Source organism: Pecten maximus, chromosome 13 (assembly GCF_902652985.1).
Source record: "Pecten maximus chromosome 13, xPecMax1.1, whole genome shotgun sequence".
Taxonomy (NCBI): domain Eukaryota; kingdom Metazoa; phylum Mollusca; class Bivalvia; order Pectinida; family Pectinidae; genus Pecten; species Pecten maximus.
The window spans coordinates 14,438,826-14,499,420 of NC_047027.1; the positions used below are offsets into that span (position 1 = coordinate 14,438,826).

The 60,595-nt window shown below is 37.3% G+C and overlaps 1 protein-coding gene and 2 long non-coding RNA genes across 4 annotated transcripts; 2 read left to right on the plus strand and 1 right to left on the minus strand.

Annotated features, from left to right (window-relative positions):
- Positions 1-11,234: 11,234 nt before the first annotated feature.
- LOC117341483 (probable S-adenosylmethionine-dependent methyltransferase At5g38780) lies at positions 11,235-27,705 on the plus strand. Of its 2 annotated transcripts, none has more exons than XM_033903356.1 (10): positions 11,235-11,363; positions 14,977-15,036; positions 16,100-16,212; positions 16,832-16,942; positions 19,113-19,211; positions 21,187-21,328; positions 25,444-25,571; positions 26,406-26,533; positions 26,750-26,921; positions 27,272-27,705. In XM_033903356.1, exons 2-10 carry the CDS (start codon positions 15,026-15,028, stop codon positions 27,511-27,513), a joined length of 1,146 nt encoding a protein of 381 aa, XP_033759247.1. In that variant the 5' UTR covers positions 11,235-11,363; positions 14,977-15,025; the 3' UTR covers positions 27,514-27,705. The 2 variants fall into 2 exon arrangements, with proteins under 2 accessions (XP_033759247.1, XP_033759248.1); XM_033903357.1 differs by having other exon boundaries at positions 11,236-11,363; positions 15,766-16,212.
- Positions 27,706-42,893: 15,188 nt separating this feature from the next.
- LOC117341035 lies at positions 42,894-46,738 on the plus strand. Its single transcript, XR_004535536.1, has 4 exons — positions 42,894-43,216; positions 43,848-44,019; positions 44,379-44,510; positions 45,233-46,738. It is a non-coding gene; the product is annotated as an uncharacterized LOC117341035 (long non-coding RNA).
- Positions 45,575-48,641, minus strand: LOC117341036. Its single transcript, XR_004535537.1, has 2 exons — positions 48,384-48,641; positions 45,575-47,144 (listed from the first exon to the last, which is right to left on the minus strand). It is a non-coding gene; the product is annotated as an uncharacterized LOC117341036 (long non-coding RNA).
- Between the last annotated feature and the right edge of the window lie 11,954 nt (positions 48,642-60,595).

The window sequence follows — 60,595 nt, forward strand, 5'->3', positions numbered from 1 at the left end:
AATCATCATCAGCTCATCATAACCATAATCTCATCACAAGCTCATCATAACCATAATCTCATCACCATCCTACTCATCATCATTGTAATCTTATATTATCATTATAATCATCATCATCATCATCATCAATTAAACAAGGAGATAAATATATAAAAAAAAAACATACATACTCCTATACTATATATATTCTGATATACATACATTCACACACCCACACACACACATACATATTCAGTTTCCTGGTAGCCTGATCAATCCTGTCAAGGGCTCAGCTTCTGTGTTTTTTAGTTTTTGTTAACAGAAATTGCAAATCATGTGGTTTTTCATATATGCATAAAAAATAAATAAATGAACAAAATAATAAAAAAGAGCTGAAAACCTAGAAGAAAAGAGGAATACAATGATGTTTTGATACAAATTTCAGTATGAAAGCTTTGAAACTTTCAGGAATATGTAGTGACATTTAAATCTTTTTTGTTTTTTTAGCCCACCATCATCATCAAATCGCCCTGCGTCCGTGGTCCGTCCCGCAGTCCCTCCGTCCGTAAACAATTCTTGTTATCGCTATTTCTCAGAAAGTGCTGAAGGGATCTTTCTCAAATTTCATATATAGGTTCCCCTTGGTTCCTAGTTATGCATATTGCATTTTGAGACCGATCGGAAAACAACATGGCCGACAGGCAGCCATCTTGGATTTTGACAAGTGAAGTTTGTTATCACTATTTCTCAGAAAGCACCAAAGGGATCTTACTCAAATTTCACATGTAGGTTCCTCTTGGTGCCTAGTTATGCATATTGCATTTTGAGACCAATCGGAAAACAACATGGCCGACAGGCAGCCATCTTCGACTTTGACAATTGAAGTTTGTTATCGCTATTTCTCAGAAAGTATTGAAGGGATCTTTCTCAAATTTCATATGTAGGCTCCCCTTTGTGCCTAGTTATGCATATTGCATTTTGAGACCGATCGGAAAACAACATGGCCGACAGGCAGCCATCTTGGATTTTGACAATTGAAGTTTGTTACCGCTATTTCTCAGAAAGCGCCAAAGGGATCTTTCTCAAATTTCACATGTAGGTTCCTCTTGGTGCCTAGTTATGCATATTGCATTTTGAGACCAATCAGAAAACAACATGGCCGACAGGCAGCCATCTTGGATTTTGACAATTGAAGTTTGTTATTGCTATTTCTCAGAAAGCACTGAAGGCATCTTTCTCAAATTTCACATGTAGGTTCTTCTTGGTGCTTAGTTATGCATATTGCATTTTGAGACCGATTGGAAAACAACATGGCCGACAGGCAGCCATCTTGGATTTTGACAATTGAAGTTTGTTATCGCTATTTCTCAGAAAGTGCTGAAGGGATCTTTCTCAAATTTCATATGTAGGTTCCCCTTGGTGCCTAGTTATGCATATTACATTTTGAGACCGATCGGAAAACAAGATGGCCGACAGGCAGCCATCTTGGATTTTGACAATTGAAGTTTGTTATCGCGATTCCTCAGAAAGTACTGAAGGGATCTTTCTCAAATTTTTTGTAGGTTCCCCTTGGTGCCTAGTTATGCACATTGCATTTTGGAACCAATAGGAAAACAACATGGCCGACAGGCAGCCATCTTGGATTTTGACAATTGAAGTTTGTTATCGCTATTTCTCAGAAAATACTGAAGGGATCTTTCTCAAATTTCATTTGTAGGTTCCTCCTGGTTTCTTATTATGCATATTGCATTTTGGGACCAATCAGAAAACAACATGGCCGAGAGGCAGCCATCTTTGATTTTGACTATTGAAGTTTGTTATCGCTATTTCTCAGAAATTGCTGAAAGGATCTTTCTCAAATTTCATATGTAGGTTCCCCTTGGTCCCTGGTATTGCATTTTTGGACCAATCTGAAAACAACATGGCCGACAGACAGCCATTATCGCTAAATCTTAAATTTGTTATATAGGTTCCCTTTGTTTGAAAAGTACTAGAGGGCTGTTTCTGAATTTACACAGATTAGTAAGACTTAGAGGAAGGGAAAAGTATAGAAAAGATCAATCTGACATGGAACCTATAAAGATCATTCAATGGTGGGCGCCAAGATCCCTCTGGGATCTCTTGTTTTGTTAGTCAAAGCAAAACTATCGATATAAATATTGGAACAGAAAGACTAAATGCATAATTAAGAGTAGTAACGATATTTTCCAATTTGTAGATGGTTCTCCGAGCTGTTCTTAAAAAATTCTAATAACCAACACCAAATCTTCAGTTTTTAGCCCACCATCATCAGATATGAGAACCCTTTTCAGTTCCGTGGATTCGAAAACAATATTTAGCTACTTGAAAGAAATCGATCTATTTTATAGACTTTGATGTCTTATATGTTACTCTCCTTGACGTTCTATTTATATCACAAAGTTGACATAATCTATTCGTACATATATATATTTTACCATTTTTAACCAACTTTTTTATCATAATGATCTAAATATACAATTCGAATGCTTTTAAGAATGACAAATTTTATCTGATTTTAACGTTAAAAATAGGAAAAACGATAGTATATTGTTTGGCCCTAAATGACCCTAGTTGTCGATGGGCCGTAAAACATAAACAAACAAAGCTTCAGAACATTCTTCTTGTAGTGTTTTGCGTGACGCTGCCGCATCCGTGCAGCCGAAGCATCTGTAAGTACTGTTTTACAGCTTTGATATAATAATATCAATTAAGCATCAATGACATGTTTTGTCTCTTACCATGAACACAAATATCACGTAGGAATGAACATCTGCCTTTGTATTGGACTGGTTACTGCTAACATTCCACCGATTATCACTCTTTGTTGCGGCCAAGAAGTTCCTTTAATAGATTATTTCAATAATTCAGAAAGGATCCGTCGTGAGCTAATTACATGTATTTATATATATGATATGAAAAAAAATCAGAAAAGCTTTTCACACAAATATTTCCTCTGAATTTCAACATAATGCGATAGGGAAATCAAAATAGCAGTTAACTTAACAATTTTGCCATTAAAATTGCAACTGTTGAAGCCATGTATGCATCTGATCTCTTTTCACAAAATAAAATACGTGTAATTGACACAGGCCTCTAGGGACTTGATATCTGCTTGTGAATTATGTAAGAAGAATTAATTATCAATTTTCAATTAAATATTGGATAGTGATTATTGAGAAAAAAAAAGATCGGTGTAATATGTATTTTTTGGATAACATTATCATATATTATAAATACACTAACTTACATTCAATGTCTGCATAATCTTTGTCTTTTTCTGGCATTTAACAAAGTCATGTATACTAATAGTGTTGGTTGTCATTGATGCTGCCAGCAGGAACCTATGTATACTACCGCTTGCACCAGCAAATGGTCGAATTTTTCAAAGAAAGTTTGAAAGAAACAGAACAAATTGTTTGTGTGCTAGTGATGGAAATCACTGCAAATTAAAATCTTTCATTTTGGGTGTAAACAGATAAAGATGGTATGATCATATTTATGGGATATGCATGTATACAACAGCGGCTATGAGATCTGGTGTACTCTGACCATAGTAGACTAAGGTATGCATGAATCACCTGAAAAACAACAACATTGTTTACCCTCAGTTTCACAAAGAAAGATGCAAAAAAAAACTGTATAAAATACATCTTCAAGTCAAGTTTGTATACTAAATTAAGATTGCTTAAAATTGTGCGATTTCTTGAAAATAACCTTTTACTCAAAGTCATGTTTGTTTTACTACTCGAAAGAAGTGCATGTCATGATACATTTTTTGTTTTGAACATTGAAATATTATGCTGATATAATCATTGTTAGATTGGTTTAATTTATTTCAAAGTTGGTATTGACTTTTGAAAAAAATTGTTTTTGTTTAATTACTCAAATATCATTAAGTGAATAATTATTAGTTTCAAACTGATCATTCAGCGAGGGTGGTGAGGTCTTGTTGGTTGATGGTTGCATCACCTACACGCATCTGAAGGGATGATTCTTGCAGCTTGATTGGAGAATTTGAAGATGCAGACATGGACAAAGGCACACCATAGAAGTTTGGGAGTAGGTCTTTCGGGTTGATATTGTCGTGGTAGGCTAAATTCAGAAGTGCAGAAGACAGTACAAAGAGGTCAAACTCATATATCGGCTATAAATTTCTGTCGGTTAATATCATATACCATAAAAGCATTGCTGAATCATAGTCCATGTCATCAATGAACCGGTCATCAACATCCTTAATCACTAAAAAGGTTGGAACCTCCAATGGGGACTGCAAATCTTCCGATATAGTGGACATTTGTTACGACTTCTTCCTTGATGTTATACAAATCTTTATAAATAATCCTTAATGCTCATTAATGATTCACATTTAGCTGTCTCCTGGTCTTCATCATATTTCTTTCTAGTTGACATTGATTCCTCTTGGCTTTCGACAGGGTGGTCTTCCTTCCTTCGTTTTCAGTCTTGAAGGCACAGTCGAGTCTTGTCCGTTTGGTTCTAGGTTGGTAAGTGTTTTTGCTTTTGCTGCGTTTCTTCTGAAGCAGTTGCTAAACGATTATTCCTTGTTGAAGCATTTGATTGTGGCCGTAGATCTCATTGTTTTAGAATATAATGAAATCCTGTACCTTTTCATGTCTTTGATGTTAATTTTTAGTTTTCCTCGCTGATTACACCCTTTTCAAGTATCCTTCTGAATAGTGACAAGGCCTGTCCACATGGAAATGATTTTATCGCCTTTTCGGTTAATTCGCCTTTTGCTCTTCAGAAGAACCAAATCTCCATGCTTAAAGATGGTGCCGTTATTCTTCTTGTCATAGTAACTCTTCTGCCTGACCTGACCTTGGGATATTTCCTCCGTTGCGTGTTGCTAGATCATAAGTACGATAAAAGGACCTACTCTGTTATCGATAACTTCTTGAAGGTCTTACATTTAGCTACCAACATGTTGTGTCGGTATGTCCTATTGCATGGCAAGTGTCGCTTCTCCTCCATATGTTAGAAAGGGGGTGCTTTTGTCTATGTCTGGCGACAGGTTGTCATAGCAAAGGCTATTTGCTGTATAAACATATCCCAGTTTCCTTGTTCAACATTAACGTACTTTGTACAGAACACTGTATATTGTTTGATCATTTCTGTCAGTGAGACCATTTGTCCATGGATGGCAAGTAGGGTGTGGTGACTCTGTGAACAATTGTTAGCTGCTTGCAGAGGCTATCGTTACTTGATTGCAGAACTCTCGTCCACTATCTGTCAAAAATATTTTAGGTGTCGCAGGACAGGACGGCAAATGGTCTCGGTAATGAACAAAGAAATCTCCTCTGCAGTCTTTGTGTTAATGGCTTTTTTTCTGACCATTGGGTCTTGTAGTCGGTCATCACAATCATGTACCTATTCCAATTCTGGTTTGTGGAAGATGTCCCACCAAATCCATTCCCCACATTGAAAAGGCTTTGTTCTTTACGGGTATGGGATTAAGTGTCGAGGGCGGTTTTCCTAAGTGGTTTTGGCGTTGGCAATGATCACATTCCCACACATGCTGCTCTACATCAAGGAGCTGTCTGATTGGCTTACCTATTATACCGAGCCAATCAGATAGCTCCTTGAAAAATCTGGTTTGAAAACAAAGTACTTCTGTCTCACAGAACAGACGATCACTGCTTAATATACGAGGATAAATTATGTCTTTAACCGGCAAAACACCTGTGACTAACGTTACGAAGTTACCAAGAGGTCAGTTGAGATCGATAATGATAAATGTAACTTCAAAATGCGACCATATTCCGTTCACTAAAAGGACGTTAAACAAAATAAAACCAAACCAAACCGTTCACTGAAGTTTTGTTATGAACTGGTTAGAAGGAACATGGACTCCTTAAATACATTACCTGCGAGTCGCAGTGAAGATCTTATAGGTATCATTGAATATCGAATCTAGATCTTATAGGTATCATTGAATATCGAATCTCCATTATTTTATCACTAGTGGAATAAATGCAAACGACTCTGTCAGCATGGGTGTCTACGCACGTTGTTTGTCTGGTGAGAGCACAGCATTAAGTAGCCATAACACTCGCCTTAGCTACAAAGAAACGGTAAGTGTTCTTAAGGGGCATCTAAACAGCAAATCCAGTCAAAACATTGATATTTTACAGGCCTATAAATCCATATTATGGTGCAATGTCACAGAAGTAACATGATGATCTTTTAGTATGTATCATGGCAAACCGTGGGACTTGCTGTTGACATGTAATTTGTAAAGCTGTTTGTAAATTTCAACAAAACGTAAGAAAAATGCATGTTTCAGGGGGACATAATTAACTCATTTGTATCCCATATATTACACAAACTTGCCATGTCGTTTTGCTCACAAGTGTCTAAAGCACAAAATAGGAGCATTGGTTTGACCAGCTTTGACGTTATTATATGTATAAACGCTGTTTTTATTTTGACCTTGAATTGCAAATGGCGGTCGTGAATGATATCACACAAATACGGCATATAAGGAGATATTTAAAACATAAAAAATACTCTTATTAGACAATATAAAGTATTTTTGAAGTGGCAAGAAGACTACTTTTATGAAAAAATGTTTAACCGTTGAGTTTGGGGTGAAATATGCCTATTTCTGAAAAAGGCTGCAAACTCACCAGTTTAACAAATTGACTTTAAAATGTTCTTCTTACTATGTTGAGATGTCTTAAATGTATAATATAGGAGTATTGTTATTAACTGAAATGCCCCCCTTTAAGCCATATTTGTGTAAAATTATTCACAGCCGCCATTTGCATTCCAAGGTCAAAACAAAATAAGTGTTTATACGTACATACAGTAAAATCCGGTCAAACAAATGCCCCTACCCTGTGCTATAGACACTTGTGAACATAACAGCTTGGCTATTTTTCAGGTTTGGTCATTTGCGTGACTTAGAATTATTCCATGCTACATCTTACCACAAAGTTACTCTATAGAAGAAACTGGTAGCATCTATAGCAATTTATTGGTGATTGTAAGAAGCTACATGTCCAAACAAACATTTTGGTATATTACATGACATTTTTTGTGCAAATCTTTAGGTATTTATTCGTGTTTGAAATTCAACATTATTCTGCTATATAGATGACCCTTAAAACGGATTAACTCCATCAAGCATTAAAATGACCCAGAGCTTACAACAATACATCGAAATACAGACAAAACTAGTAGCAAATTGAGGAAAGGATGGGCGACAGTTTTATATTAATATCAATGATTAAAAAATATACTCGACTAGAAGTGTCTGGCCATGTAGAAGACCAAGGGTTTTACTATTCCACTACAACTGACCATAATCGCTGGCTTCAAAATTCCTACTGGGTCGTCTGTTTATGGTTACCTATCTACTGCTGTTCAAATCCTCGGGATGGACGTTCAAAATCTTGCGATAGTGATAACGAGAGTTTTACGAGTGGTTTAAAAGGGGAATTGCCTACATAATTGTCAATAAAATAAATTCACACTCGCTCACGTCATGTCGCATCCAATTTCGCCATATTAAAGGCGCTATAGTGTTAGTTTTGTTTGAAACGTCCGAGATCCAACGTTTCGGTAGCCACCTTTCTCAACTAATAACACTGTTTGAAACAATCAGAATCGCGTCCGGTCAACACAATATCCTCTCAATAGCGTCACGGAAAAAAGTTCCCAGGGACCCACTTTTAGTCGCCTTTTACCACCAGAAAGACATATTTGAGTGAAGGGGAAAGGATGCGAAGAGACTGAATCATAACAAAAAAGGTATGATAGGAGGGATCATATTTGATGACCAAGCAGTCCTGTCGAACTCGCCTATCATTAAGAATGGAGCCGTTGTGAGTTTCTTGGAATCAGTGGTCTTCGAGAGGAAAGGAACTTATGTAAAGCGCTGAAATCTAGAACAGGGAACAAAAAATGGGACCTAATGCATTTCATCTGCTCCTTCTGGGTGTCACTAGTTTCAGGTTTCCCTTTTCTCACTTCTTATCAAAGAACATGTCGCCGAACTATGTATACTGATTGTATGGGGACCAATTATTGCTTTGATGTAGTATACACATGTATGGACGGTGACCATGAAAGAGACTTCTTATGCACATCAACACTGGGGAAAACGACACAGAACTTCCCGTACTCTTTAACCAGAAAATCCGTAGTGTTCAAAATGTATTACTTATATGGTATGGTTTTGCATTGTTTAACATCCTATCAACAACTGCGGTCTTTTAAAGACGGCCTTCCCTGTGTGAGATATTCATGCGTGATGTGAATGTGTGTTTTAAGAGGCTCCGGTATATTTCCATTTGTCTCCGTTTTGTACCTCACTGTTACGGAAGACGCCCGCACGACACCCCATCCGGTCACATTAAGATGTCAAAGATCAAACCAGTCGTCCACTCCTAAAATGATGAACGCTAAGCAGGAATAGCAAGTACCATTTTTATAGACGGTTTGCTTCATTTAGGAGACATGGCTCAAAGCTTTTCGCACAGGAGCGAACACTCAAATAAAGGCCAAAGTGAGACATTAGAACGAAAGGAACTTCTTTAGGACGAAGAGAAAACATAAAATGAAAACACTCAACTGAAGTTCACGCTGCAGTGCAACTTTTGACTAAACTTGGGATCTTATCTTTTCTCTTCTGTCCTGATAACTTTCTTCTTCCTAATGTCTCCCTTGACAATGCCTCACTTTTGGCCTTTAGTTGAGCGTTCGCCGCTGGGTCTGCCCTGCAGGTAGGCCGTAAGAATTGTATCTGCTGCCCCCATTGCATGATCGTAAAAGGCGACTAAACTTGGGATCTTATCTTTTCTCTTCTTTCTTAACAACTTTCTTCTTCCTAATGTCTCCCTTGACAATGCCTCACTTTTGGCCTTTAGTTGAGTGTTCGCCCCTGTGAGGAAGGCTTTGGGTTCTGTCCCCTAGCCGAGACATACCAGAGTCTTTAAAAATGGTAGTTGCTACTCCTGCTTAGCGCTCAGCATATTAGGAGTGGGACGACTGGTTCGCCCGTTGTCAGTATAATGTGACCGGGTGGGGTGTGCTGCTGGGTGTCTTCGGCAGTATGCTTCAGTGAGGTAGCACTATAAATCGGCAAAAGTTCCGGCCTATCACAAGGAGACTTAACACGAACATACCGCAGCCTCCCAAAACACACATACGCACTCAACACACGCATGCATGTCGCACGCACGGGAGGCCGTCCTTAAATGACCTTAGCTGTTAAAAGGACGTTAAACAAAATAAACCAAACCAAACCAAAGTGCTGCTGGGTGTCTTCGGCAGTATGTTTCAGTGAGATAGCACTTTAAATCGGCAAAAGTTCCGGCCTATCACAAGGAGACTTGACACGAACATACCGCAGCCTCCCAAAACACACATACGCACTCACCACACTCATACATGTCGCACGCACGGGAGGCCGTCCTTAAATGACCTTAGCTGTTAATAGGACGTTAAACAAAATAAACCAAACCAAACTAGTTAAATAATCGAAGCGTTATTATCCATTGTGCTAGATGATGGTATTATCTTATGTTATAGGCAAAATAAATTCGAAAAACTCAACCGAAATTTTTGGCACGAAAACTATCTCTGTTAAATAACTAAGGCACGTAATGCCTATAGCTGTTAACTAAATTGTTGACAATGCAATTTGTCAGAACATAAACAATGTACAACAACCTTGACCTCTGTGTACTTGACTTTACTTTAACTGATTCGTTGAGGGATTAATATCAAACTTAACACAAATGCAAAGACCATAATATCGCGGACGAGTTAAGAGTTTCAGTGTTATAAGGTCAAGATCTAGGTCACTGTTATTATTTTTAGAAACTATATGCTCTAGCGCCTTCATTCCTTCGGGGATTGTAATTTTCTCTACATTCTAAACAACTTTTTTTCTTTTTCATAATTTCTCCCTTTCCATTACTGATCAACATTACACCATGAATTTTTTGTCAATTTCAACAAAATTTTATTGACTTCCAATATGTCAAAAAGGATTGGACATCGGGCTAAGCTTTTTTCAATCATTTGTAATGAAATGGTATTTGTTGTATGATTTACCGCGTGCTAGATATTTGACCGGACAATAACCCCCACATATTAATGATTTACATTACGATTGGTAAATAACCGGACAATTACCCCCACATAATTATGATTTACCTTGTGCTAGCTATTTGACAGGACAAATAACCCCCACATAATTATGATTTACATTGTGCTAGTTATTTGACCGGACAATAACCCACATATATTTATGACTTACATTGTGTTAGGTATTTGACCGGACAATTACCCCTACATATTTATTAATTATCTTGTGCTAGTTATTTGACCGGACAATACTTCCCATATATTTATGATTTACATTGTGAATGGTATTTGACCGGACAATAAATAACCCCCACATATTTATGATTTACATTGTGGTAGGTGTTTGACCGGACAATAACCCCCACATATTTTTGATTTACCTATAATATTTAATGGTTTGTAGTTGCATATTCCGTGATGGATTTGTTGATGATGATAAAGTCATCACCGTACACTCATTGGTTGGCCAACGTTTTATTATAGTTAACATACAAACATAGTTCGTACAGTAGTGTAATGACCTATCCTGGGCTCTTAGCCATTGTCTTGGCGTGCACCGTTGACCGCCTCCCGACTACTGCCCTGTACTGCTTAATATGTGGTCCTTAAATACTAAACATACACATGTCCAGTAGTCCACGTGACATGGTGAATTACACATTCACGTAATATTGTTAGCTAATACATGCTAACGCCAGGTATTTAATCTTATTCCCCTGGCACTTTACATAGTCAACAGACATGTGGTCAATATAAATTAGATAACCTAGCTTACTTGATGCCTGGTAAATATCTGGCTGTCTGACTATATATATACACGTGTACTAATGGACCAATATTTTTGTCTATTTAAATTAAGCATTTAAAAAAACAAGTTTCGGTACATACCTTGTGCTAGGTATTTGACCAGATAATAACCCCCACATATGTATGAATTACCTTGTGCTAGGTATTTGGCCGGACAATAACCTCCACATATTTGACCGGACATTAACCCCCACATATTTGACCGGAAAATAACCCACTTCATATTTATGTTTGTGTTGTGATTATAGTCTGTCACTGCGGGTTGCCTATGTTACAAGTGAACACTTATGATGAGTCTCGATTTGAACATCTGACGTAGAGATAGTGTGTTCAATTTTAATAAAAAGTGTAAATATGTTTTGATGTTATTCACAGCAAGACGTGTCTATCCTGCATTTAATTACCTTGTAGAGAAAGGATTTAGAGGCTGTGCACTTTTACAGGTATGTGAAGATTGTCGAATTTAGATATTTGCCACTTTAATCATCCATATTAATATTTATTATCTATATTAATTAACCCCGACGATAAGACCAACAAGAACAATGGTATGTTACAATCAGACCCATTAACAGCACATAGCAAATTCATATTACAAAGAGAAAACATTGAAAGATAGGTACACAGAGTGAAAATGATCTCGTATATTTGTGTGCATTACTCCATCTTTATATATTGTCACCGGGACACAAAACAAAATGCTGGTATATACCGTGCTGATAATATAATTTCATTGACTTTTAAAAAATTTCAAAAATAAAACATTTATTTAAGGACTAAACATATGCCACAACTGCCCGCACGCACCTGTTGGTAAGACATTAAGCAATACAAAACTTTATTCATTTAAACTTAATTGAAACGTCTATCTTTAATTGATGTCGTTATTTCTGATATTCTAGCGGCAAGTGCGTAAAGTACCTTTTTCTTAATCGCCATTTTGACTGACTAATCACGTGATTGTTAAATATACTCGACATCTTGTGAAAGGGGGTTATTACATTGCAAAACGGAATAGGCTCGATGACGAGAATAAATAGTGAAAACTACTGTTATTCTAAGGCAATATTTGCGTTGAAATTAATAACTGTTTTGTTTTCAAGTGGCGAATTACATGGTGTTCAGTCTTGCAAGTCCTTGCTTACAGTTTTGTTCTCCAAACCATGACACTTTCCATACAGAAAAGCAATGCTGATAATATTATGAATAACTGCTCAATAGCAAATAAAATATAAAACAAATTATACTATTTTTTTGTATAAATCACTCTTACATAATTGCACTTGAATATGAAACTGGCTGAATAACTCTGCCAGCAGTGATGCCGGTGACCCAAATCAATCGTGTCGGACTTTTAATACCCTAATTTTGAAAGAGTTTTGAATATGTGTAATTACGGGAATTTAAGTATTGTCTTATTTACGGACGCCATACATACTATATATTACGCAATCTCATCAAACCGGATCTTACTATGTTGTGGTTTACTGCACACGTGTAAAGGTGTAAATGATGTAATCTCTAATTACTGGTGTTGTTATCGGGGGCATCAGGTACATATAAGTATATAGAAATGTTTAACACGTTCTGATTCAATTGATGGCAAGTTTTGTGGTACAATTTGGTGGCAATTCATGTTGATATAGACGCTGATAATAGTGCAATATCATGCTTAGTGTCAGTGGCGTGCAGATTTTCTAACTATCTACTTTAGTGGTAGCAGACCGTAGTGTATATTATCGCATATACATGCCTACATAAATACCTGTGTTTCTTTTGTGATTGATGAACCGTGGCTCGTTTTTCACGTGCTATTTTGTTTACGGCGTCTGCTGTCACCATCGCCGACATGACCGAATATGAGGAGTTTAGTTCGCGAATTATTGAGTCTGTGGGATGGTTTAAAGAAGTTCGACGGGATTAATATGGAGACAATAAGTTTTCACAACTAAAGCAACTATTGGTGAACGGTCTCATGGCTATGGATATCTATTAGGATTTATCATGCATACATAATGTAATTGTTGAAGTGAGACGACCAGCCTCAGGGTATCGCTCATCTTAATGGATTGCATTGATTTACAACCTACAAGATATAATTTCTGTAACTGTATAAAAATATTTGAATAAATATAACCACATTTTCTTCTTTTTTTTTAATATATATGTGTATGTACCAAGATATTTACATATTTCGTTTTATTGATGTTGATTCGTTTAATACCTTTTTAGCCTATCTGGCCCGAAGGGTCGTTGAGTTTATGCCATTGCTCAACTACCTTTGTCCCGTCAACATTCCGTTAAATAACTTCTCGTCCTGAACTACTGCATGGATACGGATGAAATTTAGTCTGGAACGTTATTGGGCAAAGGAGATCAAATGCTGTATAAAAGAATGGAGTAGCTCTGTTTGGGCCTATAGGGCGGTGCCCTATAGGTGAAATTGATGTAAATCTTTTAAATAGCTACTATTCCTCAATTGATTTTGATGAATATTAATCTAGAGCGTTATTGGGAGATCAAAGGATATTTATGGTTGTATACATGGAAGATGTGGCTCCCTTGTGACCGAAGAGAGGGACCTAATTTAGGAGATATTGCAAAAAACAGTGGAAAAATAATTGTAAAATAAAATAACGTGATTGACCATGATTACTGAAGTAGCCAGGTGAGGGATGCAGATCTCTTGGTATCTTCCTTGTTAATTTGACCCAAATGAGCTGTTAATGTTGACTAAGAATATATTACTGATACTAATAATGGTAATGATGATTGAAAAAAGACGGTAAATGCAATAACAAACAAAATGCAAGCCTCCATGAGACGTACAAATGAGGGGCCCTTGGGTGAGATACGGGAACTCCATTCTTGTTGTGATGATTTCAATCAAACACGAAGAACATTGACCCAGAACAAACGTTCACACCACACATTCAGTGGGAGCATGGCCATTTTCGTTTATCGGTTGGATCAAAGTTATTTGTTTATGAAGTAGGTATTGACATTTAAGACAGCTGGTTTGTCCGTGTAAACTAATTGGGACCCAGATATGGTGAACTCCATATTGTTTTTCTCGGTCGTTTCCTCTTTTTGGGGAAAGGATTTACCTAGAAACATGGTCTTGCATAACTCTACGGTCAAATGAACTGTTGCTCCATGGTTACTGCAATAATATATGCCACCGTGTTCCGTTTCATCCTCCTTGGGTGCGGCAGTGATTTTTGATGCGGCCATCTTGGATTTTGACAATTGAAATGTCATTGCTCTTTCCTGAGTATTGATGGATATCAATATATATGTATATGTGTATGTATGTGTATGGTCACACTGTATCGACAACGAGCGAACCAGTTGCCCCACTCCCAAAAATGTTTGGCGTTACTTTGGATTAGAATCTACAAGATTTATGAACCCTTCTATGTCTCGACTAGGAAGACAAACCAAAGCCGCAAGACAAACCAAAGCCGCTCTCACCTGGATGAACACTCGCGTTATTTTGCCCAAAGATATTTTACGAGGACAATTAGTTTGGTTTGGTTATTTTGCTTAACGTCCTATTATCAGCTAAGGTTTGGTTTGGTTTGGTTTATTTTGTTTAACGTCTTATTAACAGCTAAGGTCATTTAAGGACGGCCTCCCGTGCGTGCGACATGCATGCGTGTGGTGAGTGCGTATGTGTGTTTTGGGAGGCTGCGGTATGTTCGTGTTAATTCTCCTTGTGATAGGCCGGAACCTTTGCCGATTTATAGTGCTATCTCACTGAAGCATACTGCCGAAGACACCCAGCAGCACACCCCACCCGGTCACATTATACTGACAACGGGCGAACCAGTCGTCCCACTCCAAATATGCTGAGCGCTAAGCAGAAGTAGCAACTACCATTTTTTAAAGACTCTGGTATGTCTCGGCCAGGGGACAGAACCCAAAGCCTTCCTCACAGGGGCGAACGCTCAACTAATGGCCAAAAGTGAAGGACAAAATATGGAATTAATATACATTATTTCACATCCGAAATATCATGGCTCTGGCAATATTGCATGTGCTTTTCTATTTCAGGTGACGAGGGTTTACAATTTCCAGAAATACCAGCCACAGAAGATAACAGATGATGTCAAGGTACCTTAAGTATGACGTGGTGCTTGCCAAACGTGAACATTCGTACTTATTTTTGGGAATAAGATTCTTTTTTTTTCTATAATGAAATAACGTCTTCAGCGTTCAATCGCAATTAGTAACACTTGTGATCATTGGCAGAACCACGTTCATAGATGCTTACTTGATTAAATATGAATGGATTTTGGTGAAATTTGGAACGTAGTTCTATATCATTAAGAGGTCAAATGAGTTCAAAATGGGACAGATTTAATGTTACTTACAGAGTTTTGGCCCTTTGCAGTTTTATAACTAATTGACCTTGTGAGTAAAACTAAATATGAATGGAATTTGATGAAATTTTGTATGCTGTGAGCTTTATATTCATTATATCTCGAATCAATTTCTTCATTTGACTGATCTGATCTCAATAGTTATGACCGTTTTAAGTTCATGATATTTAGCCGGAAGAAATCTGCAATTAAGTACTGCCAAATATATTCAAATGAATAACTTTGGCCTAATATTAATGCCAAGGAAGTCGAATATACTTAGTATAAAAGCAAAATTATATATTAACTCGAGTGGACCTCCTGCCTGAAACATGTTAGCCAATGAACTGAAAAGCAACAAAGAAATTCAAGTTTTAGCTACTGAGTTTCACATTTAAGACATCTTATATCATACTTACTAATTCAATAACTATGTGTGTATCCAGTGTTGAGACTACATCTGAGAATACTTCTGTTGTAGCTACTTTCCGGCAATGAAGATGGCTTCTAAGTTTAGCGTTGACGCTGACGAGAAATCTGCAATTAAGTACTGCCAAATATATTCAAATGAATAACTTTGGCCTAATATTAATGCCAAGGAAGTCGAATATACTTAGTATAAAAGCAAAATTATATATTAACTCGAGTGGACCTCCTGCCTGAAACATGTTAGCCAATGAACTGAAAAGCAACAAAGAAATTCAAGTTTTAGCTACTGAGTTTCACATTTAAGACATCTTATATCATACTTACTAATTCAATAACTATGTGTGTATCCAGTGTTGAGACTACACCTGAGAATACTTCTGTTGTAGCTACTTTCCGGCAATGAAGATGGCTTCTAAGTTTAGCGTTGACGCTGACGACATGTGTACAGTTCACGGTCATGCAGGGAATCTGAGTCGGGCATCAGTATTGGAAGGAATACGTGAGACATAATCATTAATGAAGACAATTTTTAAGTTAAACCATCAGGTTTTTTTTATATTTAGATGTAATATTTGTATACCCCCGCAACGAAGTTAGGGGGTATACTGGAATCAGGTTGTCCGTCCGTCCATCCGTCAGTCTGTAGACGCATTTTGTCCGGACAACTCCTCCTAAACCGATGGGCCAATTCCGATGAAACTTCACACAAATATTGAGGACCATGTGTTTATGTGCATGCCACTTTATTTTTCCCAAAAGTATGGTTGCTATGGCGACTGGTCACTATAAACAGGTTTTCTGATAAGAACCATAACTTTAAGTTTGTCCGGACAACTCCTAAACCGAAGGGCCGATTTCAATGAAACTTCACACAAATATAGAGGACCATGTGTGGATGTGCATGCCACTTTTTTTAAATTATGGTTGCTATGGCAACTGGTCACTATATTACTGGGTTATCTTAGTTAGCCTCTAATTAACAGTTCCAATTAGTCAGCCATCCTGGCGACAGTTCTAGTTGTAACATAAAACAAAAAATTTAAGTAATGTAAGAGACGAGTAAATAGCTGCAAAAATGTGGTTTTAATTTTGTATTTATTAGATTCATGTTCTTTTAGGAAAAATTACCCGTTCAAGATCAGCATGCCAGAGAAAGCAACTAGTAACCATAGCCGATTTTGGGACTGCTGACGGCCGAGGCTCCCTTTCCCTAATCAATGAAGTGATAGGTAAATATAATACGCAGTCAATCTGCTCAATAATATTTAACCATCTTATATTTGCAGCTTCTTTTTATGAACGCTACGTCTTGTTTTTTTGTTTTATTGTTTACGGCCCATCGACGGTTGGAGTCATTTAGAGCAAAACATCACTATAAAAGACGGACGAAAATTAATACACCAAAGTAAACTACAAAAAGAGGCCCTAAGGGCCTTTATCACTCACCTGCTTCTACAGCGAATTTGAAGTTGATGTATGTCATTTCTGTAGACTTTGGTTTGGTTTATTTTGTTTAACGTCCTATTAACAGCTTAGGTAATTTAAGGACGGCCTCCCGTGCGTGCGACATGCATGCTTGTGGTGAGTGCGTATGTGTGTTTTTGAAGGCTGCGGTATGTTCGTGTTAAGTCTCATTGTGATAGGCCGGAACTTTTGCCGATTTGTAGTGCTACCTCACTGAAGCATACTGCCGAAGACACCCAGCAGCACACCTCACCCTGTCACATTATACTGTCAACGGGCGAACCAGTCGTCCCACTCCAAATATGCTAAGCGCTAAGCAGGAGCAGGAACTACCATTTTTAAGGACTCTGGTATGTCTCGGCTAGGGGACAGAACCCAAAGCCTTCCTCACAGCGGCGAACGCTCAACTAAAGGCCAAAAGTGAGGCGTTGTCAAGGGAGACCTCCCAAATTTAGTCGCCTCTTACGATCATGCAATGGGGGCAGCAGGTACCATTCCTACGCTTTACCTGCAGGGCAGGGGGAAAGGGGAACAGCTTTTGAATGGTACATTGTATGCCCCAATTTACCCTAGATTGATAGGGCCCTATAAGAGATTAAGTCCTTTAAATCGCACATAATGTACTGAATATATTTTGACCAAAGGAAAAAGAAACGGATGTTTTCATACATGGTAACTCTGACCAACCAAAATATAGGCCCCTGGAATCTTTCCCATCCATAGGGACTTAATTTATTGGTTATATTTTTGAAACTGTTGAGAGCCCAACCCCTTAATTATATATAGCAGTGTTGGAAATCAGAAGATAAACACAATCCTGCTATAAAAATGGGCCCTGGAGTCTTTCCACACCACTGAAGAATTTTCCAGTAGTATCTTGGTTATATTTTTGAAACTGTTGAGATCCCCATCTCATAACCATGTATAGTATCGCTGGACGTAAAGGGATTATACAATCCTGATGCGAAGGTAGGCCCAACGGGTCTTTCACCACCCCAAGGGACTTAGTTTCTTTTAACACAATCATGTTGTCTTTTCTCACTCGTAGAGAGTCTGGACTTCATTTTGGTTACTTCTTTAAAGCATTTGAGATCCCCACACTTAAACCTTATATTGCATTTTACGAGATCGACAACTAAGCTATTCATAAAATGAGCATGCACATTATTTTGACATTTGATCAAATCCAACCAGATAAGCGATACAGGCTCTATGAGCATCTTGTCTTAGATGACATACCACCTACAAGAGAATATTGATGTTTTTTTTCGAACCTGTCAACATATGCACAATTCTGAACTCCCTGAAAGCTGTCGGTCTATACCACAAGATAGAAGTAACTCTATCCACATGTATCTTTACTATATATGTAGGTTCCAATGAATTGTAAAGTTTTTTTTACTAATATCTTACGTTTTTTGTTATTTTGTTGCACTTTACTTTAAATGTTTTGCTCAAATGATCTTTCCAGTGTTGGTTGGCTGTTAAAAAGACAATAAGTAACATTCAATGTTTAACATTCGCAGTAACTGTGTTAATATATTATAAGCTATTTCAGGAACGTGGGCTATATCTGCTATATTTGCTATTCTTTGCTGTCTTTCATGCTTCCTCTCCATGGTTTGGTTTGGTTTATTTTGTTTAACGTCCTGTTAACAGCTAAGGTCATTTAAGGACGGCCTCCCGTGCGTGCGACATGGCTTGCCTGTTTCTGTTGGTGTCTACCGTGGCCTTGTGAGAACGATAACCATATTCCGACAAACATTATACAAGTTTTTATGTTGCATTTTATCAACATATTTTATCATTATAAACCCGTATTGTTAATAATATAACAGAATTTATCAATAAAAATTCATTCTATCGAAAATTTCTCATTATTCACAATGGACTATGTTGGTTGACAAAGAATTTAAATTTAGCATTTTGTTACAGATATCATTCGAACAGATTTGGGGAAGGAGCAAGCAATTGTTGTGTATTACAACGATCAACCGATGAACGACTTCAATCTTCTCAGCAAAATTATAGGAGGTGATCAATGTAACAATGTTGTACTTGCTGATATCATAAAGTTACCACTGCTTACTTCAAAACAGTGATGGTTTATCCAATATCTTCTGCCCATGGGACGCTTGAGAACTCTACAATAAGGCCCGCTATATCGCACTGCTTGTTGATCATAGGTGACTAAATATGAGCCTCTTCCAAAGTTAAAACACAGTTTGGTTTATTTTGTTTAACGTCTTATTAACAGCTAAGGTCATTTAAGGACGGCCTTCCGTGCGTGCGGCGTGCATGCGTGTAGTGAATGCGTATTGTGTGTTTTGGGAGGCTGCGGTATGTTCGTGTTAAGTCTCCTTGTGATAGGCCGGAACTTTTGCCGATTTATAGTGCAACCTCACTGAAGCATACTGCCGAGGACACCCAGCAGCACACCCCACCCGGTCACATTATACTGACAACGGGCGAACCAGTCGTCCCACTCCTTGTATGCTGAGCGCTAAGCAGGAGCAGCAACTACCATTTTTAAAGACTCTGGTATATCTCGGCCAGGGGACAGAACCCAAAGCCTTCCTCACAGGGACGAACGCTCAACTAAAGGCCAAAAGTGAGGCAGTGTCTAGGGAGAAGTTAGGAAGAAGAAAGTTGTTAAGAAAGAAGAGAAAAGGAAAACACAGTATTTAGTTCTTAACAGGCACAATATATATCTCGTTTGTACGCACACGACTCTCAAGTTGAAAATAATCAATTAAAAAATATCTCGCAGTGGTTTGTTTTACTTATCGTACTTTGGCAATTTCCCGCCAATTCATTATTAATATACCGATTTTCCAACATACAAATATCGCATTTATGCTGGGGTTATTCATTAGGACAAATATCGCATTTATGCTGGGGTTATTCATTAGGCCAAAGAAGATTCATGCGCTTTGCCATTTCATATTATAAAGTTATATCAATTAAAACAGGTACATTTCGTAGATCTTAAGTAGTTAACCCGTGATTTTTACAAATATTTATAGCAAATTAGATCATTCTGTTGTTGATATCATTTGCTCTCCTGACAAATTTTTTTTTTTGGGGGGGGGGGGGGGGGGGGGGGACTTTCGAGCATGAAAGAAATATATACAACAACACTGTGTTTGTGTGACCCGTGTTTCATCCACAATAGACAATTTGTTCGGAGAATGCATCTTTTGAATCGTTTTTTCACAATATCGGATGGGGTTAATTAATATGCAAAGCTGACAGAAATATATACATATATCATAATTGTTAATCTTAACAAATGATCAGCAAGTTTATTCATTTTCAAAGCATCAATGTGATAGAAATCTATATGCAAATGAGCTATTATCAAAATCAATGCGAACTACTTTTTGTGTCATCATTTTTGCGATTTCCGTGTTAGCCAATCAAAACGTATTGAACCATGTGATTTGAAAAAAATAGTCCCAGTCAAAGGTCACTGTGTTAACCAGTCAATGCGCATTTATACTTTATCCCACGTGTGGTATGCAATAGATATAATCATTATTTCATGCATTGGTAGTTGAATAACATACATCTATTGTGGTAGGAAATACAACATATGTAGTACAGTGATCTGATGAACTCGGCGTGTGTAGTTGATCACATTCAGCTGTTTACATTTTAGCACAATGGTAAATCCAACCTGGTATATACCATACTACAATATCAACTGCAAAATATACGATACCTGCATGCAAAACATACATGTTACATATTATACTCTATCATAGCATTATTTAATCCATGTACTTTTCACTCCAAATTAAGTTTTGTAAATATGTGTTACCATTATCAGAATTAACGTTTGTGACTTTCATATATGTTCCAATAAGTAACTCTCGCAACCTTTTATTTTTCACATTTATTTGAACCAGGATAAAATTTGTCAATATCGATTTTTAACAGTCACGGACCTTTTTACAATTAGTTTTTTCATTTTAAATAGAATCCACTTATGCTGTTATGTTGTCAGGTTTTGAACAGAAATCCAGTTTATCAGCTGCTGAAAACATCTACCCTGTGATGGTACCTAGAAGTATGTACGAGCAGTGTCTTCCTGATAGTTCAATTGACCTGGCGGTATCTTCTGGAGCTACACATTACCTGTCTAAACAGTATGAAGCAATTAATTTTAACAGTCAAAGTATTGATTAATTAGTCTCTCAAATTATTGAACTGAATATTACACAAGGAGGAGGGTGTATCTTTGAACGCCAACATTTCAAAATTCCCTGCAGGGCAGTAGACAGGGATTATAGTTATATTACCAACAGGTAAATTTACATATACAATTTACCTGATGGTACACATGTACAGGTAGTGCACCTATCTGTATTTGTTTTGTTTTTGTTTTTAGCTCACCTGGACCGAAGGTCCGGTGAGCTTATGGCATGGCGCAGCGTCCGTCGTCCGTCCGTCTGTCGTCCGTCAACATTTGTTTCAAATCGCTACTAGTCAAAAAGTTCATTTTGGATTTTGACCAAATTTGGCCAGAAACATCCTTGGCAGAAGGGAAGCAGAATTGCATAAATGGTGACTGACTCCCAAGGGGCCAAAGGGTCGGGGCCCAATAAGGGAAATAGAGGTAATCCCTTTAAATCGCTACTAGTCATAAAGTTATGAATGGATTTGAACCGTATTTGGTCAGAAACATCCTTGGGGGAAGGGGAACATTTTTGCATAAATGGTGACTCTGACCCTCGAGGGGCCAAAGGGGCGGGGCCCAATAGGGGAAATAGAGGTAATTCCTTTAAATCGCTACTAGTTATTAAGTCATGAATGGATTTGAACCCAATTTGGTCAGAAACATCCTTGGGGGAAGGGGGACATATTTCGCATATTGTTTGTTTGTTTGTTTATGTTTTACGGCCCATCGACAACTAGGGTCATTTAGGGCCAAATAATATACTATCGTTTTTTATTTTTAAAGTTAAAATCAGATAAAATTTGTCATTTTTAAAAGCATTCGTATTGTATATTTAGATCATTATGATAAAAAAAGGTGGTTAAAAATGGTAAAATATATGTAGGAATAAATTATGTGAACTTTGTGATATAAATAAAACGTGAAAGAAAGTAACGTAAAAGACATCAAAGTCTATAAAATAGATCGATTTATTAGCTCACCTGGTCCGAAGGACCAAGGTGAGCTTATGCCATACCGTTGCGTCCGTCGTCCGTCCGTCCGTCAACAATTGACTTCTTAATAACAACACATCAGAATTTGACCAAAAGGGGTCATTTTTGCGCTTTTGATATAAACGACTTCTTTTCTGAAACCAAGCAATTGCTATCACTCATATTTTCCTGGTAGCATCACTATGGGGTGGGGATTCAAAATTGTACAAATGATGGGGCTGACCCTCCAGGGGCCTGAGGGGCGGGGCCAAATGTGGTCAATCTGGCTATATTGATATAAACGACTTCTTCTCTGAAACCAAGCAATGGCTATCGCTCATATTTGCCTGGTAGCATCATTATGGGGTGGGAATTCAAAATTGTACAAATGATGGGGCTGACCCCCCCAGGGGCCTGAGGGGTGGGGCCGAATGTGGTCAATTTGGCTATATTGATATAAACGACTTCTCTGAAACTGAGCAATGCCTGTCACTCATATTTGCCTGGTAGCATCACTATGGGGTTGGGATTTAAAATTGTACAAATGATGGGACTGACCCACCAGGGGCCTGAGGAGCGGGGGGGGGGGGGGGGGGGGGGGCAAATGTAAATCGGGCTATATTCATATAATTGACTTCTCTGGAACCAAACAATGGATATCTCTCATGTTTTACTGGTAGCATCACCTTGGGGAAGGAATTTGAAATTGTACAAATAACGGGGCTGACCCCCTGGGGTCTGAGGGGTGGGGCCAAAAGGGGTCAGTTTTACAGAATTGATATAAACGACTTCTGCTCTGAAACTAAGCAATGGATATCACTCATAATTACCTGGTAGCATCCCTATGGAGTGGGGATTCAAAATTGTACAAATGGTGGGCCTGACCCCCGAGGGGTCTGAGGGGCGGGGCCAAAAGGGGTCAATTTGGCTCTCTTAATATAAACGACTTCTTCTCTGAAACCAAGCAATGGATATCGCTCATAATTGCCTGGTAGCATCACTATGGGGTGGGGATTAAAAATTGTACAAATGATGGAGCTGACCCCCCGGGGGCCTGAGGGGCGGGGCTAAATGTGACCAATTGGGTTATATTGATATTAGCGACTTCTTCTCTGAAACCAAGCAATGGATATTGCTCATATTTGCCTGGTAGCATCACTATTGGGTGGGCATTCAAAATTGTACAAATGGTGAGGCTGACCCCACGGGGGCCTGAGGGGCGGGGCCAAGAGGGGTCAATGTGGCTGAATTGATATGAACAACTTCTTCTCTGAAACTAAGCAAGATATATCGCTCATATTTGCCTGGTAGCATCCTTTTGGGTAGGGATTCAAAATTTTATAAAGGAAGGAACTGACCCCCACTCCCCCCGGGGTGCAGAAGGCGGGGTCAAAAGGGGTCAATTGGTTTAAACAACTTTTCTGAATCTAAGCAATGGATATCACTCATATTTGTGTGGTAGCATCCCTATGGAGTTGTGCCAAAAGTTAATTTTATTTCATGGATTAATGCATTTTTTGACATCAAATTCTCACGTACCCATATAAGATGCCTATGATATATTGACATAGTAATACCAGCGACAAATATACTTAATCATCATTCTTGTTTCATATCTCATATTCATAAGCCGGAACTTTTGCCGATTTATAGTGCTACCTCACTGAAGCATACTGCCGAAGACACCCAGCAACACATCCCACCCGGTCACATTATACTGACAACGGGCCAACCAGTTGTCCCACTCCAAATATGCTGAGCGCTAAGCAGGAGTAACAGCTACCATTTTTAAAGACTCTGGTATGTCTCGGCTAGGGGACATGGTATGTCTCGGCTAGGGGACAGAACCCAAAGCCTTCCTCACAGTGGCGAACGCTCAACTAAAGGCTAAAAGTGAGGCATTGTCAAGGGAGACATTAGGAAGAAGAAAGTTGATCAGAACGAAGAGAAAAGATAAGATCCCAACTTTAGTCGCCTCTTACGATCATGCAATGGGGGCAGCAGGTACCATTCTTACGCCCTATGTAAAGTGCGAAGAAACAATCATACACAACTTGTGGCATGTACAAGTATCTTGCACATGGGGGAGGCCATCGTTAATGACCATACTGTTGACCGTACATCAAACAATACAAAACCTGTAATGGGTGATTGCGACTAATTAGATAAGATAATTATACTATCAATATTCTTATTCTCACCCTGTATTTATCAAGATTTGTAGTTAGAATTGCATCTTGATCAAGTTATTTTTATCATTTTAACTGGATGTTGGCTGGGATTTTTTTATCATATTTAAAGTGATTTTGGATGGAATTTTCCTAAAACCAATTTATCATTCATCTACTATTTCTTGTACTTGTTATTTGTTGATACTGATGATAATTAATGCAGACTTTTAATTTAACTGTAATATTGATATTAAGGTTTAGTCTCAATATGTACAATACTTTGTAGACTATGGAGTCATCCAATATTTTTTAGAGTATTCTCATGTTTTATTAGCTCACCTGCCCGAAGGGCAAGTGAGCTTATGCCGTGGCGCGGCGTCCGTAGTCCGTCCGGTCGTCCGTCCGGCCGTCTGGCGTCAACTTTCCCATTCAAGCAACGGGCTACCAAGTTTGTTCAAATAAATGACCTTGACCTTCATTCAAGGTCACATGGGTAAAATAGGCTATAATCTTCAATCGACTTCTTCTCAATATCCAAGAGGCCCAGGGACTTGATATTGGGCCTGTAGCATGCTGGGGTAAAGGGCTACTAAATTTGTTCAAATAAATGACCTTGACCTTCATTCAAGGCCACATGGGTCAAATAGGTTATAATCTTCAAACGACTTCTTCTCAATAACCAAGAGGCCCAGAGACTTGATATTGGGCCTGTAATATGCTGGAGCGAAGGGCTACAAAGTTTGTTCAAATGAATGACCCTGACTCACATTCAAGGTTACGTCGATCAAGTATGCTTAAATCTTTAAATGACTTCTGAATAGGCAAGGTGTCGAGAGACATTATATTGGGCCCTTGTTCTTAGCTTGCAAAACGTATTAACATGCCTACATTTCCATGTTATTTTTATACGCGGTAATAAGTGTTTTCGTTATTCATTTCAGTGTTTGTCAAATACAAAACGGTGTATTTATGGGAGAGGCTAACACTCATGAGCAAGAGTTAATGAGAGAACAAGGAAAAGCTGACTGGAGGAACTTTGTGATTGCTAGAGGACGGGAACTAAAACCAGGTACGTGACGTCCGTTTCTGTTCCCAGATGTCGATAATTACACTTGATATCAAAGATGAAGCGCACTTACGGGATAAAAACAGTATACAAAAAGGCATTGTTAGTACGAAAATACAACGATATTTAATTGTTTGGTTACGACAGTAAGTTAGAAAGAAAAGCAATCGAAGATTGAAGGATGGAGGATGATGGAAGGCGGTTTACAACACTTACACATATGCGCTATTATTAAAGTTGAGCTGATGATGATGGGAAACATTGATATATGGTCCGACACCTTCTATAGACTATAGTTGGAAATGTTCTGCCTTACAGATGTGAGATACAAGTTCCTCTTTGTTCATTGCATGATTTGCAAGAGATAATAAGTTCTTTGCTCTACTTTCTATTTTGTCTGTCTTGGAACTGCCTCACTTTCGCAAAAGTTCCGGTCTATCACAAGGAGACTTAACAAGAACATACCGCAGCCTCCCAAAACACACATACGCACTCGCCACACGCATGCATGTCGCACGCACGGGAGGCCGTCCTTAAATGAACTTATCTGTTAATAGGACGTTAAACAAAATAAACCAAACCAAACTAATTTGTTGACATGTATTTAACTGACAGTTTATTTTCTTGAACATACAACTTTGTAATACATAATGCAATACCTTTAGTTGAGCGTTCGCTCATGTGAAACGATACATTCCAGAGTATATAACATTGCTCAGTATTTTTGTTTGAAGTGGTACGTCCGTTGTCAGTATAATACGACAAGGTACTGGTAACTTTTACGTGACTGTTGATAGCATAACAATGGTCATTACTCATTGTTATTATATGTTTCAGGAGGTGTTCTGGTTACAATAAACGCATCATTAGACGGGGAAAACAATGTGTCGTCACAAATTGACAAGGGGTTTCAACATTTTGGTAGCTTTGTCACTGATATGGCTAGAGAAGGCGTCTTAACACAGGTTGGTTTTTCATTTACGTTTCAATTATAAAATCTTTCTCGCATCATCATCTGGTACTTATGAAATCAAAAGAATTACAACTAGCAAGAAGCTTTGACAATAGTCACAATAATGATGCATTTGATATGTGTCTTTTTTTAAAGATGGTTGCAAAATACTCTTCAATGTAGTTAGTTTTTCAATGAATATATTATACCTTATTGCCCATGTAAACAGGAAGAATATCTTGCGATCAACTTTCCAAGTCACTACATGCGAACAACAGTTGATTTTAAAGAGCCATTCACTAGTACTGTACCAGAGGTAAAGGAACTTGGATTGGAAATGGTGTCGATAACACCGCGAAAACACTATCTGGAACACCCGCTGTACGATGTTGTAAGGAAAGGTGAGGAATATTTATATTATCAAGAGGCGAACAATATTGGATATATTTTCTCTTTCGGACAAACCCCTTCGTAATCATTTGCCTCTGGTTGAGGGTTCACACCTGCGAGCAAGCCTTTGCATCATGTCCACTGATCAAATAACATCTTTTTAAATGCTCAGCATATTGTGAGTATCAAATAATGTCTAATGTCTTTCTTGTCTTATCGAATTTGAACCTTCAGAACATCGTTGATAGAAAACTAAGTCAAACCAGAACATCGTCCTGGATGTCTAACTGATAGTATTGCCACTGGAAATAAAATATGATAGTCATAATAATCGTACGTATATGATTTTGCAATATTACAGACGACACGGAAAAGTTGAACTATGCCAAAAGAATAGTTGCCATGGTTTACCCATGGTTTCATCATGCGATCCACGGTGGACTGAGTGATTCCCGCACGGAGGACGAGAAACAGTTCATCATTGAAGAATACTTTCAGAGGTTACAGGAATACGCGTCTGCGCATTCCGACCACAAGCCGTTCCTAACATCCACAGAGGTTGTCATACGGAAACGTTCAAATATAGTATTGACACAGGCCTGATTTGGCTTGGTTAATATATAGACAGGAAAAACTATAAACGAAAGATTGGTTTGGTTATATTTGTGTAACGTCCTTAAATGACCTTACCTGTTGATAGGACATTAAACAAATAAAACCCAACCTGACAAGTTCACAAGTTTGCTATATTTTTTTATTCAAGGTAAACACTATTATAAATATAAATTGCATTGCTTCTTCATTGTTATTCAACTATCTAACTAAGATCAATCTGCCCTGCAGGTAGGGCGTAAGAATTGAACCTGCTGCCCCCATTGCATGATCGCCCCTAGCCGAGACATACCAGAGTCTTTAAAAATGGTAGTTGCTACTCCTGCTTAGCGCTCAGCATATTTGGAGTGGTACGACTGGTTGGCCCGTTGTCAGTATAATGTGACCGGGTTGGATGTGCTGCTGGGTGTCTTCGGCAGTATGCTTCAGTGAGATAGCACTTTAAATCGGCAAAAGTTCCGGCCTATCACAAGGAGACTTAACACGAACATACCGCAGCCTCCCAAAACACACATACGCACTCACAACACGCATACATGTCGCACGCACCATTTGTCTGAAAGGTACTGGTATCAATATTTTACATGAGTATTGATTATAAATATCAAAAAATCATTGACACATGTACCAACCCCCTCTGAAGTGGTCTGTTGTTACATAGTTAAAATCTAAAATGTATTTCGTACCTATTACCTGTTTTGAGATGTATTTTGTTTTAAAGTTTCTACTTATTCTCGCTGTAAACGAACCAACAATTTGTTAGCTCGTCTCTTCGAAGAAGAGTGAGAGCTTATGTCGTCACTCCGGCGTTGGCGTTGGTTTTCCAAATGTTAACTTTTTGGTGCAAGTGTTGAAAGGCATAGTGATTTATGGTAATATGGTCCCTGTGGGGGTCAAACTATCCCCTGCCGGAGTTAAACTAAAAGATTTTTTGAAAAAAAAAACGATTTTTGAAAATTTTTGGACTTAGAAAATGTTTGCGTTAAGTTTTTGGTGCAAGTGTTGAAAGATATTAATACATCACTTCAAACTTGTACTAGGGTGCTGATAATTGGCAATAGAGTCCCTCTGTGATTAGACTATCCCCTGCCGGAGTTAAACTAAAAGATTTTTTTTGGGGGGAAACCAGAATTTTCAAATTTTTGGACTTTAAATATTTCTGCGTTAAGTTTTTGGTGCAAGTGTTAAGAGGTTTTAATACATCACTTTATAATTGTACTAGGGTGCTGATATTTGGCAATAGAGTCCATATGGAGTAAGACAATCCCTTCCTGGAGTAAAACTTAAAACAAAAATGGATTAGGGTAATATTTTGTCAAAAAATTGAAGAAATATGTCATAAAAACAATTACATTTGTATTTAATATATTCATTTAATCTACAACAGCATAGCTCGTCTCGAAAATGTTTGTCAATAAATAATTAATTCTAATATGCAGAGCGTCAAACAAAAGTAGAAACTGCCATTTTCAAAGACTCTGGTAAGTCGCGGCCAGGACATAGAACCCAAAGCCATCCACACCTGGGTAAACGCTCAACTCCCTTGACTCTGTCTCACATTTATTTAAAAAGAGGGCGTTGTATTGTACTGTTACAACCTTTATGCTAATTTAAGGACGGCCCAAGCGTGAAAGATTTACGCGTGTATGTGTATGCGTCCTGAAGGGCGGCGTCATATAGGTGTTTGTCTCTTTGTTATAGTACAAGACTGATATCGACTTTATCGTACTACCTGACTAAAACATACTTCCGAAGACATCCAGCAAGATACACCACCCGGTCACATTATACTGAAAACTGGCGAAATGATCATCTTCTGCTTCAGTGAGGTAGCACTATAAATCGGCAAAAGTTCCGGCCTATCACAAGGAGACTTAACACGAACATACCGCAGCCTCCCAAAACACACATACGCTCTCACCACACGCTTGCATGTCGCACGCACGGGAGGCCGTCCGTAAATGACCTCAGCTGTTAATATGACGTTAAACAAAATAAACCAAACCAAACCAAACCCCAAAAAGAGAACTTAACAAAAGTTTTGCTTTAAAATCGTACTCCTTCTTAATGCCTTTATTGATTACAACCAAATCTGGTTTGAAACATTTTAAGGGAACAGCAATCATAATCTGTTTAAATGAGAGAGGTCTGACCCCTAGGGAAAGAAAGATGGGGCGCCCAAAAGGAGCACTTCGGTTATATATTGCTTTAACATGCTACTCCTCTTTAATGCCTTAATTGATTACAGCAATATTTAGTATGAAACATCATTGGGGAAGGGAAATCCCTAATTGATATAAATGAGGCTTGTCCGACCCATTGGCACAGAGGGACATGCCCCAAAAATGAGAACTTGGCTGAAATGTTGCTTTAAGATGCTGCTCCTCCTTTAAGCCAAAAAGGATAAAAACCAGATTTGATCTGAAACATAACTGCCTGCGTATAAATAGTATATGGTAATGATGCTGGATTGAGGGGTGTGTCCCTGCTATAAGTGTTTGTCAGATGACCGTTAAGGCCCATGGGCCTCTTGTTTTATGTTGTTTCGTTTCCTACCTATCTTGACCTTTTTGCCGTTTTAGTGTTGAGGGGTCGTTAAGAATGTATTAATTGCATTTTTCTGTTTGTCATAGGTTGCTCTTTTAAAAAAAATAATCAAAGAAAAAAACGTATTTACAAGAAGATTCTGACCTCTCAATAGAAAACAAATGTAATGGTCGATACCTGTCCCGGTTATATAACACGGACATGTATGACTATATAGGCCTATGTGTAGCAGACCAGAAAGACGACCTGGCCATAGGTGATTATTTTGTTAAGCAAATAACTCATGTGCTATGATATGCATAAACAAGAGGCCCAATAGGCCTGTATCGCTCACCTGGCTCTACAGCAACTTTGAAGTTGATGAGGTCATTTCTAAAGATACTATGTTGATTACCTCTTTATTCAAATAGCATTGTAGGCTAGTTTTATTCATATTAAACATTTTCTAGTCTTTCATTCCAGCATTCTATTGGCCTAATATCAGGTCTTGGAGGCTCTTGGCTATCGCAAATTTCACCCCTGTGACCTTGAATGTAGGTCAAGGTCATTTATTTGAACAAACTTTGTAGCCCTTCACCCCAGCATGCTACAGGCCCAATATCAAGTCCCTGGGCCTTTTGTTTATTGAGAAGAAGTCGTTTGAAGATTATAGCCTATTTGACCCATGTGACCTTGAATTCAGGTCAAGGTCATTTATTTGAACAAACTTTGTAGCCCTTCACCCCAGCATGCTACAGGCCCAATATCAAGTCCCTGGGCCTCTTGGTTATTGAGAAGAAGTTGTTTGAAGATTATAGCCTATTTGATCCATGTGACCTTGAATGAAGGTCAATCATTTATTTGAACAAACTTTGCAGCCCTTCACTCCAGCATGCTACATGCCCAATATCAAGTCCCTGGGCCTCGTGGTTATTGAGAAGTCGTTTGAAAATTAAAGCCTATTTGACCCATGTGAGGTCATTTATTTGAACAAACTTTGTAGCCCTTCACCCCAGCATGCTACAGGCCTAATATCAAGTCCCTGGGCCTCTTGGTTATTGAGAAGTCGTTTGAAGATTATAGCCTATTTTACCCATGTGACCTTGAATGTAGGTCAAGGTCATTTATTTGAACAAACTTTGCAGCCCTTCACTCCAGCATGCTACATGCTCAATATCAAGTCCCTGGGCCTCTTGGTTATTGAGAAGAAGTCGTTTGAAGATTATAGGCTATTTGACCCATGTGACCTTGAATGAAGATCAAGGTCATTTATTTGAACAAACTTTGTAGCCCTTTACCCCAGCAAGCTACAGGCCCAATATCAAGTCCCTGGGCCTCTTGGTTATTGAGAAGAAGTCGCTTGAAGATTATAGCCTATTTGACCCCTGTGACCTTGAATGAAGGTCAAGGTCATTTAATTGAACAAACTTTGTAGCCCTTCACCCCAGCATGCTACAGGCCCAATATCAAGTCCCTGGGCTTCTTGGTTATTGAGAAGTTTAAATGAAAAAGTTGACGCCGGACGGCCGGACAGACGGACGGACGACGGACGCCGCACCATGGCATAAGCTCACTTGCCCTTCGGGCAGGTGAGCTAAAAATAGATGTACACTTTATTTGATATATTCATTATGAAGTAGTACATACAGGCTTCATATTTGTGAAAACTAAAATAAACTGTTCCGGATTTCAAATTTCCGGATTTTCTGAAAGTGTGTTTACACCGGAAATTTACAACATATGTCAAAGGTAGATGTTGAATGTAGATCAAGGTCATTCATTTGGACAAACTTTGTAGCCGGTCACCCAAGCATGCCACAGCCCAATATTAACTCCCGGGGTCTCTGTTATAACGACGAAGCTGTTAGGTTATTTGACCTTGAAAGTAGGTCATGGTCATTAATTTGAACAAACTTGGTAGCCGTTTGCCCAGGAATGCTAGAGGCCGAATATTAACTGCCTGGGCGTTTTTGAAAAGAAGCATTCATTTGAACAAACTTGGTTACCCGTCATCCAAGCATGCTTCAGGCCTAGTATCAAGTCACTTGGACTCTTCGTTATTGAGAAGAGGTCATTTCATTTAAAGACAATCTAATTAAAATCTAGATGGTCATTCTCACTACGTTACATGAACATCTAACAACATCCCATAAGAGGTCACGTTCTGATGACCTTTGAGATGTGTGTATTTCACTTTCGAGGCGAATTTTTTCGTTACAGCATGCATCTGAAGCAAACCATTTCGACACAGCATATAGCTATATGATTTATGGGACGAAATTACTGGAAACAAATTGACAGATTATACAATCTATGCACTCTAGTCATGCTAATTCGGACATATAAAATTCACTTCCAAAATTCTGGAAGTAGTTATTTGATTGGCTTATCCAAAAGGTCACCCTGATCCAGTTTGGCAGACAAACAAGTTGATTGATATAAACACTTGAGCTTGGTTGGTTACATGCTTATTATGGATTTTTGAATTCTGAACTTTTTTATTATCATTTCCCATGCAATCAATATTTGGTATAAATGATATATTGATGTACCAATAATAATTTACTTAAGGTCAAAATTGCATGATTCAACTTGGTAGCAGTTGAAAAACAATACCAACAAAAATATTAAGTTATGTAATTTTAATCAATGACATAGAATAGTGGGGTTTGGGGTAGCTATAGGGAAACAATGTCTAAATCTGCTGTCTCTGGTGGCAGGGGATGACATTTATCTTCTAGTATTGGTCATACCATAAATATCCATATAAATAAAGTCCTAAAGCTGATGTACCTGAAATTTGAAATGGGAGAAAATCAATATCATAAGCATCCAGATACATGTATATGCATTAATAAAATATTTTATTAGCAAGGCAGTACAGATGTATTTTAAAGAATATGGTAGTATATAATGCTCACTTCAAAATTCCAAATGAAACAGTCAATAATGAAGTAAAGGAAATGACCTCACATACATACAGCAAAGCAGATATGTATGATCAATTTAAACAAAACCAAACATCCTCAGAAGCTAAAAGATAATAAACATTTTAATTGTAGTGAATTTGTAATTAAAACAGAATCATCCATAAGCCAATGTTCACATTAAATTTTGTAAGCCATGCTTGCTAGTAAAATTGAGAGAGCTCGAGAGCTCCAGACCTTACAAGTAAGGGGAATACCTGAAATACGAAATAAACTTTATCCAAATGTCGTTGATTGCTTGTTTCATATGGTCCTGTTTAAAAATACAAAAACAAAAACAAAAAAAATAACTTGAGAGATTCTCAATGTGGAATATTTCAAAAAGCCTTGAAATGAACTTTTAGAAAGTTAAACAAACTTGCCCATCCCACACCAAGTCTGCATTTCAAATACTCATAACAATGTTCTGAAAATCCAAATAAGCACACAAATGAGTTTCTTCTTACCCTACTGCCAGACATTTTGATGGTAAGATCATCATGTCTCATAAAGGACATTTCTCCAAGTGTCTTACGTTTGGTGTTTAGGTCAGAGGAAACTCGGGTTACTCTCAAACAGAGAAATACACGTTATAACCCTGCTTCAGTGCCCCTCCTCACTAATAATAACTTTGAAAACTTGTTATTACTTATTTTTTCTGTCTTGTGTGCATTCTTAGAGGATTAATCCTAATGAAGCATTCAGCATAGAATGATAATTACTAGCTAACCAGCATTATATCTGCCAACACAAGTATGTGTCTATCTTTGATTTATTCAAATCATTTTCTTTCAACAATGTTCCCAGCCTTACTGGCATAGAATACTTACTGGAACATGTTCATCTACATATATCTCTACAACTGTATAAATTTATACATATAGCAGTCTATTTCACACACAAAAAGTCTGACACAACATATATGCTTGAATTCAGACAAAAGCTGGAGTGTGTCACATGTTGATCATCATCCACTTGTAGTAAGCACAGTAACACTATACGAACTTTATATATATGGGGTTGGGGATATGTGCCCTAACATGAATATATATATAAGAATCCAACCTATAACAGCACACCATGATCCAAACATTGTAGAATTCACAACCAGCTAAACGCAAGAACAGCTATTTGGTATTTTCAGTAATCCTCTATCACCTCTATTATCAACCATACCATGTGACATTTTTTCTGAATTATATATACCACTGTTGCAAACCTGAAATTATATGAGTAAGTCTCACTTTTTCATCTTCCATGTATTTTATTATGTAAAATGCAAAAAGAGTAAATTTACCAATTTCCGTTGATACATGCATGTACAGAAATTCGGCAAACACATCTAGAACCTTTTACTATTTGTACCAGTATGATAACATACAAACGTATGTAATATACTCTTGTAAAGTAAAAAGTCTAAATTAAATGCATATACTGGATAAATATTGATAATTCTGATGCAAAACAAAATACAGTAATGATGAAATTTAGTGTAAAATACAGTAATGATGAAATTTAGTGTAACATTTTTTTTACTTGTATTCAAAATATGTACTATCACTTTATTTATCTTTCGACAAAAGTGATGTTTCCTGATGAAACCAAGACCATTTATTGCGTTATAAAAACAGCAGAAACTAAAAGTTGTCGATCGTACTCGCGCAGCTGCTTGTGTTATCGACTCGCTCTTGCACGACGTCAAGTTACTGCGGTGTTTCGTTCAAATAATACGGATTTGTGGAAACTTTGACTAATTTATTTGGTACGTTATGAGTGATAGAATTGTGTATTGTGGTCAGTTTTTTCTTGGCTTCAATTGTATATACATTGTATAATGATAACTATTTTTTATCCAAAAAATCATTAAAATTTGTCGATTTGTGCTGCGTACAGTATAGAACTATACATCACATGTACTTTATTGACAAAAAAAACCAACTTTTTGGAGGATTCCTGTAAAATAGTGGAACATGCATAACATTGAGAGTATTGACTACCACTATTGTGAATCACAGGCATTATTTCTCGCTATGTTTTAAGTAATGTGAGATACAAAATCGAATCCGCGCTTGGACGATTACGCCGGCTGAAACATGACGTCAACAATTCAAAATAGTCGAAAAAAAAGTTGGGTTGTTTTTTCAACTCATAAAATTCATCAATGACAATATTTTATTCTCATAAACATATAAAGTGTAGAGAATTATATACATACACAATTTGTACAGGCCATATGATATAATACATCGATACATTTGTTAAGCAAGAGATTATCTTAAATATTGTTGAGTCGTATACTTATTTCTTTAATTAATTTCACAAGTGATTTCAATTCATCGTCTACTACAAAATTAAAAAGTGTATTAAATTTGAATGTACTTTGTCTTTCATAATAGTATCTAGAAATATATTTTTTCTGTTTAATGCTATTTGATGATCGCTACAATTAAATAGATAATAGAATTCGTCTCCTATTTCATTCAGTAGAAAAGTTGGTCAAATGAAATTTTACAAAAAAACAAATGTTGTTGGATATTTTCTCCTGTTTTACTATGTATATTCGGTATCTCAATAGGTAAACAAATAAGGGAGATACGACCATTTCCCTACCACCGGCGTAGTTTGGCGTAGTTCGGAGTTTTAAAAAAGGGGTTAAGTGAAAAACTGCACATGGAATACATGTATACACACAAAGTATACATGGATTTATCTTTCCCAAATATGTACACAACCGACAGGTTCCATGCTCCAAATCTTACCCTACCCACCCACTTGGGTCAAGCCCTGAGTTACTGTACTTTATGCACTGTACATATGTTGGGTTTTATCAATAACGATTGCCATTCGATGTATATAAGCTGTGGTTACAAAATATCACCACCAAAATGGGAGTAATCTATGTAATAGGAGCAGTTACTCCAAAATGTTTTAAAGAGAAAAAACATAAGTACACACTAATTGTTAATCGATTTATTCTAGCCCAACCAGCAATATGCCCCCTTCCTTTTAAACGACTTCTTCTAAATAGCCAAAATACCCAGGGACTTGATATTGGGTCTGAAGCATGCTGGGGTGAAGGGCTACCAAGTTTGTTCAAATGAATGACCTTGACCTTCATTCAAGGTCACAGGAGTCAAAAAGGCTAAAAATTTTAAATGACTTCTTCTCAATAACCAACAGATCCAGAGACCTAATATTTGGCCTGCAGCATGCTAGGGTGAAGGGCTCCCAAGTTTGTTCAAATGAATGACCTTGATCTTCATTCAAGGTCACAGGAGTCAAAAAGGCTGAAATCTTTAAACGACTTCTTCTCAATAACCAAGAGGCCCAGGGAGCTGATATTTGGCCTGTAGCATGCTGGGGTGAAGGGCTACCAAGTTTGTTCAAATGAATGACCTTGACCTTCATTCAAGGTCACAGGAGTCAAAAAGGCTAAAAATTTTAAATGACTTCTTCTCAATAACCAAGAGTCCCAGAGACCTAATATTTAGCCTGTAGCATGCTGGGGTGAAGGGCTCCCAAGTTTGTTCAAATGAATGACCTTGATCTTCATTCAAGGTCACAGGAGTCAAAAAGGCTGAAATCTTTAAACGACTTCTTCTCAATAACCAAGAGGCCCAGGGAGTTGATATTGGGTCTGTAGCATGCTTGGGTAAAGGGCTACCAAGTTTGTTGAAATGAATTACCTTGACCTTCATTCAAGGTCACAGGAGTCAAAAAGGCTAAAATCTTTAAACAACTTCTTCTCAATAACCAAGAGTCCCAGAGACCTAATATTTAGCCTGTAGCATGCTGGGGTGAAGGGCTCCCAAGTTTGTTCAAATGAATGACCTTGATCTTCATTCAAGGTCACAGGAGTCAAAAAGGCTAAAATCTTTAAACGAATTCTTCTCAATAACCAACAGTCCCAGGGAGTTGATATTGGGTCTGTAGCATGCTGGAGTGAAGGGCTACCTAGTTTGTTCAAATGAATGACCTTGACCTTCATTCAATGTCACAGGGACCAAACAGGCTAAAATCTTTAAACGACTTCTTCTCAATAACCAAGAGTCCCAGGGAGTTGATATTGGGTTTGTAGCATGCTGTGGTAAAGGGCTACCAAATTTGTTCAAATGAATGACCTTGACCTTCATTCAAGGTCACAGGAGTCAAAAAGGCTAAAATATTTAAACGACTTCTTCTCAATAACCAACAGTCCCAGAGACCTAATATTTGGCCTGTAGCATGCTGGGGTAAAGGGCTACCAAGTTTGTTCAAATGAATGACCTTGACCTTCATTCAAGGTCACTGGAGTCAAAAAGGCTAACATTTTAAAACGACTTCTTCTCAATAACCAAGAGTCCCAGGGAGTTTATATTGGGTCTGTAGCATGCTGCGGTAAAGGGTTACCAAGTTTGTTCAATTGAATGACCTTGACCTTCATTCAAGGTCACAGCGGTCAAAAAGGATAAAAATTTTAACAACTTCTTCTCAATTACCAACAGTCCCAGAGACCTAATATTTGGCCTGTAGCATGCTGGGGTGAAGGGCTCGCAAGTTTGTTCAAATGAATGACCTTGATCTTCATTCAAGGTCACAGGAGTCAAAAAGGCTAAAATCTTTAAACGACTTCTTCTCAATAACCAAGAGTCCCAGGGAGTTGATATTAGGTCTGTAGCATGCTTGGGTAAAGGGCTACCAAGTTTGTTGAAATGAATGACCTTGACCTTCATTCAAGGTCACAGGAGTCAAAAAGGCTAAAATCTTGAAACGACTTCTTCTCAATAACCAAGAGTCCCATGGAGTTAATATTGGGTCTGTAGCATGCTGGGGTAAAGGGCTACCAAGTTTGTTCAAATGAATGACCCTGACTCGCATTCAAGGTCACGTCGATCAAGTATGCTTAAATCTTTGAATGACTTTTAGTGAAAAGCCAAAGTGCAGAGAAACATTATTATATTGGTCCTGTAGCATGCTTTCAAATAACTGCAGGATCCATATATGAAAAGATCACTGCATTGCAGGTTTGTTGTGTCACCCGGTTATTTTGATATCGCTGTAGTGATTTGCTCGAATCGTGTAACAGGGTTTGACCACTGACAGACAGTACAGGATATGAGCATTTTTTCCCTCTTCATCTTCCTATTCTTCTTTGACCGTCTATCAGAGAAGACGTATATTTTCCAAATGATGTAGTTCTTGATCAATATCTATTCACATCCTGGGCACCACATGTCAAGGATTTATATGCCTTATCGTAATAAAGTACAGTGGAACCTTTATAAACCGAACATGCATGACATATGAATATTTGTTCGGTTTACCGAGGGGTCGGTTTGGAGAAGTTGATCGAAATGACCGGTCGAATTGCGGATATGATTGGTCGGCCGATGTTTTGTTAGAATGGATCCGATTACAAACCTCTATGTGAAGGAGTTTGCATGTACAGAGATTTGATACGCCAACATCCACACCTACAATCCGACTATGTTCCATTGTTATCATCGTAAGTTCCATATTTTAACATTACCGATTTTTTTCTCGAAATATGTTTTTTTTTACCGCTACCACAATGTCTGCTTTCAGAAATATGTTCAAATAATGTAACAATTATTTGCGTGTTCTTTGTTTTATTAATGTGTAGTTTACTCAGCATGTCTGAAAAATATCAGAAAATGTATCAAAATATGGGAAAAAAGTATCCCTGTCTGAAAGCTAAATGAAAAAATAAGTCACCAAAAAATCTCCGTCGTTTCGACGAAAAAGACGATAGATGATAAAAAGCCCAAAAATCCGATGGGTTTCGCGTAAGAAATAAGACGAAAAGGCAAAATGGCAAAATATGGGAAAAAAGTATCCCTGTCTGAAAGCTAAATGGAAAAATAAGTCACCAAAAAATCTCCGTCGTTTCGACGAAAAAGACGATAGATGATAAAAAGCCCAAAAATCCGATGGGTTTCGCGTAAGAAATAAGATGAAAAGGCGAAATGGCAGAAACTGGCCATCGTAAATTTATGATAAATCTGTAGTAGTAGTAGATAAAGAATTGGCACGATTATGTATTGTAATTTAACCGAAATGATAGTTTCAAAAGTTACCAGTAAACTTAATATTTAAAAAAAATATTTGTAGGTATCCAGATATTTCACATACTTCGATATATTTCGATATAACGGGCCTTTCATTCGGACTATCGGGCCTTCGGACCATTGGGCCTTTGGACTATCGCTGCCCCTGGACTATCAGGGTATCACCTTTGTTTATGTCCGCTTCGCATCACCAATAGCTGTATTTCACAAAATGTTTAGAAAATATATACAGTTATCACTATGAGCTTGATATTATGAATAAAAAAAACTTGCGTTCATATTTAGTGATTTTCTCAAGAGACATAACTCCTTTGATTTGAAGATCTCGTCAAATTAAGAATCAAACTATTGCATGTAAGGTAATATAGGTAACGCAGATAACCTTAGAGAGTATCGTTACCTGTAATTAGTGCCTACTATACACCCGCAACGAAGTTAAGGGGTATACTGGAATCGGTCCGTCCGTCCGTCCGAACGGCCAAAGTCTACTAATTGGGTGTAGTGTTACCGTTTTGTCTGCCGACATGAGGTGTGCTCGGCAAATTTCAAAATCTATTTCACTTTGTAAACACAAAGAGGTATGGCGCTTATTGGCCTGTTTCGACCTAACGGTGACCGTTTTCAAAATCAAAAAAATAAATGTTAAAAACTGACTTTTAGAATACAAACCATAAATCTATAACATATAAAAAAATATTTGCGAAAAAAATATTTTTTCATTGCCCTGGATATTTCATTAAATGACCGTAAAGTTTCATCATCGGGCTATTTGCAACTTTAGAATGGGGTTTCCCCGCATGCATATCATTTTTTGACATAGAGGGCATCGGGACACCAACTTTTACAATGTCTAATTTTAATCTATGTACCAAAAGACAACTAAAATCCTATTCTTAAAAATTGGTCCTCTGATGCGCTGGTATGGAAAAGTTGAAAATACGAAGTTGATACAATATTTTAATTTTAGCATTAAAATGACTAATTTTCTTCAAATTTGGTCACGAGGTTTAGTGTTTAAAATGTTCGGCGAAGTTAGATTGCTAGTTTTGTCGGACCTATTTTTGTTAGAGTTAAGGCCCCTTGCCTAACGAAAAATTAGTTTCCTGTTTTGGGTTCAATAATCCCCGCAAATATTATCCGATTGTCATACATAAGTTCAAAAATGTTAAACTACAACATGAGATGAGCGCAGGGAAAAGAAATTCCACGAAATTGCTTTTAACATCTGGCATGCTTTATTATTGTATTTTGTAGATTGATCGTGCAGTTATTCAGGTTGCAGACGACATAACGTTGGCAACGTATATCCCTATTCGCGGGGATCGCATCGCCGTTAAAGACTTCTGCGCAAACAGAAAAAGGAACCTCGCGGAGGAAAGGAAGCAAGCACTTCTCCAATCCCTTAAAAAGAAACTTGATCCGGAGTATCGCCAAGATGATGGAAAGCACGTTAAAAAGTTTAAGCATTTGCCTGGAAACAAAAACGCACAAAAACACACTAGAAAAATTGAATTAGGACTGTTGACGGCAGACGGAAAGGGTCTGAGACAAGTAAGGAGTAAAAATGGAGGTGGAACTAGAAAAGTTGATGTGGACAAATCTCTTCAAAAAGAAGAGCTTATTAAGATGGCAAAATCTTTATATTTTCCCTACGGATACTCGAAGTTGGGCTCTGTAGACGACTTCCACTTTGATCTGCTAGATTTTTCGGAGGAAATTTGGAAAGGGCAGGAACGTATTGGAGAACTTTACGAGAAAACAGGAATGCCTTTATTACGATTTTCCCTGTCCATAACTTCAAAGGGATCAAAGGAAACCGCTAGTACTTCAAAAAAGAATATGCAGGTATTCCCTAGTCCAGGAAAATCGCCCGTATCCTCATCTACACACGAATCTTCTTTTCTTCACTTGTCGGCTCAGGACCAATCAACGCCTCTTCATTCTCCTGACGAATATTCATCAACGAAATCTTTGCCAGACCTTTTTACAGTGGCTCTTGAAGAATCGGGCTTACAGGACATAGCTGCCAAAACGACTGTATCTTCAGAAACATCGATCAGCGACAGCGGTATGCATTATCACGATGCTGATATTGCATTCAATGTTCCACGGGAACATTTAATTGAGACTACTACTAACATAATCACAACTGAAACTGACACGAACCATTCAGTTACAGTGTCTGAAGGAGGAAATGATCTGCACATCCCATTATTGACAGATTTCCAAACAACTGGTCAGCAACAAAACTCTCCAGAAAATTATGCCAATGATACAACTGAGACGGTAACCACAGACCACCGCGTAGAATATGTAAATGAACACTCAAAGACAGTTGCGAATGTCAATATAGACATCCATCGCGGCGCTCTTGCTTTCAGAGAACTCATTGGTTATTTTAAAGACCCCGATATCGGTGACAAAATCATCACTATTAACATAATCCTTCCAAATGGAGAAACAGAAAGAGGAGAAGACACTGGAGGTGTACTACGGGATTTGTTAAGTGAGTTCTGGACCATGTTTTACGATACCTGCACGATGGGACAGGATGCAAAGGTTCCTGTTCTGCGACATGATATAAGCCCTACAGAGTGGGAAGCTATTGGCAGGATATTGATGTACGGGTACCGTACAACTGGGTATTGGCATGTAAAGCTGTCCAAATCGTTTGTCCTCTCAATAATTATGCAGGAGGAGGTCGACAGTACATATCTCTTTGAAGATTTTTTTAAAATTTTGTAGCCTTGCCTAACAAGGATGTTTTGAAGAAAGCATACGCAGATTTTAATTCTGTCTCCTTGGATGATTTTCTTGAGAGTGTTGAAATGTATGACTGCAAGACTATCCCAAATGCTGAAATTGTGAAGGCTGTTATGCTCGAAATAGCACATGCACAGTTAATACAGAAGCCAACATTTGTCAGGAATTGCATGAAGCGCGAGTTAACAAATGCTAGACTGGACAAGACAAAGGTGGAAGAGCTGTACACAAGAATAGTGCCAACAAACAGGAAAGTTGTTGCGTTGTTGCATTTTCCTGACGAAATGAACACTGTAAAATTGGAGACCGCTAGACACTTAAAAAGATACGTAAAGGATATGGACAGGGAAAAACTTATTCCTGAGGTTTTGCACCGGTTCAGACCTGCTGACAACCAAACAAGTATCTGTAGAATTTACATCACTAACTGGTATGGAAAGAAGACCTATTGCCCATACATGTGGGTGTATTTTAAAAATCCCCAAAATGTACGAAAGTTACATGGACTTCAGGTCAGAATTTGACAATGTGCTGAGTCACAATATCTGGATCATGGACATCATATAATCCCGATTGTTGCAACATCTCGTCTATATATTCTTCAGTTCGTCAACGATATCTTGTTTAAGGTCACCTGAGGCAAAGTCTCAGGAAAAGAGACATGTTGTCTTTAATAGTTTTGAACTCAGGGGACCGTTAGGGTAGAAATGGAAAGGTCATATTTACAGATAAAACTATCACATCAAGTTTAATTTTTGGGAAACAAGAGTAATATATGAAACAAATCGGCTTAGGTTTTGAACTACATCAATTTGAAATCATTTCCACAGTTTATCAATTGTATTTATTTGCTAATAAGTACGTAATAAAACAATATTGTTTCGTCAATGTTGAGCGAAAGACTAATTTTCAAAGTAAAAGAAAACAGCTTGAAATTTAAAGCGACTATTCGGGGAAGAAATAGGTCAAAGTTGAAAAAACGGCAAATCCATAAAGAAAATGCACTCTTACGAAAAATTCTTATTGAAGTTTTGGCGATATGTAACCCCTAGAATTAAAAAATAATAATTTTCTGGGGAATCCTCTCACTGTCGAATGACGAGATAAAATGCAAATTTCCCGCTTTGGGCGCATGCGCAAGAATCTAGGCAAGTAGAACGTAAACATAAGCGGCAGAAACATGGCTTCCGAAGCCAAGAGATGTCGGCCTAGAATTGTAATGAGTTCGGCAACATAGCGACGTAAATAGAAATGGTCACAGGTCAACCCGATTATACGACTGGGGAAACAACACACTAGGTGGAAGACATTCAATGAAGAAAATAGTTTCTCTACAAACGAGCATGCAGCACGGATTCTTCTGGATAAGTGGTAAGCCCGTAGCCTGCGTAGGGTCAGTTCTATTCTATTGCCGCACATTTTATATCGTTATCAGAATGTAACTCGTAAATGTCCTTAATTTTGTTGACAAACAATGCATAAAGTATGTTGCTTAAGTGTAATGGTTATTAGTTTCAAGCAACATAAATGAAAAATGATGTGTAGAATGAAGAGATAGACACATTCCACCTCCGTTTTATGGGGCCCCGTAAGGGGTAATTTATACGGTTTTTTTTATTGTTCGCATATCACAGCTATAGGCTATATTTATGCCACTATCATTTTAATTATGAAAAATTATAAATTGATGTATGACTGATGATTAATGTCAGACCTATCAAGCTTACTGTTTTCTTTATTAAATACAAAATGGTGTATGTGTAAAGTTCAGTAGGACTTTCAGGACGACTATCATATTACATGTAGGCATATAGGCCTATATGTTTCAGATATACAGTTGACTCATAATATAAACGATTTGCAAATAATATTGGTGTATGGCTTCAAATACAAGTGCTGTTTTGTTCCATTCTTTGAAATGTGGTAAAAATTACGATTTGTGGGGAAAAGATTATCATTATAACTTAGCATGCAGTACATAATTATTTTTATATTTTTCAAGTGCACTTCATTGACACAAGAAGTTCATGCAGGTGAAGGCATCCCGACACCAGCTGAAACTTCTATGGGACCGCCATCACATGTGTGCACCCCTACACCAGTAACATCTACGCCTGCACATGCCCATAAAGAACCTATAGCTATAGATAGACCTCCGATGTCTCAGATATAGAGTAAGTTCTTGGATCTAACTATGTTGGATTTATAACCCCTCAAAATATACATTGATGTATCTTAATTTTTTTATTCAGTGTTCATCGTTCCGTGTTGAAGTAAACTGTAGCAGGTCACACATATATGACATTGTAATTCCATAAATGTTTTTACTATTTTGTTTTTTACAACATATTTTAACTGTTAGACCCAGCACCATATTGTATGGTAGGGTGAGCAGTCAAACATACTAAATTTATATTCTGTAATTATAAACATTCTCTGCTACTGCATGTCATGAATAAATAATACACCATTTCGGGCATATATATTTGTTTTTAAAAGAATTGTGTAATTTTTCATAATTTTAATATTTCAGAGCTCAGTCATCACACTCGTCTGATTTATCTTGTGTGGAAGCATTACAATCAGACTCCCAGAGTAACATTAATGCCAGCTTGCTTTCCCATTACCAACAGAAGGCTAAAGAGGATGACACCTCATTTATTGAGTAAGTATGTTGTGTTATTTTTGATGGTGTGTTCTTATTGCTATAATAATACATTTACTTGTATATATAGTAAAGAGGTATTGGTACGCCCAATTTCCCCGCAGGACATTATGTTCTCTCACCTGTCATCCTGCACACAGTCTGTAAATGGATGACCTTGCTGTCAATGTCATTCAAGGTCACACAGGTCTAACATCCTGAATAGTAAACTAATAGGACATTTTTGTCAATAACCAAGAAACATATAATTATAACTGTAATATGCTGCTGTGGAGGAGTACTGGGGCGGCATCCGACGTCTGTCCCGCTGTCTTTCTGTCTGGCCATCCGGTGTCCACGTTTTACTTTAAACAACTTTTTCTCAATAACCAAGAGGCACAGGGACTTGATATTATGCCTGTAGCATGCTGGTGTAAAAGGCTACCAAGTTTGTTCAAAATGAATGACATTCATTCTATGTAATTTGGGTTAAATATAGGCTTAATCTTGTTAAAAAAAATGGTTTCTCACTAGCAGAGGCACTGAAACCTAATTGTATGCTGGAAGTTAATTGTTATTGATAAACCTAGCCTACTTAGATTTTGATAAAGCGGTAATCTTCATAGTATCTTCAGAAATAACTGAGATAACTTCAAAGTTGCTGTATAGCCAAGTGAGCGATACAGGTTCATTGGGCCTCTTGTTTAAATGAATTACATTGTACATTATCTTTTACTATCCAGTATACCTCAGACACATCAACCTGAACACTTGCCAATGGCTGAAGATCCCATAGAAATGGAAGAGGTTGATGTTGATGATGATGATGAGCTTGCAGAGGATGAAGGAGACATTGTGGAAACAGACACTCAAAATGATAGTGTTGAAGAAAGGAAATCCATATGCTTCCAAAGTGCCCTGTTGTAACTCACGTCAGTTCGAATACCCACAACTTGTCAAAGAAAAGCATGTGGTGCAAATATCATTCTCCAATGGAGATATGTTGGATGTGCAGTACAGTTGAAATGAATTGGAGGAGCAGCATTTGGTTCTAGTCCTGGATCCTCTGGTTCACCTACATTTTCGCAAAGGTCAAAAACTAGGCCTGGCTGACGATACACTAGCTGAAGAACTAAATTTATCAGTGGCTTTGGGTCCATCCTTCTGATTATATCCTAATACATAAAACAATTATTATAGAACAAATCCATGTGGGTGGGAGTACTGTAGCATTCTAATGTATAAAAATAACTGTTTTTCCTTATTTTTGGTTTTTGAGTTGATAAATTTTAATGCACTTATATTTAACTTATCTATTTTCCCTCAAATTTCATCCCAAATTTTTCTACTAAGGTTTTATTTAAGGTATGTATGCGTTTTTTGATAATTGTTTGTGGAAGTAAGTATTGTGTAAATGTGGTGTTCAATTTCAGAACATGTAGGAGGTAGGTGTTCACTTAATGGTGTATTGCAGGTGTTTACATTTCAGTACTAGTGTGTGTTTGAGAGTGTTCACTTGACAGTAAATGCAGGTGTTCTTTCAACATTGTGTGTAGGAAGTGTTCAATTATCAGTTTGCAGGAAGTGTTCACTTATCAGTTTGTGTAGGAAGTGTTCACTAGCAGTGTGTATAGGAAGTGTTCACTATCAGTGTGTGTAGGAAGTGTTCACTTATCAGTGTGTGTAGGAAGTGTTCAATTATCAGTGTGTGTAGGAATTATTCACTATCAGTTTGTAGGAAGTGTTCAATTATCAGTGTGTGTAGGAAGTGTTCACTATCAGTTTGTAGGAAGTGTTCAATTATCAGTGTGTATACGAAGTGTTCACTTGTGAGAATGTGTTTGAGGTGCACGTGTGTACTAACATTGTGTGTAGTTGTTATTAACTTATAACATTGTGTTCATAGATGGTTCATTCTGATAAATGTGTTAATCAAGTGTCTAGTTGCATATTTTTTCAATATTCTGTGAACTAAAATGAAATACCCCCATGTGTAATGTAAATACCTACCTAGAGAAACAGGTCTTATAACCATACCATTCACTTGGTTGGTTAAAAATTAGGTGTTCATACACATATGGGATGTATGTTTGATGTGTGAGAGGGTCTGTGCATTTTTGGTAAAATTTAACACTTTCAGTGAGTAATAGTATAAATTGTCTCCTGAATGCTTTGGTAAAATGTCTACTGTTCTTTTTGTCTGTGTACATGCCAAAGAAATATCAAAATAAAAAAGATATGAAAAGAAATAATACAGTACTTTGTAATTGATTATCAACAAGTCAAAATAATTTGAATGATGAAGTAAATTGTGGATAACATTCATAAAACAGTAGCATACAGAAAGTCACACTACTAATATTACAAAAATATGATTATTAGCTTTGTATGATAGGAGCGCAAGGTTCATGTAGATCCCTTCTCCTTTGCTGTTGCAATGTCAGTACCCTGGCCCGATCCTCCTGCTGCAGCACAGCAACTGTACCACGTGCACCCCTTGGCCCCCTTCCTCTACCTCGCCCTCTCCATCCTTGGACTGCTGTCTGCCCCGAGACCCCTTCCTCGACCCCTTAGCCGTCCACAGGTTCCTCCCCTCCTCCTTAATCCCCTCCCCCTCCTTGGGGATGTATGGACTTGTGCATATTCATAATCTATCTGATGAGAAAGCAAGAAATTATTGTAAGAGCAAAACTGAAGGAAAAAGTTTACAATGCAATGCAACAGAAAAGTTTACTGATGAATTTTATATTGCTATGCATATCGAAGACAAAATATAAATACATTTGTATATACATGTATATTTGTATACATGTACATACTAATTCATTTATATATGTGTAACAATAGAAAACTAAAGAAATTTGCATGTTCAGCAACCAAAAGTAGGTATTCTAATACACTTCAGTTAACAAGATCACATAAGCCTGGTATGAAAATATGATTAGTCTATAGCTATATACGTATGCTCTATTTGGTATATTGATTATGTTTGGTGATCAATGACAGCAGCATTCCTTTAAATGGTAATGATGGGGGTAAGACTTTGGTATCAAAAGAATTCTTCAAGTGCAAAATTTAAATAATGTTATACATACAGCAGTACTATGCAAACTATTACAACTTTCCATGGGGGAACTCATTATTCAAAATTAAACATAATTGAAATTTATTCAATATATAGAGACAAATAAAATAACAATATAAAATGGCATATTTTGAGTATTTCTTTTATAAAGAATCAATAGATCTTTAAATATATACAAATAGTTTAGCTTTATTAATTGATAATAGTAAATTGAGCTGTCCAAAATTGGAAACTCCGTCCTAAACAGGGAGCTCGAGGTTGAATTGGCAATTCATTACATGAAGTTCTTCAAACTGATGAGAAAACAAAACACATATCGTCATGGAAGTAAGAATCTTGGAGCTAAGAGGCTTTGTCAATAGCCGTTACGTGCATGTGCATGTATACATGTATAACATATTGGTAATTGAAACGTTTCCCGAAGCTTCACTTCTGTCGAGAAATACATGTAGGTCTACATGCATGATATTTGATTGTTTAAATTACTGTAAGCATTCACCTCATCTACTCATATCCTGTTAAATCAATAACACTATGTCTTGATTGTTTTCTAATATATATATATATATATATATATATGCCTACACAACTATTGATTTAGTGTAAATGAATTGATCACGATATCACCGGTGACGATGACATACATTAGATTACCCCACATTGGGCCCCATCTCTGCATCGGATGCCGATTCACACCGATTTCAGTTTTTATTGTTATTATTGCATGTATTAAGTCATATGAAAACAATCTTTAGGCATAAGTCCCACACATGCATCATATATGACATGTTAATTAAGTGTTTACGTACCGTGTTACTGCTTTGACTGCTTGATGAATCGGACATCTCTAAAAATTCACGTGTTTCTGTTGACGTTTTCTCACTGCCTCGTTTTCGAAATACCACGTGACTTATAAAAATAGATATGTGTTATATTAGGACAGGGCTTTTCCCGAATTAAAGTGGTCAAAACTGGACAATGCAAGCAGAACTTGACCATCGCATTGCTGTGATAGAACTTTTGGAAGACCAGATAATGCATCTAGACTAAGTTTGTTTCCCCGAATAGTCGCTTTAATTATGACTAACACACTGGACAAATCAATATAGGAAAGGCATTGCATATGCAACGTTCTGTATGTTTTAGGTGTGTGGTTTTTTTTTAGATTTTGTTTAAAGATTGAGATCTTAACTTTAACATTGAAACATTCAACCAATATATACTGTTACTGGTATATATTCACTTGTTAGAAATCTTGAAGTGAAACTATTGGATTTTGGTTAATATGTTTTGATTGTATTGCATACATTATGTGGATATTGAAATCATTGTATAACCAACTTTTGAGAGGAAGAAACTCCAAATAAGAGTTTGATATTGCGCAGTACCTCGATAACATGCATGTTATATTTATATTTTGTGATTGCATGTACTATATATATGTATTCAATCAAGGAATTGATTGATATTGATTTGTATGTTATAGCATGCAGGTATTTTATATAAGTGAATGAAAGCAATATTAAAGTTAACATTTTGCAGATGCGATATTCCTTTAAAAGAGTCGGTACATGTAGTTTATTCAAAAGATTTTTGTTTTTGATACAGACTCATCTGTCTGACAACAACTTTAGCTAGCATATGTTGGATCAATGCATAACAAATTCATGACATTAGGATATTCAACAACATTTCGGTATTCAACTGAAACACAATGCTTTAAAGTACTTTTTCTGAAAATGTCTCAGTTCGTCTCTTTAAATTCTTGAACAATTAAGATTTTTCAGAAACTTCATTTTTTGACGATACTATTTTGACTTCACAAGGTACAAAGAACAATGATTGGTTGAATATAAATGATGTGAGAGGTAATTTCTGTCGTCAATCCTTGATTAAAGGGATCTTTTTTTAAGTTTAGAATACAGGTTGACCATTGTCCATAATCATAGAAACATAATTGACTTGTTGCCAGGTAGATGTCTTGGAATTTGATAGTTAGAATTTAAAGAGAGTTTAAAGATTAAAGATACTGCTCATTTTCAGATAGTACCAAATATGTATTTAAAGCTGTTAATTTTTAATGTTGGGACATGTGACTTCATTGGATTAATAAGCTTTTGATTGTTTATTGTCTGAAAATATTGCACATACTTTTTCCAAATCCATTTTAAATAAGTTGTACATTCCCATGTAGTAGAATCTAGTCGTTGTGCATTTTACTGTTTGGGACTGACCAGAATCACAAAGAAATGATTAAAAGTAAGAAATACATGTTAGCTTGTTGTTCGTTATTGGTGTCTATCATTCGATAGAGATATATGTCCATGGGATTCTATGGCAAGCCAAGTTGTCATTTATTCGCGGAGCAATGCGTATCCAGTATTTTACCAAATTATATAAGATATCTTATAAGTTTATGAGAAATGTTATATGTTTATAAGATATCTTATTTAAAGTTTATAAGATATCTTATAAAGAACGAGATCGGCAAAACATAAAAATTCGAGAATGACTGCTCCCTCTGTAAGGTAACTTCCGTTTTGTTGGAAGGCACGTTGAACATTCACAATCAACCATCTGTTGCGATCACGATCGGCTAGGCACGGTGCAGATATGGTAATAATAAATCTGTTTTAAACCATTTTATGTAGTTTCAGCTTCATCTCTGCTCTTTCATCAGGGGGAGGGGGGGGGGGGGGGGGGTGTTATTATCTCAAATTGAAATATCGTTCCTTATAAGATATCTTATATAATTTCCATTATAAGATATCTTATAAGGTTTATAAGATATCTTAAGTAATTATATAAGATATCTTATATAATTTGGTATAATCCTGGATCAACGTTGCTCCATTGAATAAATGACAACTTGGCTTGCCATAGGATTGCGTACTTCAATAAGTTTGTACTGTGGTGTTCATGGTAAGCACACTCAGAAATGAGTAGAATACGGTGGCTGATTTGTGCCATTTCGTTATTTCGCCCCGAAAACACGAAATTTAACATTTTCCGGGCGAAAAGACGAGATTTTTAAACCCGAAAAGACGAGAATTAAGGTCGCTAATTAGCGTGCATTAATTTCGTCTTTTCGCGTATGACTTGTCGTCTTTTCGTCTTTTCGTCTTTTCCCTGGCGAAAAGACGACAGAACGGGAATTTAGATATTTCATTTTCGTCTTTTCGGGGCGAAAAGACGAAATAACGAAATGGCACAAATCAGCCACCGTAGTAGAACGAACATCATATTGCAACTGTTGAGACATTAATTCTGCCTAGCACCGACAACAGTGTTACTCATCACATATTTTTTCGATGGTTTTACACAGCAAGGTATGTATTAAAATAGATTATACCTGCAGTCATAAATGTGAGTTTCAAGGTATTATCATTGTCGGTAAGTATTTCATGGTCCTCATTTAACCAAGATGGTCACGAAGACCCGAAGTTTTTAACTTGTATTTTAATGTTTTGACTTTTTATATGGCAAGTCAAGTTGTCATCCAATGATCAACCAAATCACTATTATTATATATAGATGATATTGATTGGTTTCCCCTTTAATATAACATATTATTACATTTTTACCAGTGAAATATTATTACATTTTTACCAGTGAAATATCAAAAATTATTCATTCTATTAAAGTGATATTTTTCACTAGTGAAAAATATCATATCATTTTGCTGATTTGACCAATCAAATTAATGATTAGAAAATACCAAAATAATTAACCAATCAGAAAGCTCGACATAAATGTCAGCACCTGGACAGGGGGAACTACTTTTTTGTTTAAAAATTATCGCTGTATGCCTAGTTAGCATACGGGGTAGGTTTTTCGTTGATAAAAAGTGTAATAAACAGAATATCTAACAGTGTCTTCAGTAATACCAAATATATTTCACTCGTGAAATATATTTGGTATTACTGAAGACACTGTTAGATATCCTCTATTTATTCAATTTTCTTTTTATTGCATTTCATATACTTAAAACAACATTTAAAACATCGAAAAATTAAAAGTGACGCCATCTCTTTGTGACGTTACTCCACGTCAACGTGACGGCGCCATTTTGAAAGGACTGATCAACGCAATTAAAGCGTTTACTGGTATTATTGGAGAATCTGTACATGACAACCAATCGCCAAGCGAGTATTTCGTCAAAAACTAGCCTGAATATTTCAGAAATACAGCAAAATAACCAATTAACTATCTTTGCTTCGATTGGAAAATCGGTAAGGTTCAATGAGGTGAATGTAAAGGTTCAAAGGTCAAAAACGGAAAATTTATATTTTCACTGCAAAACTTAATATTATCCCTGCGAAACCTAATATTATCCCTGCAAAACCTAATATTATCCCTGCAAAACCTACATTTTCACTGCAAAGTCTTATATTTTCACTGTTTATCGCTGCAGTGAAAATATAAGTTTTATTAGCTTGATAAATTTCTATATTTCACTCGCAAAAATGCAGTGTATTATATGAGATTCTCATTAAACAGATATAAGATATCTCATATATCGTAAACGATATCTCATATATCAGATATATAGAGAATACATGGTCAGTGTCTTAAAATATAAGCTGTATTTTGGGGAGGGTAAAGAAAGACAAAAGTGGCGAGCCACTTTTGCTTTTCTGTCCCGAGCCAAAAATACAGCTTATATTTTAAGACGCTTACCATGTATTCTATTTATCCTGCAACATTAAAAAAAATAATCATCAGTGAAACGGTGTCAAAAATGTTCGCCTTTTAAACGTTGTTTCACTTTCAACTAGGTCAGTCGAATTGACGCACGTGCTAAGATTCCAAAATACAGCTGTTTTTCGTCACAGCCGTATACAGCAAAAATATATACGGTTGGTGTATTCCGACAAGGTGTATTCCGACAATGCGGTGGCAGTTGCAGGATAAATGATGAATACAATTAAATGTACCTGTATATGCAGTGGAATTATGTTTACAAGGGGTAATGGAAACTTTCCCAAATACAAATCTTCCGATCAAAGTATCGTCAATATACCTGAAGGTAAAATAGAATGACGTAATTTGCAAGATCACGGTTACCTATTTTGATGAGCTCTTCTATATGTTCATCCTCGTATGAAAACAAAAAAAAAACAAGTCAGCCAACAGAGGTAGTTTATAACAATTGTATTTGCGATAGCGAACAGCATTTCAAATTCCTCATTTTCAAATCGGCGGATGTCATCGCGGCGTCCGCATTATGATGTCATAAATACACGACGTTATCTGTAATAACGACAATAAATCCATGTATAATTTCTAAACAACTTCAAATAAAAACAATGCAATCGAAAAACATGTTCCAACTGATTTATTATAAAATCTCTTTTACACTACCTGCTTCCCATGGACTATATTGCAAAGTCTCTATCACAGGAGAATGCATTTGGAAATATTGCGTCACTGGAAAAGAAGCATATACTTGGAGCCATTCTGCCAATTCAACATTCAAGAGCTGTTCCGATGTATAGGCAATCAGAATACTCAATACATTACATGGAAATAAATTAAAACTAACTATTTTCCTGAAATGTATTGACGTCATGATGAGGAAAATGTTGGCGATCGCAGACCGATTTGAACACGTTTTGTCGTAAAATGCTAAAATGCAGATTGTTTTATATATATGATTAAACGTATCTTAAATTTGTGTCAATTTCATATGAGATTCTTTAAAATTTGTATGAAAAGATCATTCTTACGCCCTACCTGCAGGGCAGTTACGCCAATTATTACCCCTTGCTATGGGGCTATATGATATCGTTAAAGCGTGTACTCCGTTCCCGTACCCGGTCAATTACTGGTGGAACTAAGGACCTGATTTTGTCTCGAGCGCTACAGACTCGCTCAGCGAGAAAAATGCGCTACTTTTCTGACTGATGCGTCAACATTTCTATTAAACTCTTAATTTCTCCCGCAGTACTTTGGTTTGGTTTGGTTTCTTTAACGTCCTATTAACAGCCAAGGTCATTTAAGGACGGCCTCCCGTGCGTGCGACATGCATGCGTGTGGTGAATGCGTATGTGTGTTTTGGGAGGCTGCGGTATGTTCGTGTTAAGTCTCCTTGTGATAGGCCGGAACTTTTGCCGATTTATAGTGCTACCTCACTGAAGCATACTGCCGAAGACACCCTGTAGCAGACCCCACCCGGTCACATTATACTGACAACGGGCCAACCAGTCGTCCCACTCCTAATATGCTGAGCGCTAAGCAGGAGTAGCAACTACAATTTTTTAAAGACTCTGGTATGTCTCGGCCAGGGGACAGAACCCAAAGCCTTCCTCACAGGGGCGAACGCTCAACTAAAGGCCAAAAGTGAGGCATTGTCAAGGAAGACATTAGGAAGAAGAAAGTTGTTCAGAAAGAATAGAAAAGATAAGATCCCAAATTTAGTCGCCTCTTACGATCATGCAATGGGGGCAGCAGGTACAATTCTTACGCCCTACCATAAGCTATCCGAAAGGAATATAACATATACTTATATCTATATATTACCATCAGAATGTGGCAAGGGGACAATTTAACTAGTTCTACAATTACAGCTACACCTCCGACAGAGTGTAATAAATTGTCATTATTTTGACAGTAAATGACATTAAGTCCATATATATATATGCCTATTGAAGACCTGAAAATAAAACATATAATTTTATAACGTAAAAAATTGTGGAAGAAAATGAAGCCAAGAAACTTCGAACTATTGAACATCATAATTTCTACTTTGCGTACACTTGACCTTGATCGCAGTGCATGCTGGGAGATATTTACATACAGAAGAAAAGGAATATGGTGGACTTATTTTTATTCAGCAGGGACAACTATATATATTGCCTGTTGCCTAACAAAACTACAACTTTTAATTGTGTGATTTTAATGCAAATAGAAAATAAAAACTAAATAAACATTTCAATATTATCCGTGGCGAAAAATCACGATCCTGTGCCTGTTGTCGCACACGAACCGAAACACTTTCTTAGCATTACCCCCTTCGGCCCCATTTGATACAGGTGTGATTTATTAATAGGTTTAAGCTTGTGAAGTATAAATAGTCAATCTGCAATCACTGCACATCACAAAAGAAATGCTAACCATTGATTCAATCGCATCATATGCTTAAAGATGACAACAGACCGAACGTTACAATACGTACGTGTGTACGTTACACAATCAAAACCTCAACTGTGTCATTTCCGCAAGAGCTCCGATTCCATTGTCGTTTATAATTCCATCGGTCTGTGCAGTCTCCGATTGAAAGCCTTCCCTTTCTTCGTTCTCTTTCATAATCTAATTTATGTTTCCTTTCTGGAGATGCTAGGCTAACACATGTTGCCTTCCTCGCTTCGCCATGTCGTTCTTCTAGTTCTGCCCTGCAGGTAGGGCGTAAGAATTGTACCTGCTGCCCCCATTGCAAGATCGTAAGAGGCGACTGAATTTGGGATCTTATCTTTTCTCTTCTTTCTTAGAAACTTTCTTCTTCCTAATGTCTCCCTTGACAATGCCTCACTTTTGGCCTTTGGTTGAGCGTTCGCCCTGTGAGGAAAGCTTTGGGTTCTGTCCCCTGGCCGAGACATACCAGAGTCTGTAAAAATGGTAGTTGCTACTCCTGCTTAGCGCTCAGCATATTTGGAGTGGGACGACTTGTTCGCCCGTTGTCGGTTTAATGTGACCGGGTGGGGTGTCCTGCTGGGTGTCTTCGGCAGTATGCTTCAGTGAGGTAGCACTATAAATAGGCAAAAGTTCCGGCCTATCACAAGGAGACTTAACACCAACATACCGCAGCCTCCCAAAACACACATACACACTCACCACACGCATGCACGTCGCACGCACGGGAGGCCGTCCTTAAATGACCGTAGCTGTTAATAGGACGTTAAACAAAATAAACTAAACCAAACCAAATCCTACTACTTTGTGTTTTTGTTTTTGTTTTAGGCGCATGCGCAATCAGTACTTCATTCAATATGGAGGCGGAGCGAAATGGAATTTCTTTGGGACGCGAATTTTTTTTTAAATTTTAAAGATAAATAAGATGAAACTTTCCGAGGGTGGTAATAATGTCAAGTCTAAATTTTATATGAGTGTATTCGTGTTGTTGTTAATTGATAACAAAATACTATCTGTCGATTTGATACATTTTGTGATATACTCTTTTAATTATATTTATCTTTATGCGTATATTAATTACAGGTCAAGTTACTGTATCTGATTTTAATGTGTGTATTGCAGAGTTGGTAGGTTCTCTGTATGTAAGTATACATATAATTTATACAGTGCTCACTCACACTACATGTGAGTCTGTAAACTATCAATAGATTTTACCTGTGCATGTTGTATGTATGTACCGTTATGTGACTGGTCTGTCTTTGTCTTGTGTTAAGGGAAAGTTCAAATATTTTATTAGCCAGAAGTAAAGGAGCTGTGATGACAACTGGATGTTTCCCTGATTCAAGGACAATTTTTTATATTCCCAGCTACAATTGCAATGGTGAGTGTAATAGGTTTAGTATAATTTAACAGACCATGCGAAATATTACTTTTTTTCACAGGACATTCGGTCTGGTGAACTCTGAATATTTACCAGACCGAATCAACTTTCACAGGACATTTCGGTCTGATAAACTTTAAGAAATTACAGGACATTCAGTCTGCGGAAGATATGCATTATATGCTTTACAATTCTAGAGTAGATGATAAAATTGCTTCTTTGTAGAAGAATTAACACACCTACATTGTATGACAAAATGTCTGGAATTGTTGTCAACAAAATACAAAATATCAACAGTCATTTCATCATAACTTTTATTTGATCTCTTAAACAATCTCTTAATTATGACAAAGGATCCAAAAGACACACATGATCGTTGCAAAACTATTAACAACTTCTTGAAAACATCATGATATTCCCTTTGGCTTGATCCAAATCACAATGCCACACAAAGTCTGATAAGGGTTTATTCTGTTTCAAAACAGCATGAGCGTTTCTGAACAAATGTGTCATTTGGTTTCTTTGCGCCTTTTTCAACGATAAAAATGCTGCCGCAGCTGGTGTTGATTGTACTAAATGTTGAGACGTTTGTTTTAGTTTCTAGTCATTCTGAAGTTCTACAGCTTTTTTGTGCGCTGAACTGCTTTCGTGGTCAACAACTGCAGATATTCTAGCATTCTTACATCCATGGATAAAAGTGTTCTTACCTCTCATGCTACTCGATGTACTCGTGTACTGCTCGATGCATGTTTTACAGGTCATACTGTTATTGGCAAAGTCAAGGACAAGCCACGGTCTGCCGTCTTGCCACTTCCCGTTCACATTACGAGATGGCCGGTTTTCCTCGTATTTTTTACTACTGGCATGCTTTTTTGCCAATCGCTCCGGCGTTGACGCTCTGCGTTTCAAAGTCTTGCCGGGTATTGCCCCATCCACATATCGAAGCATGGCGGCGGCCATTTAATTAAAGCGTGTTCGCGACAAACGTATTCGGGACCATGATCAGGGGATAGTCTAAAAGCCGGACAATCGGTCCGGAACTGTACAGTTCGGTTCCGGACCGGCGGCAAATTAACCAGACATTGTCCGACGGACCGACATATTTCGCATGGTCTGAATTTAGTATGTAACTACTTTTTACTAATGTTGTTTCAAGATTAAATTGTATGGATTTAATTGATAATTAAATCTGATATTTTTAAGTACCGTTGTACCATTACAATTTGTATTAGTTAGTACTTTTGACAAAACATCAATGTAGTGTTTTACCTTAATGGAATCAGTTACTGATTGATTAATTTATTTGGTCTTTCAGTATTAGAAACATCTGTACACGATTTCTACAATAATGTTTGTGACCTTCAAACCATAGTTGAGGTCAGCAATAGGTTATTATTACTGTATTTAGAATAGGCTATTTTATCATTATAATATTCAATATTGGCTGTATATTTGTCAACGCAGATTTGGATGAATTCAAAATCTAGTGTATAAGTATAATCATATATATATCATGTAACAAGTGGAGTACCTCCCCATGCTTTGTAACGAGTGAGTGGATTATCTCCCTTGTTGTATCCTATGTATGTTGTGTTACTAAGGTAGCACTTTACGGTTATCGTTTCTACGTAGAGCATTGCAGTCATGTGTGTATGTAGAGAGACAGGTAAACCTTATTTATTGATATTTAAGGATTGATTGTCAATTTTGTTGCTTGCATGGACTGATGAAGGGAAGTGAACCTCGTGCAAATGAAGTGAACTGCTTGTACCATTTGCACGAGGTTCACTTCCCTTCATCAGTCCATGCAAGCAACAAAATTGACAATCAATCCTTATATTTACGTTAACCAAATTAAAAACTTCGCCACCAGATAGCAAAATTCGATCGCAACGGTTTGACGTAAGTGCGTCACTTTGTAACATTGTTATACTTATCGTACATGTGTGCACAGTAGTGGAACAGCAGACATTCAGCTATTTTCGTCGCCAAGGCAACACAAAATATAGTCCCATACACGTTTTGATTATTACGAAGTTTATATACATAAATACGATATTTGCAAGGTAACAAGGTAAAATATTCATTTATAACAAATATTTATGATATTATGTAATAACAACTTGGCAATACCCATATAAATACGAATTTAAAGTGCAGTGTTGACAGTATAGTATGTGTGTGATTTGGTCACTCCAGACACAGGGACTCGGTTAAAAAAATGAGCACAAGATTAACGTGACGACAGTTCAGTGAAATATCTCAACATTAAAAAAACAGTGTTTATATACTCTCTAAAGCCTTGAAAAACGCGATTTTGTAAGGTTTATAATTTGAATGTTGGATTTTTCGATTATTTATAGATGTCATGTGTTACTCAAAAGTTAACGCCGATGCAGTCTAATAGCAGGGAATATTCAGAGCTCGAGAAAAGTGTAACAATGTGGATTTTAGTCGCAGGTTAGCTAATGATGTACATGGTGTTCTTGACTGGTTCGCCCGTTGTCAGTATAATGTGACCGGGTGGGGTGTGCTGCTGGGTGTCTTCGGCAGTATGCTTCGGTGAGATAGCACTCTAAATCGGCAAAATATCCGGCCTATCACAAGGAGACTTAACAAAAACATACCACAGCCTCCCAAAACACACATACGCACTCATCACACGCATACATGTCGCACGCACGGGAGGCCGTCCTTGAATGACCTTAGCTGTTAATAGGACGTTAAACAAAATAAACCAAACCAAATTCTTGAAATATTAGATTTCATTGTCGCACTGGCGTTTTGGGATGTAAATTCTGATAATAGTTAGTAAAGAAACATTTATTTGAAAATTGGCGGTATCCGACAGCCGGAAACTTGTGTCTTCCATATGTTTAGATTGAGTCAAATTACGACAATAATGTGTCCCTGTTCTCGATATAGCATACTCCTGCTACCAGTCTGTTTTGTGTTGTTAAATAGTGTTTAAATTCAGGTTTATTTTCTGTGACCACTAAAATGGTATCAATCATGGCATTCGAGATACAGCTAACGTTAGACCTACTGCGCTACGTAGGTCATGAGCTCGGTGCTATCGGGAGGTCAGTGTTCTGTCAGATCCTGTTTTCTAAACTGTCTGCATTATACTGGCATTTTTATTAGCACATAAAGCGACTGTTGCATTTGTGTTCATATACGTTTATAACAATGTTACACAATTCACAAAATGAAAGTGCATTCAAGTCTGAGGCGGTACAGAACTCGATCGCCATTGTAAACTCAGTGAATGTATTCACACGCCGGTAAGAAAGTGATTCGGCTCTCAGAACAGAAGCACGCGACCCGAAATCTTCAACGGGAAATGAAGTGATCTGAATTTACCATGTTCATTGAGGCGGAGCGAAGTGAAAATGTAAATATTGAAGTATAATATGTAGATTTTAATGTCTAATAGTGCTAGCTAGATATACCGGTATACACTGTATAGTATTTGTATTGAATAGTTAGTAGGTTACCATCTTCTAATGTATTTTTTATTGTACGTTACAGGATCATTTTCATCAATTACCTCATCTGTCCATCAAATGTAATCCATTCACCAATAAAGTACTTCGAACCCGACCCGGTTGTTTTGTGGTTTTGACTATAACACATCCCGTTTAGGCAACCCGGTTAAACATACACACTTTATGTCATAAGATGCGAGTAACTGCGGGGTCCCTGCAGGGTTAATGGTAGTTTATCCGTAATATTCTGACCAGAGGACGCTCGAGAGCCCAAGAATAAGTCCCGCTGTAACCACTGCATGTTGATAATACCCTGAAGCATTGGGGAATCTCTGCGGTGTCCTCTACTATTAAGGGGACATTGAAAAGACATAAAATAGATCTGCTTCCATTGCAACACTTGGGAGTATTTATTTTTTCCCCGCTGATCTATCTATCATTTACTTGTTTTCTTACTCTAGGTATGCCCTTGACACCCGTTCTCATGACCCTGGCTGTTGCGAGGACGTTTACCCCCGAAAAACAAACGAAACAACAACAAAATTGTTACAAACAAATGTTGGCAATTAAATGGGTCATATTCAAATTTTCCGTTTAGCATTGAGAACATTTCACTCTAAGTACATAATTAAAGCTTTCATTACGGCATCTGGGATATACTATTTATATATATTACTATCCAAAGCTTTCATTACGGCATCTGAGATATACTATTTATATATATTACTATCCAAACGCAATTTCAGATCCAGAATGTGAACGGATATTTACTGTTAAATGGACTTTGTAAATTAATTGATTAATGTTAAAGTTTTCCGTTGTAGCAAAAACATTTCTTCAAATATATTTTCAGACAATAACAACAATAAATACCACATCTTCATTTAATCTAAATGATATACAACAACAGAGACACGAAAGACATATATACAGGAATGTACTTATATATATTTTTGTCCATATACAAATGTGTTTAAATTGCGTACAAAATAATAATGATATACACACGTAACTGGTTTCC

What these genes read in the sequence shown, in the direction of transcription:
- LOC117341483 (XM_033903356.1), top strand. An exon ending in TCTCAGCAAAATTATAGGAG is followed by an intron (nt 19,212 to 21,186) that starts GTGATCAATGTA and finishes TTATGTTGTCAG; the next exon opens with GTTTTGAACAGAAATCCAGT. An exon ending in AGGACGGGAACTAAAACCAG is followed by an intron (nt 25,572 to 26,405) that starts GTACGTGACGTC and finishes TATATGTTTCAG; the next exon opens with GAGGTGTTCTGGTTACAATA.